Below are 60948 nucleotides of genomic sequence, written 5' to 3'. Positions count from 1 at the left end.
ATAATCATGAATAATAATCATGTTGACAGGTCGACTTATAATATCAATATTTTAAGGTTACAAGTGAGTAAAAATCATCAATGTGGTTAAATGAATAGTGATTTGTGTTTTAGAATTTGTATCAAATTTCCATTGCTCATACAGTGAGTTGGATAAAAGAGAGTAAATTTGAGGTGATATTTAATAGTCGTCTTGTAGAGAAAAATATATATTATGCATCATGAGCTGCAGTGAGGAATATTCAGCTCTCTGATTGAGCCGAATGATCCCCAGGGACCACGGTTTTATATTTAGGTTTTTATTTTATTTAAGTGAAAGAATTAGGTAATCAACATTGCATTGTTTATTTCTATTTATTTTTAGTGGTAAGCTTTTTTAATGCGCCAGATATTTCCGTGATTTCCTCCCTACCCCGCGGCAGGCTTGCTTTCGGTATCAGGTCTCGGAGAAGGGGTGGATGGCTTGCTCGCTTTCCCATCATCTTGTTTACTCTTCCCTGCTCTTGCCATCCTACTGGCGACTAAAAGGTTCGTCGCAGCATCAGTTGCTCTTCCCCCGCTGCAGAAAAACGTGAAGAGAACACAGCGAGAATTTTAAACGGTGCTGAGGATCGAGGTTACTTTGTGGTTCTCTAACTGTGCCAAAAATTGTAGTCGAAGCGTGGAAGTTTAGCAAGAAAGTTATTTTTGTTCAGTCCACTTTGTTGCAGTAAAATTGGTTATTTTTCACTTAAGCAATTAGAAATACGGTGTCCCTTTTCGCTGCGGAAACGTGATAGGTGAGAAAGGAGGATGAGAGAAGTATGAAGGCTTCGTTAAAACTTTCGCGGGTGCTCGTCATTATGAATAAAAACTTTTGGGCTATGTCGCCGCGTCAATTCTCGGGTGGCCCCAACGTTTCCCGACCGATGCTGGTCGCTTTTTCAAGGGATTCTGAAGAGTTTGGAATTTAAATTCTTTTATGTAAGTGTCTCTGTCAGGTGGTGGGGGGAGGGGAGCGGGAGGGTGGAGGAGTGGGTTGCTGATTGTTTTTTCTCAGTACGGGTTGCCAAGTACGGCTAATTTAAATTAATTAATTAAAGAATTAATAAAGAAACCGTACTTGGCAACCCGTACTGAGGAAAAAAAATCAGCAACCCACTCCTTCAACCTCCCGCTCTCCTCCCCCCACCACCTGACACAGATACCTATATAAAAGAATGTAAATTCCCAACTCTTCAGAATCCCTTGAGAAAGCGACCAGCATCGGTCAAGAAACATTGGGGCCACCCAAGAATTGACGCGGCGACATAGCCCAAAAGTTTTTATTCATAAGTATGAAGGCGTTCAAGAATTTGATATGCTTAGATACAACAAACTTGTTTCCATGTGTACATATTCCTTCAAGAGCTTTTTTATTCAAAATTTTTTTATGGGAAAATTTACTTGGAAATCAAACTCTAACATGATATAAATTTACAAAGTTTTTTTTTCGGATTTAACGCCTGCGCAGGTGTTTAAGTATAAGCCGTTTAAAAAATTCAATTTAACATAGCTGTGATTTTGTTATCACCTTAACGCTCAGTTCTTTTATGCGTCAACTAATTTGAGTTAACCGTTTGACAATCAAATTATTAGAATTGAATTCTTCCAAAGAATCTGTTGTGGGAAAAAAATACATGTAGGAAAAATAAAATCATTCGAGAAATATTTACTTTTACTTGATCTCTCAAGACTTTTGTTTGGATGCTATTTTCGGAATGTTGACTAAGTGAAAAACTTTTTATCTTGTAAATTATTAAATATGTTTAATTTTAAGATATCTCTTGATAACTTTACTTAATCATGAGAGAAGACTTCACCAAATTTATCTTAGCACAAATATCTTGAATCAGCCTTTATGTGAAAAGAGAGAATTTTCTTTGCGAATCTATTTATTTTTTGCTATTTTTACTATTTAGTATTTTACGTTTCCAATGGTGGTGAAAACATTTGAGGACAGGTAATTTACTACCTTAGGCTCAACTTTCTTGCTTCACTTCTCAGCCAATAAAACGCTAAAAGCTGATTTTATCTTCATTACGTCTATTCTTATTATTGATTAGCAATACGGTGAGGAAATTTAATTTATAACGGTGGAATAAGTTATACGGTGAAATTTACGAAACTTTGCTCAAATTGCTACATTTACGTGAATAATACTTATCTTTAGTATTACATTTTATTTAGTGAGCCTATATAAGTGCGTAATTTCTTCCTGTAAAGAATTAAATTCGTTAAATTTTTGTAATTGTTTTGATATCATAGAAATCTAAGTAGTGGTGAGTTTTTATTTGATAACTACTTTGAATTATATTTATCGTTAGATATAGAAAGGTGCACGACCTTTTGTGCGTATTATTCTTTTAACGATTTAAATGTATTACTTAGAGGCAATTTTTTGCTTATTTAATGCTCTTATCAGTGCCTACTGAATATATTGATATTATTTTTCAAAGGTATAATTTGTAAACCATAAGCTACATAATTTTTTACCAGTGCACGACTTCGTTTGCAATTAATTTTATCATGGTTAATTCTTATTACTTTTATATCTCTATCATTATACAGGCTCCTACAGTGCTTAAGAACAATTTATTTTTTCTACTATGGTTCCATATTTTTATCACCGCTACAAGTGCTTCGAGGCTTGAAAATATGCAGTTACTGAACCTAAGAAATTATATTCTCTGGAGGGAAATTATTCAGTCCTTAATTACTTAGAAATGTTGATACCGTTAGTTTGAAAGACCACATCTATCGGGATTGCATTTGATAAAAAAGAAATTTGACCCAAGTGTTTTGCTATATTCACTCAATTCCATGACACGCTAGGTGGCAAAAAAATTTCGTGATTAAGTCTTGCATATAAGTACTGAGTTATCATTGTTTTAGGGCGCTACACTAGAATTTTTCATTCCTGTAGATCTCTTCACGGTTCTCATTCATTTAGTCTTTGAATAAGGAAATATGCTTAGTATGTAGGAAATATTATTCTCCCCCAAAAATTTGCATTTTTTTATTCGCCAAATAATCAAAAATAGATGGAAATATTTGTGGATCGACTATTTATGAACTAGATTGGTGAAAGCATTGTGACCCTCAAGGTAATTATAAAATGATAGATATTCTTATCATTATATTGCTTTTCCAACTAAAAACATATTACTTAAATTCCAGATCAAATATAGCGGAGATATAACTGATTTATTTTAAAGCATCATGTTTTTATTTTGTTGACCATTAAATGAAAATCAGATAGGAGTTTGATTCTCTACATGATGAATCAAGACAGAATATTAATTGCCGAGTGTGAGCGTTATGTAATCTTGATTAAATTCGGTGGTCACGAATATCCTTGTTCTTAGGTGGCGTAAATACCCTTGACTGGTTTCTTAGCGCTATGCAAAGCGTTGAATCCAGGGCCATATCTGAACAGCGGACCTGCCTGAAGAGTAATGAAGAGTTTTTCAGCACCTCGTTTACTTCGAGCAACTTTGCGACATTTGTTTGGAAACGTATTAAATTAACCCATGGACCTGTATCAAGAATCCAGCGCAAATACTCTGTGAACATGGAAGCTTTCCTCTTTTTCTCCGTTAGGCATATGAGACTCAGACATCCAAGATTTAGAATCCTCGAACGTGCAGTTTCCTGGGTCTTTGCTGCAGCTATTATTCAATGTATTGTCAATGTTAGAGCATCAAGTTTGCGATCACATGATTTAAATGTTAGGAAAATATAATTGAAAACCCTGTTACATAACTATGTAAGTGGTGATTATATAAATAGCTTCATAGGAAGAAATATACGAGCCTTGCAAGATCAACTGTGTCAAATTTTTAATTCGCAACCCACATTTTGAGATTGTTGTTTTGACATTCAAATTATTATGTTCCTCTCTAATGATTACAGGCGGTACACTATCTGAGCTGAGATATTTATCCTGCACAAAATAATTTGGTAGCAGGAATAATTATACTCCTTTTAAATAACCTAATTCCTTCGTTAATAGTTCACTGTGTCATAGAATTGAGTAAATATAGGTTTATCATCTGTGATGGAGAAGATGATACTTTCAAGCTCGTGTCGTGAGTTCCGTCGATTCACAACTAAGAGGTCAGAATATATAATTTATAAATCCTTCATCATACCAAAACTACCATTTTGGTGATCGAATGCTGAAAACAAAACTAGGTGAAATTTTGCCATAGAGTGATTTAACGTGTTTATTTTCCCTCTACTGATTTCTTTTGCAAACGTGCTCTCATACCCAGTCGAGGGTTTGGTTTCGGTAGCAGGTTTCGCTGCTGCACCTTTCCTTTTTCCGGTTTTTTTCTGGGCTACCCTCGAGAGCCTGCTGGCCACAAATAGGTTAGCCACAGCCTCGGGCGTTTTCGCTGGGCTGCAAAGTAATGGTTTGAGTGAAAACAATTTTCTATCTCCGTTCCGGTCCCTAGCAAATTTTTCATTTTTATTTTTCACGATATTGTGTTGTCTATCCTACCCCTCGGCTTGTTCAATCGCAGCCTCTGCTCCCGTTTCCTCCTGTCTTGAACTGGCTTTTTTGGCCGCCATCTTAGCCATCTTCGTGGCTATGAATAAGCTGGTCGAAGCAGATGTTCTTATGCTGCAAGCACATGGAATAGAGATGATTGGTCGTCGTTAATATACCGCATGTGCATTTAGTTTTATTTCGCTGCATCGGGTTCAGGTGTACGGCAAGGTCTTCCTCAGCCAAAAGATATAATATATTATAGGATTTCTGAAACTTGGATATCTTTGCTTGAATTGCTTGGGTTCCTAAGCCAAAACGTTTTTAATTTCTGTATTTTGAATATCTTTGCGTGAATTGCTCGGATGAACTCAGAATGGTTTCAGTCAGTGGAATTGAAATTCAAGATTCTCAGTCGTGATCTAAGATAAAGTCTCTTTCTCACGAAAATTGTCACATTCCTAAAGTAAATAACTTTTTAATAAGTAAAATAGCGTTTTTCAGAAACTTTAACACGGATGGCATTATTGTAGCTTCAAGGAAATATTTGTGGATCAACTTTTGTGAACTAGAGCGGTGGAAGAATTGTGACTCCCAAGGTAATTATAAACTGATAGATATTCTTAGCATTATATTGTTATTCCAACTAAAAACACATTAGTTAAATTCCAGATCAAATATAGCGGAGATATTGCTGATTTATTTTAAAGCATTATATTTTTAATTGTTGACCATTAAATGGAACCCTTCCCATTGACGCTTTTAATTAACCATCATTCGGAGTGATTTACCATAAAGGTTACAGTATTAATTTTTTGAACCTTTGCGTTTATCGTTAGATGCCCTTGTATCGGAGGAAAATCAATTTCCTTCTTTACTATTATAATCGTTGATTTTAGAACACCATTCATTCCCTGAAAATTTTAAAGTTTTAGAGATTAATGGAAACATTGTAAAACACAGTACAAATTTTATTTAGAAGGACCTCTCTTTTAACTTTAGTGTTATCCATGAATCAAAGTGGGAAAGGAGTTATTTCTTTTATCACCATAACTTCCCTATCTTAAGACGCTGCTCGTAAATTGGAGGAGGCGATGATTACCTTTAATTTGTAAAACTGCAATTTATGGAAGATAAAGTGTCATTAATAGCTAAAATTGACTTCGTTTCAAACAAATTTTAAAAATATTTTTGGTAATTTATATTCCGCGTTCCAGATAAAAATAGTTGCAGCGCCTTAAAAAAAGGGAACATACGGTTTGAGGATCCTAGGAATTTCATTTGAACATGCATAATATTTTACAATCATGATTTTTATGGCTGGTATCATCTCATACCCCAAAAGGAGCTGAGAAATCACAAATATGATTGGGATAAGAAATGTTTATTTATTCATGGACATGAGGAGATAATTTATTATTTATTGAAACAAAAACGGTTAATATAAACGTCGTAACATAAAGATTAATCGCAATTTCTTAAAGGAAATTGCGTTCTATTTTTTAATCGGGAGAGATAATATTCACTTTTGATGCTAATTTCTTGCTTGCCACGGGAAAGGATGTGAAATTTGTCTGAATTGCCTCGATAAAAATTCACCTGTAAACTGGAGACACTAAACACTATTTTCCATAGCCTTGCCGTCAATGTATGATGATATCATAGGAGGTGTAAACTTTTCTGAAAAGCCTATTTAAGTTAAAGGCTAATTCTGGTAAAACTTTTTTGGAAGAGGACTTCTGAAGAGCATCAGGGATGAAGAATATGAAGCTTACGGCGCCAAACAGTGAGTTTAATCCCCTCAATATGGCAAACATTAAAAAAAATATTTCTTCATTAAAGTAAATATTTTTCCTCCTGACGAGACATTTGTAATTCTAAAATTAGCATTAAAACTCAATTTCAGCAGTGGAAGATAGAGTTGTTGTTGTCAAGAGGAAAAAATCGCCATTTTTATCGCTTGAATATGAGAAAATCCGGCATTTCCCATGATTTAACGCTTGTTCCAGAAATATAAGTTCACTAGATTATTTAACATGGCTATGAATTTTTTTGCTGAAAACTGCAAGGCAAGGTAAGAAACGGATTTGTCTGTTTTTACTCGGTGAATTTTGTCTCGCGGTAATTCTAGCCGAAAAGGGTCTTTTTTTTTAAATATATGTTACTATGTCTATATTCAGCGCCTTTGGGTTTTTTCAATGTATCTCTGGTCCATAAAGGAGAGAGAGAGAGAGATTATTATTTGTAACAAAGCTCCAGGTTTTACTTTAAGGTTAATTATTTGTGGGTAGGGTTTAATTTGGGCGTTTTTAAAATAATTTTTAGCCTTCGTACCCCTGTGAGGGATCGGTTTGGACTACAGGTTCCGGTGCCGGCGGTGGCGGTGGTTCTTTGCCTTTTTTGCTCCACCAGGCGAATTTGGTGATAACGAACAGCCCTCCTCCCGACGAAGTGGTAGGTTTCGCTTCACTGGTACTACTATAAAACATGGAAAAGAAAAATACAGCATTCACATGAACAGGCCTCTCCCGTCCGTATCGGTGTAGTCCCAATCAAAGAAGTGCTCTGAAACCTCCACTGTGACAGAAGTAGAGGTCGAAAAACTAAGAAGATTATGATAAATATGGATGCTAGTGTATCGTAAACTGTTGCGAAGAGCGGACAGATGACCATGGCTCTGAGAGCTTATCTCCTATTCCTGCCATTTAGGTGTAGCGTGCCCATTTCCAGCTGCGATATTGGCATCTCTGAAAATTTACAGGTTGCAGAGCGTCAGGGTAATACTTGTTTTGGCGCCACACACTCTTTCTCCCTGAGATATCTCATTTTTTCTATGCTACAGGTGTCATATACCATTATATTGTCGTGATTATCGCCCCGCGGTTAAAATGCGGTCATCGCGATGGCTTACCTACCTTGCCCCTGTTATTATTAGCTCCTTTTCGTCAATTATACCCTCCGTGACGTTAATCCTTGTATTAATTTCGTGATGCCAATATGGCGTCACGAAATAGGCACGACTTGTGCTCAAGATACGCTCTCTTTGCTCTGGTTTATGCTGTCTCCAAGTGATTATTATAAGCCTTTATGCATCTCGTTGTACCATTACTAACATGGCCTGACCTGTTACCTTATTTTGTGCAATACATTTCGACAAAGTACAATCCTGTAGAAATACTTGGATCATATTGGTGTGGACCTAAAATTTAATAAACCATTCAATCTCCAGCTCAGAGTTGAGGGTGAAACTTGTTCATAATCGTCCGTGCAATTTTGGTTTCAAATGATGATGGTTGGGAAGATGCTTTATATGGCCAGATCTTGTATTACGCAACATGTTGGGTGATCAGAATTGTGATAAGGGTGAAGGATTTATTATTGACAAGTGATTGCACTTGTGATTTTTAATGTTTAATATTAATTAAACGTGTTTCTAATTTATTGCCGTGACATTTAAAGATAATTACAATAATCCTTGGTTAATTTTCTACATTCAACTACATTTGAATTCAGAAGATATTGAAATTCTGATATTTAACTTGAACTAACTTAAGTCTAGTGTCTAAGTTACGAGGAGGTAACGTAGGAATTTTTCAGGTTTGCATTTAGTGAAGTAAGAGTTAATTTGTCTACTGATTGTTTTAAAATACTAATTTCCCCGAATTTAGTGCTTTGTGCCGAATAAATTAGACTTTAAGGTAATTATTATTATTTATTTGTGTCAGTTGATTATTTTAATTGGTTTCATATTATGTGCTTTACAACCGTATGGTTCAATGTTTAAAAAAAATAATTTGGTGGTTGTGATTTTGCTGGAAGTATTCGTGAAAACTTGCTTTAGTTATGTTGCTGAAGGAAAAGTGTACAATATCTAGGTTTTTATTTTGTGAAATCCTATTTTACCATTGAAGATTATACTATTATAAATTTCATTGGGTGATTTTTTTTGTTATTTGATTGAAATTTCTGCGGTTAACTTTAGTTGCAAGTGTAATAGAACCCCGAAATCATTAGATTTTGATCGATTTTGAAATAATTAACATTTCTGGTAAAATGTGGAACACTGCACACTGCCCTAGTAATCAGTAAATGAATATAAGATCTGATTTAAAATGAATATATGTTAGGAAAGGCTAAATACTAGGCATTTGATGAGTCTCTAAAACAAAATTGCCCATCAAAACCTACCTCTAAAGTACTGATGATACTGATACACACTTGGAGAGCGATATAATGACTAGTATATTATTTTAAAAATCTGTGTATAATATTTTATTTAATCAAATGAATATTGTGAGCTTTTTACTTCTTTAATCTTTATGACATTTAAATTAAAAAACGACATAACACACACATTATAGCATTGTGGTTGTCTCAAATATTCGGTAGCTATTATTCCAGCCTTTGAGAAGATACCAGAAACGATTTTTGATGAAAGAATTCAGATATCTACTTTAGCCTCAAAAGCTCCAGTTACCATACCTAGAAAAATAACTAATTTCTTAGAAAAACTAAGCCTTAATAAAGAAAAATAAATAATGTATAAATTAAAATAGGATGAAAAATTCTTAAACGAAAAAAAACTAGTAATTTTCCAAATTTCCCTTCCCATATTGTTTTAATTATATAATTTCCCTTTTTCCTTTTTCCCTTTTTCGAAATTTCAAAATAAATGCGCATCACCGGCGAGGTATAAACTTTTAATAACGTTCTTCACTTATATATTATTTTGAAAAATATCCTCGCCCACTTAAGTACACTACATAGTATTATGTTCAAACAACAATTCTTATATGGTGTTGGCGTATGCTATATTTTTCCAGAACGTTACGTCTAACATGAAATTAGGTTTATTTCAGATCTTGACATTGAAACTGTTTTATGTCCTGTGGCTTGAAAGAATTTTTAGGGTTCTAATTCACTTGAAGGTTGTGAAATACTTTGTTTAATGCAGGTACATATTTGCATCGGTGACAGTGCTCTTCGAATTCGGGTGTGCTAGTTATGAGTCAGTGTTTAAGTGGACACTGCCCGAGCAGCAGCAGTCCTACCCCTGGGCGGGTGCCTCATCCGCCTCCTGCGTTGGAGGCAGAGGTTGAACTTCACTGTCCTTGCTCGTACCCTTCCCAGATTTGGCCCATCGAGCTAATCTGGAGACTACAAACAGCCCTCCTTGAGAGGATGTGGAAGGTTTGGCGTCGCTGCAATGGACATTTATGGACCATAAGAAAGGATTATCCTTAAAATTTTCCGATATATATTCCATGAATTCCGATTTTGGTCACAAAATTATCAGTTATGTATTTATATTGTGAGTTCATAAATGCTTCATGAAATTATATCGACTTTTTTGAAAGTATTTTACTGGCGATATTTTGAATGTAATAGAATGCCAAAGATGTTTGATATATTTTTGATGAATATTAATTTTTGATTTGAAGTTGGATTACAGGATTTTTTTACTCGTATAATTTAGTATAATTTAAAGTTTTAGCATTTTTTTCCGAGTATTTTGAGTTAAAATGTATTTATATTTAGTTCATTTACTTTTTTTTTAAATCTTCAAAAGTTTATAAAAATATTTCGCATGCTTATAGTTCAGCCTTTAATCAGGAGCGTAGACAGGGCGAGGGATTTTCCATTGGAGTAGGACATTTCTCACTGGCTTGGAAATATTATTGAAATGGGTAGCCGAAAAGGAAGTTCTCGAATCATACCGAATTTAATTGTCATATACCCCACAGTTTATCTGAAAGCTTCCTATAAGACATTTATAAAGACGGATTTTTCGAGTGATAAAGGTGGAAGGTTATCTTTCCCTCCAATAAAGAGTGGACACAATGTATAATATTAGGGCCGTTGAAGTGAAATTTTCCCATATTGAAGAAAAAAAAAACGCTAAAGAAAATATTATCTCAGGAATAGAAGGATCAACAACTTTGCTATTTCCACATAGTAATTTATTGAGACCGACCATGGTTTCGATACAGAGTAACATTATCAAGGGGTGTGTGACACCTTGATAATGTTACTCTGCAACGACACAATGGTCGGTCTCAATAAATTACTATGTGGAAATAGCAGAGTTTTTAATCCTTCTATTCCTGCGATTATGGATTTCCACCAAGTTACCCCCGCTACTATTAATTAAAAAATATTATCTAATTACTTAGTTAAATGATCACAACTGCTTTCGATGCCTTAATATCATTGCCTAGTGATAACTGCACAATCATAAAAACACCTTGAATCCTGCGATGAGTATTAATCTTAGAAATCATGGAAAATTTTACTTCAAATGGAGACTGAGCCTCGGAATTATAAACAAAAATTATCTAATATAAGATACGGTCTCAGGCGTTATTTTGTGGAATTTCTTCATTATTGAATAGAGTAAAATAACTTAGTTTTATTCCACACTTTATTTTCAATAGCACGACCCGGGTTTCAACATCTAGTGATCTCCTGATGATAACACTAGATGTTGAAACCCGGGTCGTGCTATTTAAAATAAAGTGTGGAATACAACAAAATTATTTTATTTCATTCAATAAAACTTATCTACGCCCCTGGTTGCTGAAGCATGGAATTTTTTTAAAAATGGCGTTAGAATTGAATTATTTCGGGGGAAATGGTGGTGAGTAGTGTCCAATTGCGTATTCCTACCCCGCTGAGGTTTCGGGTGCAGATGCTTCTTGGGACGTGGATGGAATCTCCCTGTCTTTGCTTGCACCTCGTCCAGACCTAGCCCAACGGGCTAACTTTGTTACTACAAAGAGTCCTCCTTGGGAGGATGTGGTTGGCTGGGGCGCACTGTAAGGATATAGAGGGAAAGATCAGCAGTGAACGGCACTTCCTTTGAACTTTCCAAAGGTGCTGAAATCTACGTGCTCATTGCATCGTAATCAGAGAAGTTGGCTGGAGTCCGTCAAAAATAAGGACATTACGATGGAATGATGGAAGTTTCCAGTAATTGACCTCGTTTAAGTGTTAGTGAACGATCCTTAATACCGGCATGCTGTTCATGTATCACTATACTTTATTGCTTTACTCCTTTCTTCAAATGATCATGCAGCGTAATAATTTCACATATTTGACACGATGTTAAATAATATTAGATACACTGTAAACATTATCAGCCGTTGTTCCGTTTATCGTCATGTTTGGCATTTGAATTTGCCTGATGCATGCATGTGTAAGTGAGTTTAACGTCTTAGAATAACATGCCACTTCGGAGTTGGGTGTTGATAAGCTTGTGAAAGTTTTGTTAACCGAGATAGAAATATTTTTGTGGCGTAAGTAAGAGTTTTTTTCTGCCGTTTCTTAAGTGACAAATCGAATTAAAAAATGTAAAGTGATTTTTAAAAGTACTATTCGTGTCATTATGGATAGGAATTCTTATTTTTATGCTTGAAATTTGGCGAGACGTCATCCCATTATCATCTCACATGCTTCAGAATCAGCCTGAAGCTTTAAAATTGTAACTGCTGTCAAAAATGTGAAATTAGGATTTCATGTGGCGATATATTACTGTTAACAAGCCAATCACTTATTTATGAGAAAGAAATTTGTCAGATTATTGATGTGCCATATTATTTCAATGCATAATTTGCTTTTGTCATCATTTGTGATATTTCGTAAAAATTTCATTTTATGGGGTGTAATACATATGGTGCAGCGTGTTAAATTTATGAAGATCAAACGCTTTAGTAGTAATTTATTTATACCCGTAATTATTATTGAATTTTTAACAGTGCTTTTGCGTGATTTACAGTATTTATGTTCAAGTTTAATTGTATCAAATGATATTGTTTGGTGAATAGGTTTTTAAAGGAAATTTGTGAGTGAAAAACAAAGTAATGCGTTGGATTGTACTGAAGGAGTCTTATTTTTCTATTAGTTCATTCCTTAATAGTGAAATTTTTTAAATTTATGTCCGAATATATATTTGTGAATTCTGTGGAGTAATGTGGAATAGTCGTGCAATTACGCTTAAGGTAGCATTTTCATCGTTGAAAGTAGGTTTTCATCGATAAAAGTGATGAGTTGAAATTCATGAGGGCCTATCGTTTTACAGGCACCTAGTAATCACAAGAGCATAGAAATATGTTCTACGTATCGGCCTATGTTGCAATATGTTATAGTTATGTAACAATAAACGAGTTAACAGATGAAGAAAGGGGTCTCCAATAAATGAGATATTATCAAGCAGTAACCCAGTTTACATTTATACGAAATAAATCATTATATTGAATTGGACTTGGCAATGAGTCAATGATAAATATGTTATTTCTTAATTGCAAAAAGTATTTGCTATAGCTTTGACATGAACTTTTTATTTTCAGGTATTTAAACGAAAATTAATGTATTCCACAAGAGAACACTTAAAGTTATGGCGGCTGGCAACATTAACTGTCACGGTAGAAATTAAATCGGGATGAAGAAGTGTGTTATTTTTAAAAGGAGTCTTTGACAACTTGAAAAAAATGCGAAAAATATGACTCTCTTTTCAAGTATTTCTCAAATATAAGGAGCTACGAGTAATTTTTTAATGCTGGATTCCTATCATATATCTCCTAATTTGCTATTTTACGTAGTATATGTCAATTTAATACGCAGAATGACGGAGATGAAAGAGCCCGTGCGAAATTGCTACCTTTCTGGCCGGATTGTCATGGTGAATTCTCATTGAGAGATTTATATGAGTGGTGTTTATTTATGCAACAGTGACGTGTGTTCCCCTACCCCTGCTGGGTATCTGTGTCTTGCTGTGATGTCGATGGAAGAGCTCTGTCTTTATCTTTCCCAGATCTGGCCCATTTAATGAGTTTCGTGGCCACAAAGAATCCTTGGGATGCAGTTGGTCTGGATCCATAGAAAGGACATGTAAAAAAGACATGTTTTTCATTGACCCTCCGAAAATATATTCGACTTGTTTCTCATGCGTCAGCGTGTTGTGCTTACTACCAGGTGTTTTAAGAAATACAGTTGTGATCATTCTGTAGGAAATGTTTTTTTTTAATGTGGAAGCGTAAATGTTGATTATATTTGAAAGCTATTCCGGATATTAATCGTATCTCCTATTGCCTGAATGGATTGAATACTTGGAAATTTAAGAAAATTGTACAATTTTTGTTAATCAATTGTTTTCCTAGTTATGGGAAAGACTTGATTTTCCCAATGGTAGAAAAGGAACGAAATAATCGGGTCTAAGAACATTTGATGCAAGTTCATGCGGCTGCCATTTCTATCAGTATCACTGTTTTACATAGGATATAATGACCCAGTCAAGATGATAGCCAGAAAATATGAGGCAATACTGTGTACTCTTTTCCCATTGTTTAATTGATATAAAATTCAAAGCAATATTTATCTCTGTATCTAAGGAAACTCATGGCCTACGGTACTATTGATTTACTTCATCCTTCGCCTCTTCGTAAGATTTTAACGACGCACAAACTTTATTTCCACAATAATGCCTGCTGAAGGAGGATAGTGTAACCTCTCATGTTTTTACTTAATTGTAGATTTTTTTAAAAATTTCCAATATTTATGTCACGTTTTGGGAAAAAGTAGTGTATGAATGAAATTATTTCAAATTTAAAGACACCCAAGTTTTGTTCAGCCCCTTCAAAGAGCATTTAAACTTTGGTCGCTCTTTACACCTTCTTCAGGAGTAGGAATAAGGAGATAAGAGAGTATCATTATAAGAGAGGATTCTTATTTATAATTATAAGGAAGGAGGCAAGGCTCACCTTTATATTCAATAAGCCATGCCATGCATATTTTTAATTTTGGTGTATTTTTTGTATTCCTGGGTGACTTCATTTTAGTAAATTATTTAATTAGAGCAATTTTTTAAAAGACTTATTTAGATAAAAATTATTTTTTGTAGTAATGAGGAGGTTATTAATGAGTTATCCTTATTTAATTGTTTACGCAGTACCATTTTTTAAAATTATTCATTGCTGAGTTAGATAAAGCTTTATCTCATATTTATTTGTTATTCAATCCATTCGTTATTTACATTTAAATATTGTGCTGTTATTTATAACGGTGTGTGCTTTCTTATTTTGTATTTTTATTTGTTGGAAGTTAGATGTAGGTGATTAAAGTAGCGGTTAGCGTGTTTTTACAAAATTTATTCATTTAAAGTTAGAAGTTGGTGATTTAAGTAGTAGTTAATGCGTTTTTAAAGCTTTTGTTTCTTTGAAAATTTTTGTTTTACTCAATGGTCAAAGTAATTATACTTTACGAGACAGTATCATGCGAGAAAGTGTAATTTATGTTTCAATGTGATTTTTTAATTAAAAATACTATTTATTTGTGAATCATTCCCTGTAGATTTATTGTGAGCATTTAGGTATTTATTTTTGAGCCATTGGTTATTTTAATACTTGCTTAACTATTGTTACCCTTGGGTATTAAAAAGCTTGTGGATCTTATGAGTATGTAGAAGTCAATTTTGAATTTATAAATTCAAAATTCTAAGAGCGACTCCAGCTTGAAAAGATTAAGAAGGCGCTACTGGAAGAGGGGAGAAATTTAGTGTTGCTTTTTAAATGCCTTTGACGTGTGAAATTTTTATAGTCCGTTTTCCAATCTCTATTGAATAATACGGCGTTCATTTATACTTATTTAATTAAATTTGTCAACCGTTTTCTAGGGTAATGTCCTTTTCCCCTGATTATTTATACTGCTAGTGTTGGATCAACTAGGTTATCTGCATATTGGCTTCAATAGCGTTTCTGAAGATTATCCAGATTCATTTGGAAATTTAATAGAATTGAGGGAGAGGAATGCAAAGGTGTTAACTACTTGCAATAACTAATGCATCCCTTGCACTTAAGCAAAATATTAAATCATGAACCAGGAATTCTGCACGAATAAAATTTTAGCTAAGCACCAAATGATTACTAAACGTCAAATGCTGGGAATTTTGTACTCTTGGCTTGCTTTACAGGTTAATAAATTTTATTTTCCCTTTTTATGGTTACCTTAGTCCATTGTTAAACTTCTTTTGATTGTTTTATTTCCAATTTTATTTTGAATTTAGATGTTATTGCCCTCGGAAAAATCTACCCACTGTTACAAATTTGGCTCTCAATTTTTTTTTACCGATTTCACGTTTTGCGTAAATACTGATGGATGAATCAATGGACAATGGATCGCATTTGTTAGGAATAGATTGGAAAACGTTCCTTTTGTCGAGTGTACGGTAGTGCAGGGATAGAATCCGGTTTGTGTTGAAAATGTGGCTGTCCTCGTACCCCTGTGAGGGTTCGGGATCGGGTTGTTGAGATGGTCCTGCTTCTCCTGGTATGTCAGTCGTACGCCCTGATCTGGCCCACTTTGTCAACTTGCTCACAATCATCAACGCTCCTCCTGCTGAGGTATTCTTGGCTTCACTGCAAAAGCATGTAAGGTGCTTTGATATTTAAAGGGCACATAATTTAATCTCAAACGACAGCATAGAGTGAAAATGTATGTGATGATTTCAGTAGAGTGCATAGAAATAGCGTTCAACTTGTCTGGAATGGGTTACATATCTTTGAATGGCTAGTAATTGTTTTCCTGATTGTGGTTATTTCACTCCTTGGTACATTTATTTTGCTTTTTCCTTCAAGAAAATTTAAATTAAAGGAAAAATTTCCAATCTGCGATAGTTTCGGATCTAATGATTGTTTTACATGAAAATAATTGTTGGCTTCGGTGGCGGCGGGGTTCAGTTCTTGCCTACCACGGAAGATATCGGGTTTGATTTCCACCTGGGAAGGTTGCCCTACCTTGAGCATGGATGTTCGTGAAAGGTTAATAGTTAAGTGAAAGATCCCGATGTAAAATTCAATGACGATCTTTTCGGTGGTACTGGTATAGATAAATAAATGATCATCAATTAGAATTTTTAATTCAATGTTAGAAAAAGTTTTTGGACCAAAATTCTTAAGAGGGAGCTTATATTCGCAATATCGATGCAGGTTGGAAATTTTTGACGAGTATTTAAATTTTCGAGAGAGAGATGGGAAAACGTGACACTCACTTGTTCACCCATCAGATGAGGACTTAAAATTTATCCAAGACATCGGCTATGAAAGAAACTGTTGTCAGTGGCAAAGGTTTACAAATCTTTTGAGACGCAATCCAGGATGAACAAAGAAATAGGAAACTTTCATCTTGAAACAGAAAAACTTGCCACCTGACTACCATTTAATTTTAATTAAAGCAATCATCATCAGTCAGTGAGGAGAAATGTATCAATTATTACTTTTCTCTGAACCGTATTCCTTTGTTTCATCCTTCACCGCTTGGTAAGCTTTTTCTATCAGACTTTTCTTTTTCCATTCCAGAGATGTTATTGAACCATAAGAATGGCGTAACGATGTATGAATGTCACAAGATCATTCCTTGATTCCAATTGAGTGTGGATTCCGCGGTCATCCCGAAACAGTAGTATTTATAAAACTATGCGCATGTATGATTTGGTATAGGTTTTTGAGATTTGTCATTCTTTTGTTTTTTTTTAATAAATATTTTTGTCAATTAGTTTGATTTAGCGTTAGAAAAAGCTTTCATGATAATAATTACTTGACACACTTATTATTCATTTATTATAAGTAAAGTGTTATTTATATTATTGCAGTGGTTATTGACTATCTTCTATTTAGTTATAGTAAATGTAGCTATTTACACTACTCATAGTTAAATGGTATGTCACTGAATATCCTGGTTTCTCCAAACTTTGAAATCAAGATATTTAACAGAGGATTATGAAGTATTTTCATGCAATTAAGTGTAATTTATGTCTATATGAGGAGTTGTGATTTAAAATGAAATATTTAATTGTTGGTTATTAAAAATAACTGTTTTGGTGAACATTTAAATATTAAATTTTCAAATTTCAATTGTTTAGGTATGATTTATTTGTTCATGACAAGCGAGAGAAAAACATATGCCTAGGGTTGTGGTTGTTGTGTGTTCAGTATTACTGTGCACAAAGTATGTTGAACTGTTTTAAAACCACATTCCTAGGGATGGACTGGTCTGTGGTAGCAGAACTTTTAAGGTTTTGCGAAAATTATAAATGCAATTGAAGGCTATTTAATAGTACGAAATTTAATAATATTAGAAATTTAATCTCGACCATTCTGCATTCTGACGGCATTCACTTCAGTGCTACTTTTTATTTTTTAAGTTTGAATGAATTGAAGTTGTAGTGGATTGTAGGAAAGCAGACTCCTTGATGGGGTACTGGAGCTTAGATTTGAGCGTAACGTCTGGTCAGGGAGATTTGAAATTTTTGATGTAATGTTTTATGTTGGTGGGAGGGTACTGCATATAAATAACTTATTTGAGTAGCTTGCAAAATCAGATATTGTATATTTTCAAGAAAGATCAGATACTCTCCCAGAAAATTGGTTTTGTATACGCTGCTTTCGGGCTTTACTTCGAGCAAGTGGCAACATTTGCACCAATATATTTAAACTTTTCCCGGGTTTCCGCGCGGGTATTACATTCGAAGAGCGCCGACGTTTTGGGTTCCGACGCGTCACCCATTCTCAAGGCAACGAAACTCGAGAAAAGTTCAAATATTCTGTTCGCCGGGAAAGTGTAAAATTTGCACCGATGTTTTGGAGATGGAATCGCTCTCCAAAACGTCGTGATATTCAAAAACTCGATATCTTTGCACAGATGCAAACCCTGAACCGGAGGAAGACCCAAATGACTTTTGTTACAGTGAGTTAATTTGTCGTTCCTTCACCACAGAATTGTCCATGTTTCTCGCTCTTTGATTATGAATTGGTTCATTTTATTTTCATTGAGAATTATATGTGCAGGGATGGGTTGCGATATGTATGGTAGAAATGTCTACCCTACCCCTGTGAGGGGACGGGTTCTTGAGAAGGGCCCGCTTCAATGTCAGTGGCGCGACCTGTTTTGGCCCACCGCGTTAGTCTGCTCACTATCATCAACGCTCCACCGGCTGATGTCTTCTTGGTTCCACTGTAAGATTATGTGGAGGAAAAAATGAGTTCTTTGGATGGTGGTCATTAGGTATGTGTTCATGCAACTTTGTACTATTGCATTCAGGTAGACGGGTGAGTTGTCTCATGCTCCGAAGGGCTTTTGTTGGTTATGACAGTTTGGTGTCAGTGACGTAGGGATCGAGTTATTTTTTTGTTTTGATGGGAAGTGTGCCAAGTGTGGAGACGTAGATTGTTGTTGTATGATTCGATCAATAATTAGCATGCAACGTATATTTGAAAAAAGAGCTTACAATGATATACACAATATATTGTAATCCTGGTGTATGATCTTAATATAAAGCCATTTGATAATAATTGATTTTTATTCATTGAGTCTTCACTGGGTTTCATTTGATGCAGTTTTAGAAAATAGCCATTTTCGTCATTAATTTATTTTAAATATAGGCTTTAAAACCTTCTTATGGAATTGCCATGTTAAGTATTTTATATGTTATTCGCTTTTGAATGGAAATAATTTTTTCGCGTCTTTCCAGCGGAATTGTTTAGGCAAAGTGTTGGTAAGTTTTTGATTAAAACGTAGCATTCCTAGATTTTAAATGGAGAATTAGTCTCAAAACTTAGAACTTCAGCAGTAAAAGTTTTTTATCATTTACACCTTGGCTCTGTGTGTTATAATTAAAGGGTATGATTTAGGCGCAAGTAGAAGACGTGGATTTTTTTGAAGGAATTTTAGCTGTATTTTGTAGTCCAAATGTATGGTGTACTTAAATGGCTATATATTTTTGCTACATATTATATATAATATATATTTTTATCCAATCATTTGAAGATGAATTATATTGGTTAATGATACACTTAAGCACTTACCTCTACGTCCTTCATTACATGCTTTCTTAGTTTAAACCGGAAAAGAGGAACATTAGTTAAACGTGCTCTCTGTTAAGATCTAATCTACTAAGTGTGATTACTTGAAAATGTAAAGGTGAGGAATTAAGTTCAAGTTGGTTGAATTAAGTATTAAGAAATTGGTCGAGAAATCGCATGAGTTATAGGAAAGCTGAGGAAAGAACAGTGTGCTAGTCATTGCATTATAGGGTGGTTCGAAAGCAAAATTAATTCATTTTAACGATTTTTTAAAAAGTTTCGCATAATTTATATCGTTAATTTCTATCACCAGAAGCATTATGGAATCGTTCAGTAGGTTTTAAACACCAAAAGAGTTTGGAGACCGCTTCCTCGTCTTTTTTTAATCGATAAGTTTCATTTTTATTTGATTATTTTCGTTTAATTTAATCAGCACGCATTCCGTCTTATTTTTTCCATTAAACGCACTCTACGTGAACTCTATTCTCAGTCATTATCTTTATTATTAAACTATATTAATCGTAAGTCAGCAAATAAGGTATTATCAAGTTTAGCCTCATGAAGATGGTATACGATATTTCTTCATGAATGTGTTTTATGAAACATTTTATCGATGGTTAATTTTAATTTCTCATTGAAATCCACGAATCTCAGAAAAAAAGCGGAAAATATTTGAGATCTTAAGAATTTAATTACGATCTTATCTTATGAATAACTTTATAAACTTTGAGTTCGCTTCTATTTAATTACTAAAGTGAATTCTATATTCGTGTAGTTATTGCGTAAGGTAGTAGACCATTGTCCCCTAAAACACTTACGTCTCACTTCGAAATTTATATTTTTATACTGCGATAGTGGAAGATAAGTAGGTCTATAGAATTCGAATGAATCCAATAAATCTGTCTGAGACATATTAACTCAACCAGGAAATCGTTGTGAATGGAAGAGGTTGGTTCTGACGCAACGATGAAGCATAGTCCTTTCAGTTCTACGTAGCTAAGCAAGATCTGCCGATGAATTTGACCTCTAAAAGCCAAGGCTCTGCAAACAAAATATCCTACTTTTTGTATTATATTCCGGTATTGATGAAATTCCTCGCAACATAAGGATATTACTTGAAGAAATCCTTCGGCAACTTCCTCGGTTGGTTTTTCTTTATCTATTTTTTTCCTTCTTTTAGATCAAATTGGTGGGGATCGTTGAAAAAAACACGTGAAACATAACTTAACGGTACGAGTGGTTAGATAAAATATTTCTGAGTGTAGTTTTCCAAGTGATATGACTGAAATATCACTTAGAAATCAGTACCTAAAAGTTTAAAGTCGCTTATGTGACCGTGAGAGTCACCGACTCCATTGCTAAATTAAAGTTACATCCTGCGATCGATAATTGAGAGTATTGGTGTTGAGGTGGCCACTTACCTTGACCGCAAACCTGTTGGCTGTTGGACGTGTACCAACTTAGAAGTATGGGTACCAATCCTGGTAAGTCCGATACGGAGCGAAGCTAGCGGCAGAAAAGTGTACTTACCGATTTCATTACGCTTGCTGGTGATAGAGAGAAAATGCATAGCACCAAATATGCTCAAAAACAATGGACATTAATTTTTCCGAACGCATGAAATGATTGACCGCACTATTTGCGCAAAATTATGGAAATTTATACCCGCTTGTATTCGTAGGTTACGACTTCATCCGCCCTGATAGTTTTACTTCCTCGGTTTTTATGTTCATAAGTAACAGTCAACGTGTATGGATTGCTGAGATATATTTCGAAACACCCTGTATTTTACGATTGTGTTCGTTGTGAAATTAATCTAGTTTCAGTTTTAACTTATTTATTTAAAATTATTTAAGAATATTTATTTAAATGTTTATGCGCTTCGAAGACGCACATACATTCGCGGACAGAGAGATGTATTTTTAAGGCAGTGGTCCTCAGGACGACATTGTGTACGCTTATCATGAAGCAGCCGAGATTCACTCCTATTTATTAAAATTTATGTGGCTCGAAGAAGAAATCAAACTTCTACCCATAAATCCCGGGCCATTTCCAACAGAAAGATGGAAATTCTGTAAATTTTATTCTAGCGTTCAATGTTGTTCGCAAAATAGGCCAAAGCCTCAATAATATACATCTTATCCTCTCAGTTAGACATTTGTTTGTATGTAAAACATTAAGAATTTTTTACAATCGTGGAGGACATAAAAATAAACCTTGTCCCTGCACAAAAACTTTAAGATTCCGCGAAATTACTTGTATTCCTAAACAAAAAATTGAAGCTTATAAAAATTTCTTTAATTATTTAGCACCCAAATTGTATGTAAATCTTTGGCAAAAATTACAAGGTTGTAATAGCGAATCTGAATTTGTAAAAAAAACTGAGAGACTGGTTGTTTAGTCATAAAAATATTGAATTTTTATTTGAGACAATTAAATAATCTGTTCGTTTAATTTCTTAAACTTACTTTGTTACAAAATTAATTTCATGTTAATTTTCCTATTACTGTATTCTAATCGTATTTTGTATGTTTTCAAGATTGTATACATGCACATGGACAAATGTTACTATGAAGGACTCATAGAAGAGCCACTTTTGTTTAAAGGTTATTATAAAATGTACTGCCGAGCATTGCCTTATTTGTATGTAATGGCAACCCCTAATCAAGACTTATCTTAAGGGGTGTCTAATTTCACTGTTAATGTATGCATATGTTGTAATATTTTGGGGCAGTGAAATAAATATCTTTATCTTTATCTTATTACTCTTTTCTAATATATTTTATTGCACTTAAATTTTATATTTATCAAACAACACAGAAAATATAGTCATTAGGAGCTTTAAGCATGATATTTATTTCATGTAATGCTAAATTTTGTGTATGGAATTAAATAATAACTGCTGAAGTTATTATATGACGAGCTAATGGAAAGAAATCGTATTTGCTTCACCATTATATTTTCCCTTTCAACTTTTGGTTTTATTACTTTTGGATGGGGAAATGAAAATTTTAATCATAAAAAATGAATAGGGTGTAAGTAGAATTTACTTTACGATATTTAAGAATAAAGTTTTGGTTTGAGGTCGAGGAATTTCCGTGGTTTTGAATTGGCTGCTAAACTAAAGCATTTACGAAAGATAATATTTTATACGGTGGTTTTTTTTATTTTCCCGCGTTCTTCTTTTGAAACACTCTAAGACCAGGTTTTCGCAACCTTTCCTCACATACGATACAAAGGTTCAAATCGATATGAGCAAATGGATAGCAGACATTCGTATTTTTATGTGTGCATAAGGAAATAAATTTGAGAAATACACTCACTCTGTAATGTGTTTCACGAGTTAATTAGTTAAGACAGCTCATAGCAAATAGTAATGTGAACCTCATATTGCCCGATGGTGACCTAAAAAAAACTGGCAATGTTTCAGTCTAGAAGTGACATCAGCGTTGAAATGTTGAAAAAATATCATTCAGCTGAGCAACAAGCCATTGGCTCGTAAATTTGACTGTGATATTTTGGTCATGATTTACTCTGAGAAGTGAGATTTACTCCTTTATAAGTGATCATCGTCTCAAAAGCCACTGGTTAAAAATACATCTTTCTTTCCGCCATGCAAAATGCATGAGGTTTGATTAATTATTTAAAGTTTTATTTATTTTTTAACAGGGCCTACGATAGAGTGCTTTAGCCCAAAATGGAGGGAGTTCTCCCGTACCCCTCTGTCGAGGGCCCAGGCCCCGGCGATTGGTCTTTCTGCCTTCTCGAAGTGCGGCCGTGCGTGATCCACTGCGCTAACTTGCCGGCCACCCAAAGAGCGTTCGCCTTGTTGCTGAAAACACATGGAAAGAAAAGGTTGGATGTCTTTTTTGCCATCGCAGTCCGGTAGTCCTCAATCCCCAATGTTTTATCCGTCACCCTTCTGATATCGCAGTCACAGTTTTCTCTTAGACATATTTTCCCAGTCCTCAAAATTAACTCTCCTTTTCGAAGATAGATGCTGTAACTCCCACACGACAGCCTCATAGTGACATCGGTATCTGCGGGGACTTGATGTCATGTTAACAATATTTTGGTTGTGGTTTCACAGCCCCCCTGAGTGGTCTTTTAATCACATATGGGCATGAGTGTCCTCGTCATGTTCATTTTGTGAGATGACCTAATGGCCATGAATATGATTGAATGATGCAGACATAGTTTCGGGCACTTCTTATTTTAATTCCGTTGATCGATCCATTGTATGCTGTGTTGCTTGTATTCGAGATGCTTGATCGTTAAGTTGGCCATAAAATCAGGAATTTTGTACCCAATAAAATCATGCTCTCGTCTTAACTGTTAAGATCTGTTGACGCCATTAATAAATGTGTTAAACGTTATTGGAAGCTGGAATAAAATTAAAAATCCACTTCATTGTACACTAGTACGATAACAATACCAACAATTATGGTGGCTTACAAGTACGATTTCGTACATATAAGCCAGGCGGTAGATCTGGGAGGTATTGCTTTGCGAATAAATAAAGCATTGCTGTACTTAAATGCATTGAACTACACATTTATATCCACTTAATCCTGCGGTCTTCGCCGAGTTAGAATAAATGAGCATCGATCGATTTTTTAGGAAACTCGAAATAAAGTTAACTTTATCATGGTAAATGGAACAAACTTTGTACATGGCACACCACTTAACGTATTACCCGATCGATTTTGACGGGAATATGTAGCATTGCTTGGCGTCATGTTCAAGATTGAGCCAACTCCCCGACGAGTAATAATAATGATAATAACAATGTAATGTGCATTTGATAACTGCACATTATCGTCGAAATCGATTGGGAAACATACAATTATTTTTTTTGGAATGTACAAAATTTGTTTCATTTACCATATTCGTAATATCCACAAATTATCGCCTTCAAGCATTGATGTAACAAGTGTTCTCTACCATTTGAAAATACCCTCAAGCGTAGTTTCAAATGTCATGTCTTAGTACAAAATACATCAGTTAAGAGAACCTTGTAAGAACATTTTACCCCTAATCGATACATTTTCTTGAACAAATCACTGCTTTGCAATCGATTTGAGCAAGCGCCTTTTGCGCATACTGGTAAAAAACAGAATGTATCGTCGGCATTTCGTTATCAAAATAAGAAATTAAAACATTTTTGTGAGTTTCTTTTAACAACTAATGAAACCACGAAATCATGCATGATGTCACATGAAATATGACCTCAGATGGCGAATTATGTCATTGTATTTTCTTATAGCTTTCTTGCATTTGTTGCTAGGCGAGCTGAAGTTAGTTCCTAGGGACAGAAATTTATTTCGTTGATAGCCTGCTACATGCCAGTTATTACCATCACATACGTATGTGTGTATACATGCAGAGGAAATATTGCTAATCATTTTTGAAAATAAATGCTTATAAAGTAACTTAACTCTTAAACTTAAAATTAGGTAATGGAACATTTTTACCAATAGCAGAGTATGAATTAATTATAACACTTCACTTTCCCAAACTCTGGATTTAACCTCATCAACAACTTAACTTGGTGCATCATAACCAAGATCAGTAAGTGAACTACCCCATCAGTCACAGTTAAATCCGAGTATCAATCGATTTCAGAGGGCTTCCTATGGTTCTCACGACTGGATTGAAAGTTGCTGTGAACTAGCAGACGCTCTTTATCAATATCTCAAATTTAGGGTTTCACCGCGTCAAGTTGTAGTAAATGAGGTTTTAATGCAGTTTTGTTTTCTTATTAACTATTTAAACATAGTCTTGCTCTGGTTATTGTCAAATTTTTACGAAACCTTAAACATCTAAAAGAAAAATGCAAATTAACTGAGATTTCTTGCTGATTGTATCTCTTCCAACTGTAATGTTTCATCATAGTATGTTGAAAAGACATAATAAAAACATAAAACACAAAAAGGTCATAATTTTATGATAAAGATTTTCACCGCAGTGTTACGATCGGATAAGTCGTTCAACTGCAACGAGACTTAAATCGCGGATGTAGCCTTCCTTCCGATAGGCTTGCGGCATACTTGTGTGTCTTAGGACTTTTGATTTCGTTACGGCTATTTAACACGCCAGAAGTGTTTGATAAGAAATTCAGTACTTTCACGTAAATTAAGCAGGAACATATGGCATTTATCAATAGAGTGACTTACAGCATAAGCTATATTAAAGAAAAGTTGCGTCTTAGATTACGATTTTATCCGCTACTGCAGGGCCTAAGAAATGAACGGGTTTCACGGAACCTAAAGATATTTATTTTTACATATTCGATATGCTCTACAGAGCACTAAGTGCGTTTTTTCGGCATATCTGTGCTTAATGACACAGGAAGTGCGGTCTCGTCGGGTTGAGAATGCTCAAAATGACCTTTGTGTGAGCGGTTTTACAGGTATCTCCACTTCATTGGTTAGCTATGGTACCAGGAAACTTGAATAGGGTTGTTTCCTTTTATGTTTGTATTGCCTAAATCGAAAGATTATTACTTCAGGAGTACGTATTTCACACTTTTAGATTTTTAAATCATATCATTTTTTCGCAACTAAATGAAAAGTGAAAATTTTCAAGCGCGCGAAAACGCGACGGCTAAGTATGAATGCTGGGAAAAGCCCGTGTGACGTCATTCTGGTTCCGGCTGCCGCCGTGTGAGCCACATTGATGCGAGACTATGAGCGCCGCTAAGATGCAGGCTGCTAGCAGGTATCAGAGTACCCAGCTAGCAGGTAGCTCTTGGCTTACATAAGGATTATTAATACCCTATCAAACGATGGAAACTTTCCGACCATAGGCAATTTTAATAGGTGGTTATTAAGAGATATTTCCCTGAGCTCTGTGGCTCATGCATGCATTGAAAATCTCAGACGATGTAAAACTCCTGACTATTCGTATAGCTTGACCATTGAATTGACCATTTTCATTCGTCTAAACTGGGATTTCTAAAACCAAATATTTCGTATAATACGAATACACTAATGGCGGATAACGAATCGCAATCAATGCCTTTCGTTTTCTTTGATGAAGGAAACTACTCTATTAGTCAGTTATTTACGTGGAAAATAAGGGCGGATACACAATTTTTTTCTGGGGGTGCACCACAATCTGGCAGGTTAACGGAGTTTTCATATTTGGGATTAAACACTTCATGCAACAATTACTCTTGGAAATATACTCCTGGTTTCAATAGAAAAGTTATTAATAAGTAAATATTTACAACTTTTGTATTAAATATAAAATTCGTTAATATTTTTATTAAAAATCTCGTCTATTAATTATTAATTAAGCGCCTGGAGGGGGGCACGTGTCCCCCCTAAATCAGCCTATGGTGAAATGGATATATCTGTGGCGTTATTATGGTCCAATATTCATTTCAGTATTAATATTGAGGAAAGAAGGGCTAAAACTAACAATTATACTCTAGTTTCAGGACATGAATTTTCGACTCCTAAAAAAATATATCTTAGAATATTTTGCAAAATTTGTTCTTTCATGTTTATGAGAGCATTACAAAATTAAAATTCATGACAGCGAGGCTACAGTATGAAATGCGTGAAAGAATGCTTCCATTTTAGCCTATGGAATTTCCGCGGTTTCAATGAATAAACATCGAAATAATCATTCGTATTTATGTGTTATCTGATATATGTTAGACACAGAACTTCTGGAACTTTGTACGGATTTTCTATGTGCCACTGGAGAATGTGTGATTTGTTTTGGCGCTTTTTCATGATTTTTTTACATTGGGTTCAGCATAGATTAAATCCGGAATACGGTCGATTCGAGCGAAACGGCCGGCGCAATTGACGTAGGGTAGCTCAAGGGTCCGCCAGCATCCGCAAATAAATTGTGATTCCGCAAATAAATTTTAGCCGTACAGACTACATCGTGAGTACATTAATGAGGTAATGATAACGCTGCGTCTCGCAGGGCTATTTTTGTACCCTATCGTGAATTTACCTCGATTATATGAAATGTAGCTCTCTTAATGTATGCGTCATAAGATTCCTACAGAAAGTGTAAGAGTTTATCTAATAACCTAATATCCAATGTTCAGCAACAATTATTTTGGATTACTACTTATAATTTTCGTTGATAATTATCTTCTAGGTATTTTACGGTATTTAGATAAACTCTTACACTTTATGTAGGAATCTTATGATGCATACGTAATAGTTAACTTAATATCCAATGTTCAACAACAATTATTTTGGATTACTGCTTATAATTTTCGTTAATAATTATCTTCTAGGTATTTCGCGGCAGCGCTCCAAATGATTTAAAGTTGTACTATCATATAATGTTAGGAAATTATTGTTCAAGAAGTGGATTGTGTATACAGTGGCGCAGCGAGGGGGGGGGGTTTGGGGGATAAACCCCCCCCCCCCCCCCAGAGCTCACAGAAATTTTTAAGTTTAATCCATTTTACTTAATTGGAATAGAATAGTGTTAAAAAATAATCAAATACCCCTCAGAAAGCCATAAAACTCGCCATTTTGTACCATTATTCTTAAAAATTTTCTGGAGGAGGGCCCTCGCAACTCCTGCTTACCCTGGCGGGTATGCAATACCCCCACACCCCAAAGTATTAGTTGCGCCTAAAACCCCCCCTAGCCTTAATTCTTGGCTGCGCCCCTGTGTGCATATAATTTGGCTGCGGAAACGTGCACTGGACATTTCTTTTTAAAATAAGGTAAATATAATGGAAGGACTGTCGATTAAAATAGATTTTTAGGTTTTTGACCTACTTTTCGCGATCCTGGCGACTGAAATTCGGTGCTCAACGAACGGGAAGCGATCGCAAATACGTGTGTCTTTTTATCCATTGCGCGGTAGAGCATGTGCGAAATGGATTCCGTCTGAGCAGTCTCAACACACTTCATTTTGACACCCTACGCGAACATTTTTTTCAAAGCTGGCCTTTATAGAGTGTTGTAGAATAAAATATTTCGTGACTTTTAATCATTTTTAGGGATTAATAAGACGACAGTGTTAGGGGTACCCTCCTCTCTCTTTTCCGGCCTAAAAAATCAAATTTACCTTGGATGCCGGAGGGTGTCATTTTGACACCCAGTATATTTTATCATTAATTCGTTCGGTTTAGGTGCTTCGTGGGATGCAGTTTGATTATTACTAGCCAAATTAATATTTAGAATAGTACATTTCCTTAATGATTGCTTATGTTTTACATAATTTAAATAAATACTTATCAGCTGTTTATCAGTTTTTCGAAAATTTATTACCTCGTGAGGTAGGTATATTCCGATCTATTTGCGAATGATTATTCTTGAAACTAGCCAAATTTTACCGCGACGGCAACTATTTGCTGCCTTCTTCTAGTATTCGTGTTTTCTTATACACAATTTCGTAGTTAAATAGTCGTAACATATTTTATTGTTTAGAAATTTTCACCGTTAAAAGCAAATTTCCACACTCGAAGACGAAAACCAGATGCAAAAAAAGATGCCGCAGTCCAAGATAACAGATTTAAAAAAATGTTTTTTCTTACTTAAGTGGACTTACTTAAAAAAACATTATTTTTTTAATGCTAACGAACAAAAAACAAATATTACAATGTAGATGACGCTTTAACACTAGCGACTAAGAAACAAATAATCTGCAACATAACACGGCTATGAGAACATGGGTGTCAAAATGACACCCTCCCGGCATTCTTGGGGTATGCCAATTTCCCGGCATTCTAGTGTTAAAGGCTCTTTGCCCCCGTTACCGCAGTAACCTTTCCCTCATCGCGTCACCTTCCCCCTCCACCTCCTCCTACACGTCCCACCCTCTCGTTCCGTGCACTAGAACGTTTTGAGGAGTAGGAAGCAGGCGTGTCCAGAGCCCTTATCTCATCTCCGGGGGCACGGAGTGGGTCCGGCTCGCGAGATAGGGCGAATGCCTGGTGTCGAAATCCAGGTTAAACGGACTCGTAATCGGAAAACCAGAGGTGCGACTCCATTTTGTGTTCGAAAATTACGTGGATGACTGACCCAATGACTGACATTTTCAACGACTCCCCCACTCCCCAAGACATGTTTTGTTATGATTCCCCCCTTTCTTTTCAACCCGGAAGATATTTACGCTAGTCGATTCAATAATTCGATGTGATCAGGTAGGTATAAATATATATTTAACTTTCCCGAACGGAAGAATTGGGGCAAATCGATTCTCTGGGGAAACTGCGACAGCAAACCTGACTAAGGGCCCGACGGTGGATTAGGGATATTTTTTCCGGGTCAATGGTATTTTTAAATCCATCCCACAGGTGATCCAGGAAGTGGTTTTTTACCGTGTCACCAAACTTTCGTGCGGTCCTCGCAGAGATTTGGAGTTTTCTTCACTTTTTCCCCATTCCTCCCCGGTTTAAATAGGTCGATCGCTTCACGTAATTTTAGTGACGCACCGCTTGTTCACGTAAATAGTTTATGTGTGATTAATGGTATGATAATTGTTGGAATAGATCGACAGGTGAGGCAATTTGCGCCAATAAGAAAGGATAGGGAAGGGATGGTGGAGAAAAACCCAGCATCGGCATTAGCCTGTTCTTTATGCAAGGTACCAAGGGTATCACGGCTTAACGGCTCATACGACGGACTGAGTGTTGAAAGTGCTCTCATCAAATCAGTCCAGCAGGAATCGGGTCGGTCTCTGAAAAATATCCGCTAACCCGGATCCACGGGGTGGGAAGCTGACAACTCTAGCCATTGCAACCCGATCTCCTCCTGTAAATGAACATAATTTTTAGGTGCTTGCTTTACGCTTAATCATAAGTTTGGCGTTTTTAACCCTTCAGCTTTGGTAGTTATAGCGTAATTCTTCCTCCGCGGATATATTCAAAAAAGGCTAGACCCTCTTCCATAGAAATTAGAACACCCTTGCGATCATAGGCGGATCCAGGGGGGGGGGGGGGCGGGCCACGTGCCCCCCCAGACCCTTAAAAGTATGCTAGATTTTTAATACGGTCCCATTCTCATTTCGTTCGTTTTGTATAACGAAGTATCCTTGTGCCCCCCCCAGAACAAAATCCTGGATACGGCCGTGCTTGTGCCCCTCCCAGAAAGAAATCCTAGATCCGCCCATGTTTGCGATTACCTTTCAGCCATTTGGCCAAGGTTTCGTTGTGAAGGTCATGGCTTAATGTGGAGGATTAGTGAAAATTCTAGCCACAGTATCAATTTATATTGTGGGCATAATAGTAAATAAGAGGTTAATGCAAATTTTCTATAAAATCTTTAATTTTGCTTCGCGATCGGTTTCAATACATTTGGTGTTATCTTCCGGTGGAATAAAAATCTTTCATGTATGTAAGTAAAATTAAAGTATTTATGAGATTTAGCCTAAACTTATAATTTACTAACATGTTGGGATTACGCAACACTGAGCCTTAAACACATCTCTATAATGTTGCCGTAGCTCCATAAGCATGTTTTATTATGAGTTTTTCGTGATTTTATTTTTGATTAACTACCAAGCCCCGATGAAATCCGAGAGTATTTACGCAATTCAAGGGTGGCTGTTAGAGCGCTTACTGTCAGATGATAAATGAAAGAAAGGTTCACATCTCATGACGGTGATGTGCGTGGGGAGACACTAGTTTAGGTTAGATGGAAAGGCTACCAAAAAAACCCTTTAAAGAAAGGAAAAGTTTAGGCGGTGATACTCTGATGGTGCTGTGAGAACAGTAGGTACGTTCGTTCCGTTGCTTTTGATGCAAACGTACATGTATTTTCCCACAGCTTAAGGTTTAACGAATAGTTCGTGGGTCGGAGAACTACCACAGTACATACAGTCGCGTCATGCCGTATAATTTTTCCTCTTTAGGGGATCGGGTATGTGTGGTGGCTAGAGAGTTAGCGTCCCACCCGGCGGGCTCGGATTCAAATCCCGGCGGGGGTTGAGAATTTTCAGAGACTGCCCGATCCCTGCTTGAATGCTGTGTGGAGAAAATTTCAAGCGCAACACTCTGTCCGTCGGATGGGACGTTCAGCCGTGGTGCCCTTGGCGCCTTTCGTCAACAGCAGGCTAATGCCGACGCCGGGTTTCTCTCCACCCTTCCTTCATGGCACAAATGACCTCAACAGTCGCTCGCCTCCTCTGAATACCATACCATACTTCTCCTCTGCAGTAGTGCAAGCCCATCTCCTCTGGCGGTGAGCGAGCATAAATAATTACTGCTAAAGCCTGCAATATTATCGTATTTCTATTACATTTAAAAATGACTCCATTTTTTTACTCATAAATCATTTAATGTGTTTGTCATCTCGGCTATCAGTAGCTCTTGCTATTTTGTGAGGAAAGTTCACCCATAAAATATTAATCGTCATTTTTACAACGATTATAAAATTAGCTAGAGTGACTTACATTCGTGAATATTGGGAAATATATAGGTACTTTGCTTTGATGGGTGTTTTTACGATCCACTCATTGACCTCGATAGTTCCTCGAGGTGAAACATACTACGCAGTGAAAATGAGCGTTGTATATACGCTCCAATTGTACTTTTCACCGGAAATTTATATAAATTGATCAATGCTTGCAATAAAAATGTGTTCTTGCCATCATCAAATAATTCTTAATTACCTCATCGAACTGCAATTTTGAGTGATTCGCAAATTAATGATGCTAATGTCATAGCGCAACCCCTTTAAAACTGCGGACGAAGGTGAAGCGGTGAATACATTACAGTATGTTACTATCTATATATTTTTAAAATTATTACAAAAATAATTTTCTCTTAATCACCTATCACATAATATACGAATGATGGACAGGCATGAAGTTCCTAATAAACATTTAACAAAAAATTTTAATATGCATTAGAGCCTTCAACATTCGCACACGTTCAGCGAGGGAGAAAGAGATGAAATATTAATTTTAGTGTAAAATACTTAAATTGATAGAAATAGAACACGTCTAATATTACGAGAGATATCTAAGCGAATAAAAAATTCAAGATATAGTTATTTTTTATCAATATCGAGGAAGTACCATTTTGAATCAGACGGGTCACTGCAGATGAACGCACAAAAATCTTTCTTTTACTATGGTTTTAATATCTATCACAAAGTTTTGAAATTAATTGCATTTTTTAATCGCTATGCCAAGCAAACTCCTTCAACTCAATGCAAAGATGTGTTGGAAAATGGGTTATACCATTGATGATTATGGGACGAGGAGTTCGAAAAAACTAACAGGTAATTTAAAAAAAGACGCTCTAGATTCCGCTAGTTTTTTTATTTCACCTCTTCGCAGCGCTCGTAATCTAGCTATCGGTCACAGGCAAACCATGCGTGCCTCCTATCTACCGGGTGACGATGGCATCTACTCCCGACGTGGATAAATAAAAGACATTAACGGTCTCAGAAAAGCTAGGCGTCCGTGGAAGCGGCAAAGCGTCATGATAATCAGAGTTACTACATGGGTTTTCGAAAGATTTCCTCGCGCAGTTTTACCCATTCTCTCTTTATATTCCCCTTTTACATTATTTTTTTTCCTTTTAATCCAACCCTCCCGACCCTTATGCGACACAAAGGAGCTTGCAATATTTTGCGACCTGACCCCGTTTCGCGAGCAGAACGACTGCCCTTTTCACGATGGGTGTTATGATTGTGAATATGGCGAAAGGGTTCGTCATACGTCTGCGCTCACCTTGCTCCTTTCACACATGTATAACCATCCATCCCTTCCAAACCCTCCTCCTATATTATTCCCTCCCCCTTGCCGCTTCCCTTCCTGGGCCCTTGTGTATGTGCTAGGGTGCGAGAGTCTGAATGTGCACATTGCCGTATCACATGCATATGAATGTACCATATGCGTCGCCGATGCAAGTTGAAAAAACGGGGCTGAGGCGCATTGGAAAAAGTGTATCGCCTGCTTATCTTTTTCTCCTACCTCCCTTTTTTCTTTTTTGGCAAATTTGGACACGACGTGATTGTATTTAATCTGCATATTCAGTTTTTCTCTTTTATTTAGATTTTTCCCCACCCGTTTCCAACTAGTATTCAATTTCTTGGCGTGGAATTTGAATGAAAAATAAATTTGCATATTTTTAAATCCAATCAAATCAGTACGAGTACTGCAACGTGAACACTCGGGTAAATAATTTTTAGAGTTTAGATTTCGTCATTCGACAAAATTGTGGGCATAAAGTAGGTGTTTCTATTTATACGCAGCTAATGATTTACAACCACTTAAGGAAGGCAAATTAATTTTAGTACAATCAAGCTCATTAAAATATTTTGACATACCCACAACTAAATGATTTACGATAATTTAATGAGATATTACGATTACGATTATTCGATAAGTTTTATAATATTAAAGTGAATTTTCCAAAATAGTGATTTATTCTATAAATGCAATGCATTAACTCAACATTATATTTCAAGGGAATAAATAGTTAAATGGCTGTTTTCTGTTCTTTCTTATATCACTAATACAGCTCACCGTTTAATTTCAGATTTGAGGATGAGAAAATCATTCATCATAATATAAGAATTTCATTAATCAATAATTTCCGCTACCCCATTATCTGAACTACAAAAAACCAAAGGATTTGTTTATCCGAGATGCGCCTGAAACATAGAGGTTAGCGTAACAACGATGAGGAAGAGTTTACACTGCCTATTAGCACAAGGTCTCCATTATATATATAGATATATATATCTCTCCTAGAGGTTTTCTTAGCCACTAAAATCCACCCTTCTCTTTACGAGAGAGAAAAAGTGGATGGGTTATATTGCTGATGCTGGGATTACTTTAAATCTTCATATAGTTCTCAAATCCCTTTTACCGTCTCCTTACTGAACCTTATCACCATGAGAACTTTGCACAGTAGGACCGTAACTTACAATTATTCTAAATAAGGCGCAAAAATTCCTTTTAAGGAGGAAAGAGCACCTTATTTTCCGCAACATCCAGAAACGTTATCAAAAGCTTTCCTTTAGGAAAAAAAGAGGTCTATAATTACAAAGTATGTTTTGTCTTTAATGCATTCAATATGAGCTGGATACGAATTAATTACACCCTTAAAATTCTCAGATAAAATAGCTACAATAAGGTATTAATTGTATCATTTTACGTAAGATGAGGTAATATTTGAGCTTTTTATTTTTTTGAAACTTTCCGAGACATTTTTTTATATTAAAAATTATTTACTGAAATCAATGTGCGCTTAGAAAACTTATTGAGTTTTATCAATACGAATATCTTAAAACAACATTTGCACAACTTTCATTTTTCCTAACGTATTATACTATCTTATTATTATACTTATAAATGATTATACTATCGTAAATGAAAAACTGCAATAATGCTATAAAATTATGTGTAGTTAACTGTGTATGTGGAGTGCTAATGTCTATTCTGGTCGTGGTTAATACGGTCTGCATCACCTAACGAAGTTTTTCCTTCATTAAGTCATTGATGAGTAAAACATTGGAGTCAATTTTAACCGTGATAGCAATACGATAATATTCGAATATTGATAAATTTTATTTAATATTTTCTCTTGCCTACAGTCGTAATTAACATGATATGTGTGAATCGTCGACAGCGTATTTTTCACCTGAGAATTTCTTCCAATTTGACTCATGAGCATGTGTACGTTGGATTTATTTTCGACTTTCAAATGATGACCTTTCAGTGAAATAATGAGTCAGTATCTAACCGTTCTGCATGCGTCGTATCCTGCATACGTTAAATAAAATTAAGTCAACTCATTGTAATATTCCGCATCCGTAAACGAGCGAATTTGTAAATATTGGCCATAATTTTGTTCTCGATAATTGCAAATTACATGTTTTTCTCCACAGAATTAGATGAATCAGTCATGTTTATCGGATAATAATGATGAATTGATATTGTATAATTAGGGCTATGTTAATAAGTCATTGCTCGAAATTTGCACATCAATCCAGACGTTGCGAAATGAAAACGAGCTAAGAGATGAAATTGATGGATCTACAAATTAATACCGAAGTGGAGAATGAAGAGCCGTTATGTTAGATCTTCAATCAAAAATTTTTAACAGATATTGTTGATTTATTTAAGTACCCCAAGTTCATTCACATTTCTAAAATCCTTATCCTTATTTGCATGAGCAAATTAAATATGTACTATGGTTAAACTGGCGCATCGTTTCATTGACGTTTGAAAACTGCACATGCTTGGATCGGAAAAAGTGCATAAAGCGATTTCATTCATTTTTAAATGAGAGTATCAGTTATCTAGGCTAGAACACCAAAAATATCACTGATATCCCACGCTTGCTGAATTTGTCAAAAAGTTTATTTATGAAGTTTGGAGGTTACTAGAATAAATTACTGCCGAAATATCCGTGAAATATAATTTTTCAATTCAATAAGAGAAGTCTTATCATGGAAAGTGAGATAATTAGTTTTCAATCATTTGAATTTTAATCCAAAATATCTTAGGCTATTTATCAAATATTGAAATAGAAAAATTGAAAAAAAAATTCAAAACTCAATGAGTATATAAATAAATGATCTGAATTCTAAGGAAATTATATAATTTTTCGGAAATGGCGTGAAAACTTCGGGAGGAACCTGTATAGGATTTGAGTTACATTAAGATAATCGATGTTATAATTATAATATACAACAACAGTATTATGCAAGTACGCCTGATCAGGAAATTTATTGTAATTTAATATTTTAACCTGACCAGGATTTAAACTAGAATTATCCGATTGACGGTCAAGTAAATCTCTCTACGTAGGTATGAAATTAGTTCATTGGCCTACCGTGAAATGTATTTTCATCACAGTTAATTGGTTTGCGTAAGGTTTTTATTTGATAGAAAAAATGAAGAAATTTAATTATTCATGTACCCGGAAAAATAACACTCCTAAGTTCTTATTTAAATAAATAAAAGATCGTAGCACTTTTCCACAGTAATTTTTAATGCCTACAACGCGTTTCGGCTCACTGAACCATCATCTGGTACAAGACACTTCGAAACAGTTAGACATATTTATTTAAATATGTCTAACTTCCACCAATTGAAGCCTGAATCTGTTAAACTTATTCCTAAGTTCGTTCAATTTTTTTCAGTCCGGTGTCTGCCCTGCTGTTGTGTTTCATTTCCCAAACACTCCTGATTACATTTTCTCTTTCTGATAGCTTGGTATCTAAACAATTTCATCCCTGAATCAACGATGATATTCTAAATACCTTTGGAGAAAGGAAAGCGCACGGATTGTTCCAGCGACTTACAATCAATACGCTAAGTTGACTAAGGGAAACGATTGATGTTGTCTGCCTGCACATACCCTTATCGAAACATATCACGTATAGGGGTGACAGAGGACGTTGACTCAGGCAAGAAAGTGTAGTGCCTGCATTTGAATGTCTTGTTTTTCTCGTGTATTCTGTGCATATTTCTTTTCCAATTTGCCTGTGAGTTTCACTACAAATATTATGGTTTACTACAATAGTAACAGGAGCTAAGACTGAACATTTATCTCGCTATGATGTTAAAAATTTACCGTATTCACATTAGATATATATACTTTCTCTTTGTCTTATAGCGAGAGTGCATGGAAGTTAATGAGTTTGAAAACAGATATTTATTACTCACATGGCATTCACGAATTTTATTTTAACGTCATCCGAATTCATCGGGCATTTTAAATTATGGTTAAGTCATTAAGATTAAATGAGGGAAAAAACTACGTCAGCATTCTGATGCGTAAGAAATTGGGACACACTTCGGGATTGTATCCTCTCTTAGACGGGATCAATTAGGAATATGGTCAACGAATAATGGCGTAGTTTTAACCATTTTGTAGGTTCCTCTTTCATTCGAGTTATAAAATAATTTAAATTAGCTGTTTTTCCCTTCAAGCTTCGAAATATAAATGTTTTCATACCGTTTTTATAAACTTGATTTTGTTGTTAGTCATCTTGTCCGGGTCAAATCTTGCAATTAACCCATTTTAACTGCGATGATTTAAAAGAATAAGAATTATAGAGACATAACAACAAATTTGTTTACAGCAAAGTTAGTTGAAACATTTATTGAAAAAAAACTTACAAGTATTGTTTTAGTTCGCGATAAAAACGTTGTTTTATAAAAAATATTTTAATTTTGCAATATTATTCTATATCAATACTGAAGCTCTAACTATTTTCTGTTGACTGCAATAACTATAAGAAGGTAATTATTTACCAAGTATGTAGTAGGAAAGGAAGAATTTCAGCTATCAGGTCTTCAACCATTCTATGATAAATACCGAAGGCTATTTTGAATAGTTGAGAGTAAAACTCTCCCAAGACTAAGTTATGCCACTCATTCAGGGTAGGAGGCTTTTTTTCTGAGCCACCTCTCACGTCATCGATTTTTGTAAGAAGGCCCGAAGGCTTCACCCAGTTTTGAACCGGCTACCCTTCGCTCAGAAGGCAAACCCTCTACCCACTAAGCTAAAACATTCCACTACTCTCTATTGAGGAAGCTAAATGAGACGCAAAACCTTACCATTGATTGCTTCCGCAAGGGCTCAACTTTCTCAGCCTTTGTTTTCACACTCATTTTCGTCAGCAAAACTTTCCATTTGTAAACCATATTTTTGCTGTTTATTTCAGTTTTCATTATTTTTTGCCGACCATTTATTTATATGAGAGGAATTTTGTCGACTCATAGCGCCGGTTTTTACCGTTCCAAGTTTAATTTTGAAGCGCTTCTTCCCCATTTTTTGCGTTCTTCCGCGTAAAAACTGTTACTTTTCCTAACAAAAGGAATGGGAACATTCGGGGTTTGCTCGCAAAGCGAAAAATAATCCTTTCGCCATCCATTGCCATGCACGTCCGTTCCACTTAATATACGCGAAGCTTCCTCGGAGGTTATTAAAAGGGATTAAGCGCAATATTCATGGGCTTATGATCGACGTTACACCGGCGACTTTCGTAAATTAATGCATAAAATTCATTCACTGTCCATCGTGTTCGGAATTTACGACTCTGCGAATAAATGTCAACGAGTGCAAAACAAACCATGACTTTTGATGATGACTTTAACGACTGCATCAGACATTCAAATTTGCTTTGGTTTTACAAAAGGAAAATATCTCCGAATACTATTTTGGTGAGTAGATGGGAGTATGTAATTTTTTAGGTTGCAGAAACAGTATAATTTTATTCTATATATTTTGAATTGAAATGCTAAAAATACTGCTGCAATAGATATGAATTTATTAAACAAAGAGAGGTATAATTTTAGGGCATTGATAATTTTATTACTTTAGCTTGCCGCAAAGTTAACGCTTACTTTAGTTTTTCATAAACATTTGGAACAATTCAGTGTCATTCAATTATGTTAACCTCCAATTAAATTATGTTAACGTCCTGATAATTTTTCAATTTTTTAAAATCAACATTGTCTTGCAACACTGGTTTCTTTGTATTCGATTGTATGGTGCACTCTTAAGTTCAGATATTTTTGTTCAAATCTTGCATCCCGATAAAAAATTGTCATTAATCGTTTTTCAGGCCTCTTATTGGAACTGTAACGGCGTTCACTCAAATTTTAATTACACTGGATTTTTATATTTACAAGTCTGTTATCCCGTCCGACCCGTACGAAAATCTCGCCTTCTCCGTTTAAGATTTTTAACTTTGCAAGCTTGAACAATCACTAAGCAACGTATTCAGCTTTTTGCCCGACGCGGTTTTCAATGGGAATTTTGATTTTTCCGTTAAAGAATTAACGGTAGCAAAATAAAGTGGAGCAATATTAAGAGCCATAAGGTGTAGACCGTCTCAACAACTAGCAGAATAGCTTTATAGCTGAAAAAATATCCTCCACAGCGCCGGTAGATGGCTGAGTTTAAGATTTTCGGTGAATGGTACGTTTTTCATCGTAAAATAAAAAAATGGAACCATTAAAATTACTCCCAGTCCGTGGTATGGGATTGAATGGGTATGGTGCTACGTTTATACTGTGCAGCTCATTTGCATTAATGGGCCTACGACCGTTCACGATCGTGGAAAACGTTTAGGAAGAGATGGAGCATATTTTAGGATCATTTAGCGACCAAGCTATATGAACAAAAGATAATTCGGATTTGACCTTCATTCACTTTTCCCGGCAGGAAAAAGCTGTTCACGCTTGTTTAACCTTTGAGCAATCGCCATGGTGCGCTCTCTCTCATGTTATCTGAATCGGAATCAAGCGTCTGCGAATAACGTAGTTCGTGGTAACCTATTGAGTCGTAATATTTAATAACTTTGGTCAGTATATAATGAGAATCTGGTGACGCGTGAGCGGTCTTTGTGTATAATATCCGATAAAGTTATAAAAACTATATCCCTTTATCTCATTGTTTGTACCCTGACGTTATCCTTTAGATTTTAGGTTTTGAAAATTAATAATTCTTATTTTCACAGTAAATTCATAGTGTAACGACAAAAAATGTTTGCGTGAGATTCAATCATGCAAAAGGAGATTTTTAAACATCTCATTACACTTCTCTTTGTTTTCTCTTTGAGTTGGGATTTTTGAGATTTTGTTGTTTAGTGAACTCCTGTAATGACTAGACTTATTATTTAGTATCGCTAGTTCTGTAATAGAGAAAAAGCTATATTAGGTCGATCAATTCGCATATCTGTTCAAATTAATCAAATAATTAATGCGGGCAATGGAATAATGAATCACATAAGGCCTTCAGCAAAAGCAAAATCACTCCATCCTTTGAAATTTGAGATATTTTGGCTTAAATTTCTAGTATTTTCTGTTGATAAAAGTATTCAATCATCATGTCCATAAACATTATCCAGATATTTTTCATTGTGTGACAGAGGGGAGGTAAATTTCATTTTACCTACCATTTTATAGTGGAGAGAGTTGTAGCCAAAGGAGAAATGCGCTTTGGTTAGGATCGGATGTCCTCAAGTTCAAATCCAAATTACGTTTTAGGAAAATTCTGACAGAATCATTCACGTTGTGATATTCTGATATCATTCCTTATAGTAACGCCCATTTAGCTTTAACAGGCCCCTTCGTTCTGAGTTTCATGGCATACGCTAATGCCCTATTATGGAGCGAGCAAAATTCTGTTAAATAAATATAATGTTAATATTAAAACATGTTTCATATTCAATAATATAATCGGTGAAAACTCAAACATAATACGAGACTGAATAATATGTAGCTGGCGAGGTGGGTATTGAATGATTAGTGGAATCCTGGAGTATAGGCAACACAACACAGGACGGATATACAGTGTTGCCTAGGTTGAAGGACTCTAACTATTCTTACAATCAGGAATTCAGGAGAGTCATCGAAGTTTTAATGCATCGTTGATACCTCCATCAGCGAGCCGGACAGATGTGAGCCTAGGATGCAGCATTTTTTTATCCTTATATTAAATTAGGTAACTGTAACATCTATTCAATATAATAAAAATCAATTGTGCGTTAGTCTCGCTAAAACTCGAAAACGGCTGGACCGATTTGGCTAATGTTGGTTTGAAAATGTTCGTGAAAGTTCAGGGAAGATTTATAAGGTGAGAATACAATGATGCAGGGCCCATGAGACAGTATAATGGGCCCTGAATAATTTCCATAAGAAATACATGTAAAATTTGTTATTAATGTTGCAGACCTTTTCTTATTTACTATTTTAAATTAGTTATAATGGTCACATACAGTTATAAAATATGTCGTTGAAAAGAAAAATGAATAGAAATTCTTAATTTTGCAATCTAATTTTGTTTTCCACGTGATTTACGGTGAAATTTGAAAAAAAAAATCCATAAAAATGGTGAAATTTGAGCGTTTTCGATTGATTTTCTCCTCGACGCAATATTGTTAATGTAGTTTGACGTCTCTTTCTAAGTTTATTTATAAAATAAGTCGTTAAATAGTTCATTTATCATTATTTATTCAAAATTTTAGCTCGCAAAAACATTTATTTACTTACTTTAGGCTAATTTCGTTACTAACTGTTTATTGTTTATGTTAAGACAGTCATTCATTTATGTAGTTTGACATAGCGACAATGTTAACCGCTATGTGCGCGAGAACTTTGATGATTTACAATGATTCATCTTTGATTATTTACAATGCAAAAGGAGATGTTGGCCAAACTTGGTCGAGAATTACAATCAAATGGGCAACCAGCGACCTTACGTGTTAACCGTGCTGATGACCAGCGAGGGACATGTAACAATAATAATAGTAGACGTATTGGTATGGCAGAATTGTGTTATTGTGTGACTGAAAATGAAGAGGATAGGCCTAGAATGCAACGAGTTCGTGAACATCAAATACAACAATAGCGAGCACGACACAATAAAATGAATGTATTACGATGCAGTGCTCCTGTGATCCTGGAACGAGTAGCATTCAAATTGGATCGCGTTGTAGATTATTGTTCCCAAAAATCAATAGTAGTTGGGGAAATGAAAATCATTTTTCAATATTGTAAGGCGTTAAGATACAGCGGGGAATCTACTGTATTATGTTGTGCTGGTGGAAAAGCGAAATTGCCGCAATTGGTGCCACCACCAGATCCATTACGCTTATTAGTATCTGGAATGGTAAATAATTCTACACACCTTATGGCGAAAATAAAAAAAAATATTACAGTTGTTTTCAAATGGCTTTGTCATACATATCTCTATATTTAACACCGACAAAAAGAAAAAAAAACAGTTTATCATAAAGTATTAAATTGATGACTCTACTATAACTGTGTTGTATTTAATGTAGATGAATATATATTCATTTGAATTGTAAGGAAGTTTTATTTAATAACCGCATTTAATAGTTAAGGCCACAAACGTTACTGACCGAAAAAAAATGTAGGTAAGTATCGATTTGTTGACATAACTATCTGTGACACAATGGTTAGATAAACGTGGTTGAAAGACGGACGAGCATCAAATGACTTCCAAAGACATTTTATAACCAAAATTAGCCAAATCGATTCAGCCTTTTTCGTGTTTTACCGAGAAGAACTAACAGCAATTGATTTATGTATACATAGATAATAAGGGGTTGCGAAGTTCACCGGGTCATCTAGTAAAAAAAAGTAAAATTACACAACAAAAAGGTATAAAATCATTAGCATTCGCGTAAAATGTACGTGCATGCCACGTTATTTAAATTAAATCATTGCTTGAAAGTCCTAGGATAACAAGGAAAATATTGAAAATTTTATTATATTATATTTACTACATTCCAACCAATGTGGCAAAGTAGCAGTGGAACCTGCACAGGTGGACAATAAAAGTAATATGTATTTGTAATTACATCAGTAAAACCAAAATGTGGCGCGGAGTGCGTGCAGGGACTGGAGATTAAAATCTAAAAGAAAAGTAAATGTTTATGAGTATGTACTTTTCGAATGGAATAATTAATGATACTACAAGATTGATTCATAATTTCGTCTCATTATGAAACGATCTTTTGTTGAGGGTTAACTTGTACTGGTAACGAAACGGTGCCACCATAAACAAAACTTAATTCTAAAAAAATCTTTTTCACATAGTTAAGTTGCAACCCTATTTTTACAGCGAATGAGAAGAAGATGCTATCGACGTGTAATTAGCTGAGTGAAAGATCTAACATCAGGTTACGGGTCAAAATTAAAAAAAGCACTTGGTAACTCCAAATTAACTTAAGCCCTCTTTGGATTCATTTTTAGGGCATTATTTTATAAAGATAAACAGCAGTTTTGACATTATTCCTGTTTCAACCCTGAGTTTGGCTTCTAGCGTTCCATTCTATTACGTTTCGAATTTGAATTTCGATGCCGTCATCAAAACTACTGAAAATGTACCAACTGGTAATGAATTTCGTTTCGTTTCCATATTTGGAAAGGGGAATTATTTTGTGGGGCAGTATTGGGAGACTCGACGTGAGGTTATTTTGCTGAGGATGCATCACGCGGTAGCTTGTTCCAGTTTACCTCTTCTCATTGATTCATACGCGCTCGGGGAGTTATCCCCTAGCGGCACTGATGAGCCTATCTCCATGTAGTGGAGACAGTTGAAAGTCCGCTTGGAGAGGAGCACCACCGCCAGCGTAGCCGTTGGCGATAGCTGTATTTAACCCATTAGGCGAGGGAAAGCGTATTTGAATGCAACATCTGCATCTCCAGATTACCCTACCCTATAGACACCGGATTATTACTAAAGGGACGCAAAAATAATATGGGATACAGAGGTTTTCGGTTTTAGGCAGAGAAGCTATCGTTTTTCGTGGAAATCAAAGCTTTGAGAGATTAAAATCTCCTTAGCTGCATGAGTCTATCGAAAGCTAGTCTCACCTTCATAATAACACAACTGAAGCCGTGAATTCTAAATAAGTCAGAGTCTATTCCGTAAAGTTTTGAGACAGTTCACTTTTTCTGTACATCTTTATCATCTCATCGAGATATTATTTTAGCAATGCGGGTGATAAAAAACATCTCAGTCCTAAACCTTTTGTCGTTTTAGTGTCTTCCGTTAATTGGCCTCCAATTTCTATGCTTATGTTATTATTTTCATGAAGGGCCATGGATAAAGTTATGATCAAATCTCAAGGCTTAAACCTAGTGCATTTTTAAGCACTAATTTGCATGCTTTAACAATTTACTACAAATATGTAGTGATTTACTGATATTTTTTCTCGGTGTCTGCTGAAGATTATAGATGATGGAGAGTATGCGTAATATACTTTTTTGAACCAGGGCATAAATCAAAGGTTTGACGAGTTCACTTGGTTTAATTTTTAAATAATAGTAAATATTAATTTCATACGACATACACCTCGCCTGAGTAATCTGGGGATTATTAAGTAAATGTGTGCTGTTTAAAATCATTTTAGAGCGGTAAAACCGGCCATGGGGTATCATGAAAGCTTAATCGAATCAACGTTACTTCACTCAGTTTTTACTTGTAATGTATGAAATTAATATTTACTATCATTTAAACATTAAACCAAGTGAACTCGTCAAACCTTTGATTTATACCCTGGTTCAAAAAAGTATATTATGCATACTCTCCATCATCTATTATCTCCATACTGTGTTTAACCTTTAAATGTAGATTTTGGAAATATTTATTCGATGTATACGTAAAAAAATGAAAATCAGCTCTCTCCACGATCTCTGGATGGTTTAATAGCTAAATGCAGCGAAGGGGTTTCCATGAATTCATTATATGCGGACACTAGATCGTAATTTACCATTAAATGGAACATTGATGGCATGTTTTCTGCTTGTGTGAATCGCGATGGGTCTCTGGGGACCCGTTTCCCGCTCGCAAAACCTGCCCCTTACTCTATTGCACTTCATTTATTGCTGAAATAATCAACACGTGTATTCGAAAGGGCCGACTTTGCCGAGGTTTAACGTGTGTGGAAATCCATGCTGAGGATACTGTGAGATTAATTGGTCATTGCGAGTTTTTTTATGCCTTATCTTCCGTTAATTATTCGTTATAAAGAGTAGTATATCAGATTAGAAACCTTTTTGTGAGTGAATTTATAAGAAATGATTGCTTATGGAGATTAATTGGTCATTCGAGTCCTTTTTATGACTTTTCTTCCCTTAATTATCCGTTATTCAATGTACAGCGGCATATAATCCATTTTGCATAATCATAAGAAATGATTAATTCTGGGCATAAATGGGGTATCATGAAAGCTTAATCGAATCAACGTTACTTCACTCAGTTTTTACTTGTAATGTAATACACCTAATTCTCAGTTCAAAACCGTTAAAAAAAAACAAACCATAAACCAATGGCGTTGGTTTCGAGCGGAATTCATCCCAACTCCAAACATTAAGTACTCATTCGGCATGAGTGTAGTTACTTCATGAAAAATAACAATCAGACAGAAGGAATTGTTTCCAAACAATATATTAAGCAGTACTAGTGCCCATTACAGAAATGAATTCATCAATATTGCCATTATTCAGAAAAATGCTGAAGATAAGGTATTTATGTCGTATCAATCAACGCCATTCCTAAGCAACATATAGAAAAAGTTTACGAGCAACAATATTCCTAGTTTTATTCATGTCAAGGGTCAATCTTGCCTTAAAATTACCCCAATAACCACATTTCTCTATCTTATAGTAACTGTTTTGGCTCGTTTACAAAGTTATTCTTGCAGTAATAAAAAACTCCAGAGGTAAGGCGAATGCCTTGCGCTGGTGAAAATAATCTCATGTGAAGCAGTATATGCGTCGGTCAAGTGCACGTGAAACCACTTATAACATGGCACTTTGAACCTCACACCTACGTAAGGAGCACCTCCTTCACCGCGAGGAAAATGTATGCAAATTATTACCTCAAGCCAAGTCTTTCCTTTTTAAAGGGAGACATCTCATAGCGCTCGAGGTTGAAAAATAGACGAGAAACATTTATCACCACCGAGGGTGAGAATACAGCGGTTGAGTACGACACAAGCTGGCAGAAAAATCGTAGCTTTCCACCATAGTTTTTTTACTTTTCCGAAGTAAAGCAGCCAAAAGTGTACGTATAAGTGGTCACCGTTAACATAATTTTTAATGCCGGATTAAGTGAAATTCCATTTTTCCCTCAAACTTCATCTACCTCTTCAAATTTTATCGCTCAGTAACGAGAATATATCGTTTTCAAATGTTTGCAAAACTCATAAATCTAATGATCCTAGAATAAGCAGGAAAAGATAATAACGGCGTTGAATATTATTTTAACTCGTTCCATAATGAAATAAAGTTATTGTAAGTTCTAGGTCATGTTACGATCGAAGAAGCTGAAGCATTAATCCGATGAAGTAATAAATTATACCGTTTTATGAAAAATAATAAATCTATCACTAGGTACGCATTTAACAAAATGTATTGTTGTGTGTAAAATGTGTTATACATGAACACATTTAAGTGTGCACTCGTTTTGCAAAAAAAATTATTCGGGTAATATCGTCCAAAAACTCTTATGAACACTCATTTCCTTTGTTCGTGGCCCTAAAATTGTTGCCACTAAGGTATTTGTATTTATTCAAAGTCTGAAAATTGATGCCAAAAGTGCCAATATGCCGATTGTATTCCATAAATGTAAATATAATTTAAGGATTAATCATTTGTTGTAATAAACAGACCAAGGTTAACTTTACATAAACGTTGCTTTCTCTACATGGGGTCATAATTCACCGCCCGCCGAAGTTAAACAAATTAAATTCTTGAATAAAATGTTAAGATTTGCCAAATACTGGCTTTTCCCTCAAGAAATGATTGAACATTTATTTTGATGTTATCTCTTTTAAAAACTTCTGTAATATTTACTGCATTGTATTTTTGGCATACAAGACTGTTGTTTGATGGTGGCTCCATTCTGATATGACCTTGGAAACCACCTTAAAGCTCCTTCTCATTGTTGTTTTCAGCTGTAAAATCAAAATGTTTTAAAAGTAAATAAATCATTATTTCTTACTTTACGTTTATTTTAGCTAGTGCCTTGAATGTGTTTCCGCTACTCCCCATATTGTTGTGAAAATAGGCGAAGCCGTTCAGGCACGAACGTCATTACGTAGATTGATGAGAAAACGAAGACTATAAGACTATCGACTTACACAAATTCGTTAGGATTTCGTGTTTTATAACTACTAACTGAGACCAGAAGCCAATTGGAATAGGTCACCACAAACTTAGCTTCTAGCGTGCGTGTTTCTCACAAGCGGTGTAAACGAGGAGGAAATTATGACTGTAAGAGTATCACGAAAATGTACTATCTATGCGTACTAAAACATTTGCAGATGAGAAAGTTTCTGATCCGGGAAAGTATTTCCCCTAAGCAATCAATGGATATCAAAAGTGTTCAAATTGTGTACAGAACATCATTTATTATATTGAACTATATTCTATTATTATTATTGTATATTATTATTTCCTCCCGTGATGAGGAAATACTTTTTCACCAGCTACTTTGAAAGCATTCCTAAGAGGAAATTTGAGAGAATTTTTTTAGGTATATTCTGAATCATCCTAGCAGTTAAAGAGTCCAAGAGTGGGGGGCTGCGACGGATTTGGTGCCGGTAAGCGTCGACGTGCCTCGCCGGGAAGCTTTTCCTCCGCTTCTCGCGCCAACCCCGCCGCGCCGCTGAGAACAACTAAGCACTCGATAAAAACGTGGCCCCCGGGCTTCGCCGAGTAGCAGGGCGAGTGTCAACCCTAGGTCGTCTCTGTAGTAGTCCCTCCTGCAGTTTTCGGCCCGCTGGGGCAGTAGGGAAATCTACTGGAGGTGTTTCCGCGGTGAGAATGCTAATGGACGAGTTTCCCCGCCGGGCACTCAAAGCTTTTCTCTTTTATTCCAGTCTCCGCACACTACTCGCCGATTTTTTATTTTCATATTGTTATTTTTTTCAACAATTCAGGTCACAGGGAACTCACTCTCACGCAAAAAAGGGCCAAATAAAAACACGGACTGAAAAGATAGGATTTAAAAGAGCACAATTGTTTTTTGTTTCCACTGTGATAATGTATGCATTAAAAAGACGACATAACAACTTGGCAAGGACAACATTAATAGACGGAAATAAATGTTCAATGTCATCTCCAGGCGTTTTGCAATTTTTAATTTTTGAATCTGTTTTAATTCTCAAGCATAATCTGCAAAATATATAATGGCATTACATTTATCATTCTGTTTCCTTTCCATGTAGAAAATAATACTTTTAATGCGTAGAGAAATTTAGTTATTTATTTTGGTTTTAGGACGATACATAAGAATTAACCTGGTAAAAAAAGAGATAAACCACTATGAAAGATAGGCCACCATTTTATTTTGAAGAATTGTGACTTAGATAACAACAAAATGTAAAACCGTTCGTTTTCCTTAGGGTTTGGTTTTTTTAGGGTCACAGGTCTAATAAAAATTTTGGCATGAGGAGTTTTAAAGAAATTTCGTGTTTAATTCCCATTAATTTCGGTGGAATAAAATTCCACTGGACTGGGAATTGAATCACGGATCTCTGACTGTCCCTAAAGAGACGGAAATAAATGTTAAAGCTCATTTCCGGGCTTTGTGCAACTTTTTATACGCCTCTATGTCTCTTCCGGGAAAATACGCAGATCCCAAAAGTACCAATGAAAAATTTACCGAGGTTCATTGTGGTTGATGTTAGGCCCACGCGGCCCATGCAAAATGACAACGCAACGAAGAATGCAACAATGCAATGTAATGAATTTTCATGAAGCCTTAATCAGATGATTATATATGTTATGTCTGGTGGTGGAAAAATCGATTTCGATTAAAATCGAGGATCGTGTTTTGATAGTGAAAGATTGAGGAAACCGAGTTCGAGCCATGATCTTCGAGTTCCGATACAAACTCGATTTTTCAACTTCAATCTTGACCACTTAGTTTGATCTAAGCAGCGGGCTATAATACAGTCATCTGTCTCATATGAATAAATCATCTCTAAGGTCGGTATCATTGGAAAGACACGCCCTCGATCACGAAGAAAGCATCTCAATCAGTTTATCTTTCTTAATTTTTCTTGTGAATCCGACTGGTTCCTTACGGTGATGCCAAAACTTATTGTGCGTTCATTTGTTTAGTTAACTACTAATAATTCAAGCATGTATTCAAATTAGATTTTTTTACTATCCAAATGTGAGTATTGGTTTTTTAAAGGATGATTATAAACATATTATAGTGCAAAATGTTTTTTTAAGAACCTTCGATTTTCCCGATTAATGAATATTTTGGTTCACATTATCATTGTTGATTTCGATTATTGTTGAAAAGTCCAGCTTTTAATTTCGATTAAAAATCGATAACTCGAAAATTTTTCCATCACCATCCCAGTCCATAGTTAAATTCTCAGTCCAGGAGATTTTTCCCCACGCTAATTAATGCGCATGTGGTTAATGGGACGGGTTAGAAATGTGTCGCGTCTTACCTCTTGCTTTCTAAAACGCGGATATATCCAATGCGTTAACATAATGGTACGTGATACACGGGTTTTTCTCACTATATCTTGGTTTGTCGGTCGAAATTTTTTGACATCATTACCAACGCTTTTGCTCATTATCGCACGCATGGAAGCCAATCTTGGATTTTTTAATGCGTGCAGGAGAGCCATGAAAACGGAAGCCGCGTCTATCCCACAGAGAGCATTGGCGTTTATTTATGCTGGGAAAATATCCACATGAGTGCCCTCGCGGGCATGAATACGCGTATTTTGAAACAGCCGAGCTGGGAGTGCGAGACGACGCTTGAGCATATTCCAAAGCAAAAGGTACCTCCTCGTCGAGGGTAGACGTTGGTCGATATTAAATATGATTATTTTTAAAATTAAACGTCATTTAATTGGATTTATTCACCTTCATGAACTAAATTACATATCTGTGGCGTGGTGCTAAAAGTGCCAATGTCAAAATAGGTTATTTTTTAGGAAAGCAGTCTGAAGTTATATTTGAAAATTCAACGTAATTTTAAACTGAAGCTTAAAAGGCCATCTACTTGGAATTTTCAGAAAATTATTACCTTATTATTTTACATTACATAGATCCCAAGATTAAAAAGGCTTTGGAGGAATAATAATAAAAGTGTAAATTTTTGATATTGGCCCTTTTAGCACCATGTCACAGATAGATCTGTAAATATATGAAATAAAACGCACCTTCTAAAGATGTCCACTTGGATAATAATAGGTTTGCAAGGTAATAATCGTATTGGAATAATTTTGTCCGACAATATTGAAAACAGCCGGGATAAATGGATGTTAATCGGAGTGGGGACTTTTAGTTCACAATAAAATTTATAAATTGAATAAATCCAAGTATTGAGTCCAAGGAGCACAGGGTTATAGTATGTCCCGAAAGAATGCAAAATTTAAAGGCTGCGTAAAAGGTAGGCCATGGCGACAATTTGCAGTAATGTTGCTTTTACAGGGAAAATAGTTTAATAGTGGATAAATATATAAAAACCACTTCTCTACGCATGTCAAACCCCTGATTTACTATCGCCGAAGGAACCACTGAAAGTAAGGATCACACCAAAAAAATGACCTTGAAGCATACCAAGGTTAGGAGTGAACTTAACCTGTTAGGAGACAATATTGCAAGCCCTCCAAACCTCTACGTGCCTGAAGAGGGTATATTAGGGTATCTTAGGGCTTTAAGATATCTTAGTAGATGCAGCTATGTACTGGCTCTCTAACGTATAACGCAAAAGTAGCGCCGCATGCTATTCCAAAGTTTTCGTTCCACGTGGCTTGGCCCCCGGGAAAGGGGAAATTTTGCTGGTTGTATCATCTCTGCGTATGTCCTCGTTCCTATGGCCTGCGATGCCCCGGATATGCAAATTGCTCTAGGCCATACTCCGGGGATATTAGCTTGGTACCTGAGCTTTGTCAATTCGTGTTTTCGGCTGAAACATAACCCTTTGAGATCCAATTGTTTTCTTAATTCAAGTTGTTATTACACCCACATTAATTTTTAGGAAAAAAAGAAATAATCGGAAGGATTTATTGTGCGTATGATTAAGGCTAGGACAAGTTCTACATGCCTGGTGTGGAATCATCCTATGTCTCATACTCTGGTCTTGGTTTTCAGTTTTCTTTCTATTAATTACATTTTATGTGATTGGAGTTTCTTTAATTGAAAGTCATTAGTAAAGAAATGAAGTCGATTTTAAAACATTTGAGGCTCATGATGTTTTTTTTATATTCTTCAATATTGAATCGGAGACAAACAAAGTAATTGATTATTAAAAGATAGATAAAACTGAAATAAGGAACTGGTTATCATTTACAGTTAATAATACCCTAAGCTGAGAAGGTCGTTGATATTGAGAAAACTTTAACCAACTACTGTCCTCAGTTTAGTTCTAAATGTTATGTTTTGTCGTAAATATTTAATTGATAAGCGAATTATTAAAACTTTTCTAGCTCTATATATATTGGAGCTGATTACTTTGAAAGTGATGGCACCAATGACAGACCCAAGACGGGTGAATCTCGTGATAGAGTTATGTTGAGATAATTCGTTTCACAAATCATAGCGTTCGATGAATGAATGAGAGTATCGCGCTCTTAGCGGTGGACAGTATATCCTATGTCCACCTCTTCGAAAGCCGGAGTGAGCGACATTTTGTGGAGGCCGCTTCACATGGCGCAATGAATTAATCGGAGCGCCGGCCCTTGTCCCTTCGGTGACTTCATTTGCTCTGTCTACTCCGCCTCCCCCTTACCCTGCCAGTCCAGCATGCGTTCAATACTGTTTAAAGAGGCCCACTCTTCCCACTGCAATCGTTGGGCGCCTCGCGAATGAAATGCAGAAGTTCAAAGCGTTTTCTGGATTGAAAGTCTTACGCACTGTTATGAAGGTTTTAGAAAATTATAAGTTGTGAAAGAATGAATGTTGATTATTTCCAATTTGCTGAGGTAATTGCCGACTTTTGGAAGAAATTACTGTTGATGTTCTTAATTCGTGGTTATAGTTATTTGAAACGGGGACATGCAGAATTGCTGGAATAAACTTATTGGATTTGTTTGATTTATTTCTGAGTGTGCACTGAGCATATTCTGGAATGTTTTGACTCTCTCTTATGGTTGTAAACTAATTTTTACCATAAAAAATGTTTTGCGACTGGCAAAGTATATATTTAAAAGTTTCATGTTTTATTAAGACGATCGTTGCCTCCATTTGTGGACTTATATTTATATAAATATCGAGCGAAAAGTGAAAGTTATCCCGAAAAGTAAGAGTTCATCTTCCATATAATTATTACCTTTATGTTTGTCCTCAACATTCTACTGTGGAGAACGCGTTAAATCTTCCTTTCTTCCGCTTTTAATCAAATTTATCAACTCTCCGCTTACGAAGTCTTGCGCACCACCTGATTTACCATTGGTTTAGATTGCAATGGGCCCAAATATTAAGGTCGCAATTTAAAATTGGCCAATGATAAAATTATACAATTTATGTCCACTTTCACCAACGTACTTAAACGTTTTCCTATATATACCGATATTGAAAATAATTATGACATAGTGCTTGCTGGATTGGTCTGGATTGATAATTGAAAGTCTTTTGCATGGATTTTTTTGATAGAATGCCTAATTTTTACTTTTGAAATTCTACTTTTTAATTCTTTCAATTAGTGTTTCATATGTTAGGAATGTATCACTATTCTATTCACGTAACTGAATATTTGCTATCGTTGCAAACATGTGGTGACAGTGAGTACGCACATTTTTCGCTGCGAAGAGTGTGTTTTAATTCATATGCTATCATAGAATAGTATTTTTTGCAAACATCGCTCATATCGTCCTCTATTTATTAGGAAATGTACGTGTAAAATGTTGAAATTGCCCCAAAAAGAGAAAGCTTACGTACATCAATCCTTTGTTTGCTACATTTTTTCGCTCATCCTATTTTTCCAGGGAGGATAACTTCATCAATAAAGAGCTTTGTTTATATTCCACATCTGTGGACGCAAACAAACACTCCGTTACCCCGTACCTCCGTTCTCCTTTCTCTGCCGACAGCCAAGATGAGAACGGATGAGCCATAGCTAGAACGACAGAAGAAAGGCTATGGAGACTGTCTCTGCGGTATGCGGGAGACCCAAGGAGGTTTTAATATACTGGAGAGGGCACCACTGGTTCCCAGCGTGGAGCGAAGTGTGGCACGGGGTGCTTGGGTAGGGTAAGCCACGCCAATACATTGACTTTATAATACTTTTTTACCATACTTTTGTTGTTGGCTTACCTGACTTTTTAATGGTCGGGTTCCAAGTGATGCTTAGATGCAGTCCTTAATCTCTATTCATACAGATCCTAATCCGGTTGAAAACCCGAGAAAAGTTTATATAAATCGTTCACCGGTAAAAACTCAGATTCTTATTTAAAACAAGGAATTTCCACATTTCTACAGCCCCACCATACAGTTCAATAGATTAGAGGCAGTAAGGTATAATATTTTTTTACACTTCCCCGTCAGCGTACCCAGCACGCCTTTAACTAGCTACCTATCCATTTCAATTTTAAAGTACTTGCAGTGCGTTTGCTCGGAGACGAATGCGCATGCGTGGAGTATTCAGCGCAGCCAGGGACTCAGGGCTGCAGGGGTAATCGGTAATCAACATTTACAATACTTTGACCAAAATATTGGCAATCACATGAAGGTCAATGCCTACTATTTGGTAATAACTTGTTTAGGCATTAAAATAAACTATGGAACGCACACCTAAAACCTTTTACTTTATTGGTTTGCTTCGCGAAGTTTTTCACGAACTCAAACATCTTTTCGTGAAAATGAAACATGTTTTCTAGAGAAAAGTTATTAACAATCAGCATGGTTACGTTCTACATCCAGCTCAGTTGAAAATAAAATTTTACGAATGTAAACTATTCATATCCCTGCAATTATAATGGTATTTAATTTTATTATAGCCAGTGGAAATCTAACAATTACAGTACAAAAGTGTATTTTCAAGGATATCCCCACCAGTTAAGTGGGTAACAGCATAAAGAGTTTATACATTAATAGAAGTATCGCGAATGTCGGGAAAACTCTGATGACAGTCATCTGCTAAATACTAGTGATTGTGGTACCATTTTCACTTAAAGTAGCGCATTTTCCGAGCAAAACTTGTTCATCTACATCTAAATAATAACCCGCAAGTCGCCTAAAAGACGTGTGACAGGTTGTGTTAGGCAGTGGCGTAGCCAGAGTAGCAGTTAACGCTTGGCTTAAATAAGGATTATGAATACCCTATCAAACGAAGGAAACTTTCCGACCTTAGGCAGTTTCGGGGGGTCCGGGGTTCCGAACCCCCCGCAATATTTTCAATTATTACACAATTTCAATTATTTCATAATTATTTTCCTGCATAAAAGAAAACAAAATATTGAAAAATCATGAATTCACAAAATATTTCTTTAACAAATGAAGTTTTTTCTATCATGAAAAGTATGATAATTAGTTTAAAACCCTCGAATTACTACCCTGATTTTTAAAAATTACCCCTCCTCGTTTTTGACCCCTCAACCCCCGAACGAAATTCCTGGCTACGCCACTGGTGTGAGGACACCAGCCGTTTTTACATAAAAAGGAAGTTCTCTAAGGAAATTACGACTAGCATTTATTAAAGTCCTTTATGGTTCGGGGGAAAAACGAATTCCCATATTCCCAATGATCTGCAAATTGTCTGTAATTTCCAGTTATTTGTTAAATGATAACATTGTATATGCCTATTGGTAGCAATGCATATGACCACTTCCTTTATTTGTTTTCAGATTGGTTTATTACCATATTAATTGTCCTGCGCACCACTTTAATAATATCTATGTTCCAAAGGAGTTCACTCCTAGAACAATAAATTTTATTAGTTATTTATTTACAGTTAATTTTTAATATAGTAAGTTATTTTAGAGTTAATTATTAATTAATATTATATTATTAAAGCCTGGTGGAATATAATAAATTTAGAATCATTGTAATTCTCCTATTAATATTGAATCAGGAGCCTACATCAGAAGAATTTTCTCCTTCTGGTGGAAATACTGGTACCACCCAAACAAAGTATAGAGAGGAAATCTTACAAAAAAATCGTCTAACTAAGATGGCGGAACTCTGACCACGCTAAAAACTCGGGAGCAGCGCCTCCGGATATTTCAGCCTCCTTGGGGAGACCTCTTCCATGCGTGTCGGGTTGGAAAGGAGGAGAGGAAGAAAGAAAGGCGAGGTGCGGCGTGAGCGATAATTGAGATGGACAGGCCTATAATGAGAGTCCCGGGAAACGGAATAGTAGTTGCCCTTTCCGCAGCGAGAGGGAAGAGATGTGAAGGAGCCCTACTTCTCTTCTGGACATCATTCTGGACACGGTATGCTTGCTCCTGCTTTCCGATTACCCCTGCAGCCCTAAGTCTCTGGCAACGCTGATTACTCCACGCATGCGCGTTATTTCCCGAGAAATCGCACAGCAAGGAGTTTAAAATGAAAATGGATAGGTAGGGGAGTTAGTTATAGGCGTGCGGGGTACGTTGACGGGAAAGTAAAAAAATACCCCGTCTCACTGATTTTGGAAATATAACAAACTTTTACGACTACAGCTTAACCTTTAATCGTGGACTACTTTCGATACACTGTATTCCATACACTAGTCGACGATTAAAGTGTTAAGTGGAAGTAAGAAAAGTTTTTTTTATTTTTCCCCCACTTAAACTGGAATTCTACAAGGTTTAGGCCTCAACAATTGAGTGCATTTATGTATCTAACTACCTCATTTATCTGTTGAACCGTATAGTAAAGGCTATGGAAATGGGGTAATTCTATGTTCGTAAACCGTTTGACTTATATTTTTTTGAATCTAGCCAATAAGCTGGTGACAGAGCTAAGTAATAAATTTTCAACTGATAAGTAGGTAATAGGATTTTTTCTTTCAATCCGAACAATTGCATTCATAATTTCCTATCAACATACTTCTCAGCAAATTTTATGAAAAAAAACGCTATGATCACAATCGTTTAGTTAAATTTTTAAATTGTCTCAGATGTGGTAAAGACTGGCGGAATGGTAAAATTTAGGATCATTTTTATTATATTCGGGAGCCTCCATCAGAAGAATTTTTTCGTGTTTGTTCCAGTAGAAAGAGTAAAATTTACAATTTAGGGCAGTGTAGAAGTGTTACAAACAACTTTGTAGTAAACTAGCCTTAATATTATCAAGATTGGAAACTTCATAACGTTATCATTAGTCACGGGGAAGCTTATAGTAATTCAGTCAGTGCTACAACCTAAAGCCTGATTTCGTAAGTGAAGACTTTTTTTGGGATGCCCAACTGATTCGTACTAGATCCGAACGTGGACCGTGTGGTCGTTAACAAATACATATGAAACAATAGGCCTACACCCGCAGGAAATATACACCTGTCAAATTTGATAGGCAGAGATTACTCATTATTTATTTAATGCGTTCTCTTTTATTCGTAATTTTTTAAATAATACTTTTTTTAAAGAGACTAGATATTTATTTCGCTTATTACGTCGCTTCAGCTAACATTACCTAGCTTAAGATAAAAATGCTAATGAAATACATGATATAAGAATACAAAAAAATAATTGAAGACATTAACGAAGAGAAAGTCACTAATTTGTAGTCTTAAGTTAACTACCGCTAATCAAAAGCTAGAATGAAAGCCCGGGGCTAACTTTGTATATTTAGCTTTTCCATATAAAGGAGGTTATGTATCTTTAAATTTGAGATCATTCAGTTCTTGTGAAATTAATTCCTGTCATTTTCTAGGAAAAAGGTTATTTCAGGTTGGTAATAGGATATTAAAGAAGGTTTAATAAAGGTAAAAGAAACTGCTGGGTACTATATTCTTTGAGGTGATTGGAAGAAAGGACGCCCGTTGAGACGCGATAACGGTTTCTCACGTAATGTCGATGAAGCTATCTAAGGATTGAATGGGACAAACGAAAGACAGTATGGCTATTTGATGTCATAAAGCAGCGAGGTATCTGTAGGACTGGTTCATTATAAAACAAGTATTAACTGTAATAATTGTTTTGTCGAACCCATTAGATATATTTTTACAAATTTCGCTTTATTAAAAATGTAGCTCAAGCCCTGACCAAGGTGATAAATATTATGATTCCTGAAATAAACGGATTAAGTGTTGAAGTCGTACACGGAGGAAATGTCACCGCGTTGTAAGCTAACGATTAAAATTGCAAAAATATTACATTCCTTTTGATGTAATGTATGTTATTGGTGGAATGGTATATAAAACGAGTGATCGTTTGGTAAGGTTTTGTGACAGGTTTGTGTTTGCCGGCTTTGCCTTACGTAAATTTAAGTTCTATGAAAGATACATAGAACTTAAATTTACTATGCTAATTAATTGAAAATGGTGATTATAATACCAATGGAAATCAAAGAGTCACAAAACATCTCTAATTTCTTGAAACTTCCCTGGAAAATCTATAATCAGAGTTGTTAGTGACGGATATACGGAATATTAAATTCATTACATCGTGTTTCGGAGAATCAAAAATGGTTATTCTATTTTTTTGAGTCTGGTGTACGTGTAGAAGCTAACTGCTGTGTAAGTAACTGGAAAATATTACTTGCTGCTTTGCATTATCAACACAGAAGGGTCCTAAGAGTGCCAAAATTAATACAAAACGAAATTTTATAAGCTGTGAAATTCTCACTTTACATGGTATTTTTTCTTACGAAATTACTATTTTTCATTAACTTTCATCTAGTTTTTAAAGGGCCAGAATAACGACAAAATCCATTTCCGAGCATGCATTTTCCTAAAAAAATTCAGGAGGAAGACCCCTATTACCCTGTTAGGGATGTCCCCATCGTGAGCCCTAACTGAGGGCCCCCAAACACCCCCTGGTAGTTGAGTTTTGTCCCTTTCATCTCTGCTCATGAGAACTCCGCGATGTTCTTCCTTCGAACGTCAGCTTTATTCCAGCGCTGCTCTGAGGAGTCCATGTACGTGGTCGAGGAATAGTGTAAGGGGGAGTTAAGAGAAGGATGCAAGGGAGAGGGGCAGGAAATGAAGAGAAAGGGGATGGAAGATTCGAAGGGAAAAAAAACCTTCTGTCCGCTTTCTCGTGCGCCTAGCCAGCCAGCCAGCATGAGATGCGGGAACTGCTGAGTAGAGTTCATGGGTTATTTTCTAAACTCCATGTCGGTTTTTCCAAGTACCATGTTTCCAAGTCGGTGATACTGAATTATCGTTGGAGTGAGTGGAACATATTCGAAGAAAGCTATTCGGGCTTCCAGTCGGGTGGTCTCCCTCCATTCTGCCGACGTTTCGGAACACGATTCGGGTTCCATCCTCAGGGCTAATGGTGAGTGGATGAAGTTTGCCAGCTTATATACTCTCCAATTGGTTGTAAGGTCTACCGTGATTGGTCGGGAGGCGGCCAATCCTATTTTTCGAAGTGCCGGTTTCCATACATCACTTGGTGAATTCCCGGCGTCACGGTTGAGGGTGCTACTTGTCAGCCGGATCTCGATGGATTAGGAATGGACCAAAAGTAAAATCAAATTTTTATTTACTTAATCAAATATTATTTGTATTTAGACCACCCGGTTGGAAACCCGAATAGCCTTTTACGAAAATATTCGCCGGGAAAGCATCAGATTTTACTTAGTGGAACATATTATTTACTCTGAAATTCGTGAATTTTTTTGTATCTAAATGAACTTTTGCAACCCTAATATTGATAATCTCTATAGTCTCTGAGTCAACTTTGTGGGATTTCATTCTAACAAATGAAAAGAAAACTATGTACATATCCATCAATTTATTCTCGCGGTAGAACTAGTTTCAGCGCCTGACAATGACACCGCTGCGTCGAAACTTGTTGTATCGCGAGAATAAATTGGTGGATAAGTACATAGTTTTCTTTTCAATTGTCCTGCCATTGATTTTATAGAAAGTTCAGTATCGTTAAAAACTAAAACAAGCATCAACAGTCGGTTGCATGAATCGCGTTTAATGCTCAATTAATAAAAAAATATTTGAACCCGGAAAGGGAGAATGATACAACCTCAGTTTTCATACTTACACGTCACTGCTATGGAAACATAATCATTGGAAAATATTATGGAATCTACTTTTAATCTTTTACATTTTTGAAGAATTAAAATGCCTAACCAAATTATTATAGTTTGATAATATGCGAGTTAAGGTGCCGGTAATTTGAGCATGTAAAAAACGTTATAAATTAGTTGAAAAGCTAGAAAAGTAGTCGGAGATGCTAAGGTCGGAGGCCCCAGGGAGAGGGGCAAGAAATGAAGAGAAAAGGGATGGAGTATTCGACGGAAAAAAAACCTTTGGCCCTCTTCCTCGTACGCCTGGCCGGCCAGCCAGCATGAGATGCGGGAACTGCGGCGGTAAAGCAAGGAGGAGTTTAAGAAAAAAGAAGAAAAACGCGACTCATCTCGTTCCCTTTCTTCCTCCTCGTACCCTCGGGCTAATTTAGCCCTCTTGCTCCACCGCCGGCGTTACCCTCCGACTCGGACATTTTATCTTCATTTTTTTTTCGCCACCCATTCCCGTACACAAATAGAAGCGGTAGGGGTAGTTTAGTGTAGAGCTGAGTCGTTCGTTAATGATTCGGTCATGAACGAATCGATCTAAAAGAAGGATTTTTCCAATTGGGCTTCCATGGAGATTATGATGATATTTAGTGATTTTTCTGGGTATTCTTCCGCGTTTGTCCATTTTGTAGGACAATATTTCGCCAACGTTCCAGTTGGCTTCCTCAGGTCCACTGATGTGATAGTTAGTAGTATAGTAGATAGAAGAAGACACTTCAGTGGACCTGAGGAAGCCAACTGGAACGTTGGCGAAATATTGTCCTACAAAATGGATAAACGCGGAAGAATACCCGGGAAAATCACTAAATAAAAGAAGGATTCTTATAGAAGAGAAAATGAATCGAATGGCATGATTGAATGACTCGATTTTTACCCGATTTATTTAGAATTCGTGTGGTGAATATTCGTTATCGATTGTCATCTAAATTACTATTTGGGATTAGACAGCTTAGCCAGTTTAAATGACTGCGTTTTACCGTATCTTTCCAGAGGTTACTGACAAACACAAACCTGCAACTAAACCTTATCTTCAGTTAGACCCAGAATTGCGATTTATTCAAAGAATTCGGTAGATGGCAGGAAAAGATAAGCTACGACGGGAAATAGTCCATCGAACCATCCACTGAAATATTTAAAATAAAACACACACTAAAGTTGCCCCCCTTCTTTCAATAATTGGCTCGTTCAGCGATTTCCCTTTGTTATTTTTTTTTGTTTAGGAAACAAATAAACCCGTAATTGGTCGTTTTTCGTTCCTTTTCCTACTTTTTCAGACAATCGTGGCGAAAAATCGACAGACATTACACTCTCGTGGAGAAGTTAATGACGTCATAGACTCTTGCCGTGCAGTTCACCGCTTCTCCGCTCTCCTTGGCGTTGCGCATCCGTGTCACGTGTTTCGTTTTTTATTAACACTCTAGTGAGCCATTATTTCTCTCAAGGTTCGGGTATATCGGAACAAAGTTAATCAGCCACATCTCCAGTGACGTGACTAACTCAAAGAAAAGTAGGTAGCAACTTCGATTTTTTTGATATTAAAGTTCCCGAATTCTTCCGTAGAAAAATGAGAAAATGACTAGATAGGAAAAAACTTTTTCTTCACAATTTGTCTCTCCGTTTCATTTACCGAATTCTTTTGATGATTTGCGATATGGGGTCTGAGTGAACAACGTCATTGGAGTGGTGATGCGTTAACTCTTTCGGAGAAAGTCGCTCAGTGAGCGAAGGAATCGTTTGCCGGAATATAAATAACAACGAAAAACCGAGTTTGATGCAATAATCAGAGGAATATTTGAGAATAATTAGCCACTCGGTTAGAACTCGTAAAGTTATACACTAAGTTACAGGGCTGAGATGGTCGATTTTTCGTCGCAAATAGCTCAAAAAGTAGACATCACGACGGACGGAAAAACGTTAAAATATTGCTGATAACTTCAGGCTTTACTTTGTGAAACCTTTCCATATTGGAAATAAAGAAATAAAACTTTGAAAGGTT

At 35.8% G+C, this 60948-nt stretch overlaps 1 protein-coding gene across 1 annotated transcript; it reads right to left on the bottom strand.

Annotated features, from left to right (window-relative positions):
- Window positions 1-407: 407 nt before the first annotated feature.
- On the bottom strand, window positions 408-33061 carry LOC124166478 (recombination repair protein 1-like). The gene is made up of 9 exons (XM_046544008.1): window positions 33030-33061; window positions 15783-15920; window positions 13258-13377; window positions 11179-11325; window positions 9564-9713; window positions 6847-6990; window positions 4525-4647; window positions 4291-4422; window positions 408-558 (listed from the first exon to the last, which is right to left on the bottom strand). Exons 1-9 carry the CDS (start codon window positions 33059-33061, stop codon window positions 408-410), a joined length of 1137 nt encoding a protein of 378 aa, XP_046399964.1.
- Between the last annotated feature and the right edge of the window lie 27887 nt (window positions 33062-60948).

This window comes from Ischnura elegans, chromosome 10, assembly GCF_921293095.1.
Source record: "Ischnura elegans chromosome 10, ioIscEleg1.1, whole genome shotgun sequence".
In the NCBI taxonomy this organism is placed as follows: Eukaryota; Metazoa; Arthropoda; class Insecta; order Odonata; family Coenagrionidae; genus Ischnura; species Ischnura elegans.
This window is presented reverse-complemented; position numbering and strand designations above follow the sequence as displayed.

Excerpts from the sequence above, each read along its gene's own strand:
- LOC124166478 (XM_046544008.1), bottom strand. The coding sequence starts at position 33,061 with ATGGATGGTTATACATGTGTGAAAGGAGCAAG. Across the intron at positions 11,326-13,257 it reads GACACAGATACCCAGCAGGG|TGCGCCCCAGCCAACCACAT; the intron begins GTAGGGGAACAC and ends ATATCCTTACAG. Across the intron at positions 4,423-4,524 it reads GCGATTGAACAAGCCGAGGG|CCCAGCGAAAACGCCCGAGG; the intron begins GTAGGATAGACA and ends ATTACTTTGCAG.